Source organism: Phyllobates terribilis, unplaced genomic scaffold (genome assembly GCF_046119375.1).
Source record: "Phyllobates terribilis strain yellow unplaced genomic scaffold, ASM4611937v1 Scaffold_11__3_contigs__length_659146591, whole genome shotgun sequence".
Lineage (NCBI taxonomy): Eukaryota > Metazoa > Chordata > Amphibia > Anura > Dendrobatidae > Phyllobates > Phyllobates terribilis.
Window position 1 is genome coordinate 592,292,490 of NW_027362771.1, and position 72,089 is coordinate 592,364,578.

Genomic DNA, 72,089 nt, shown 5'->3' on the forward strand with positions numbered 1-72,089 from the left:
ACAATATAAAACAAACAGATGCTAAAAAGTTTTGAAAATCAAATTTTTCACCAAAAATTTAATTTGAGGTGAATTTATTTGCGGCAAATCTCAAATTATCCAGTTGCCTTGGAAAGATGTATAGAACATTTTGCCCCTGAATACTGTATACAATCTGTTATAATGTTAATATAGTGTCTTAGGGGAAGGCGAGAGAGGAGAGAGTGAGAAAGTGAGAAAGGGAGGGAAGGAGGATTGGAGGGAAAGATAGAGACAGAGAATTTGTTACACTCTTACGCTTTTACCCTTTGTTACATTCTTACCCCGTAATTTTCATTGGCACCATATAACAATATTCCCTCTCCAGGTAAGACTGCTGAAAGTTTTTGTGTGGAAAAATTAGCTAGTCACTGGGGGAAGGGGGAAAAGGTAATTTGAATTTCTGAGTGGCAGGGTGGCTTAGAGGTGTGTCATCCGTTACTTAGACTTGAATCCCTCTCAAAATTCATTCTGCTAGCAGTACCCTTGACTTGCTACAGTCTACAACACAAATAGCTTAAACATTTCCCAACTTCCCCAAAAAACATGTTATTTTCCTCAATCTAGTAATCTCAAGCCATTTCTCTAAAGATATGTTGAATCAAGATCAAAGCTAAGGAAGGATACATCTGTTCATGTTATGAGCTTCAGGAAAAATTTTGGACCTAGTCCCCCCCACAAGAACGTTGCCCAAGTAGTCTTGCTAGGGTTTATAAAGATGCATGTTTGTCCTTTTAAAAAAAATACAAAATAAATTTTAAATAACTCCCTGAAAATAAAGCTATATGATAATTTTCTATATATAATATTATACCAAAAATGGTTGTATAAATAAGGCCATACAGTTAACAGAAAACAACTAATATACTGCTACTAAATAAAGTCCACTGTAAAAAATCCAATAACACTAGAAATGTCACTATACAAGGTCCAAATAAGACCCACGATACAATGATCATATTTGACCTGCATAGACAGCAGAGACTGATGAATATCACTTTACTGCTGCGGAATAAGATCTAAAGACAAATATTACCATCAGTGACCATATAGATATAGATACCAGTGCTACACAGGTGGTCTACATATCTATCAAGTCCATATTTCATAAATCCAGTGATTCACAGGTGACATTTTCTCTGATTGAAGACATTATTTTTCATTTTCTTCTTCATATGGTCCAGACTGTCATGATGACTTCTTCCATCTATGACTCATCTACGCAGAATGCAACACTGAAGCATCTTTCGCTCATCATTCTTCCAGCACCCTTCTTACTTTTCCCTCACTTGTAGACAAACACCATAGTGCCATAAAGCCCCCTGGTGCCCTATATTGTAATTGTATCCTGTTTTTGTGTCCCACACAACATTCCTGAAAATAAAATTCTCACATGTGCCCCCACACAATAGTAATATCTCCCTTTGTGACCTCAATGTAATAATGACCCTTTTGTAGCACCCTATACAGTAGTAATGCCTCTTTTTCTGGCCTCATAACATCCCTCTTTGTGCATCCATATAGTAAACGAGCCTCCATTATTTCCTACTAATTAGTAAAAATGTCCAACTTGTGTTCTCATACAGTAGCAGCATCCCCTTTATGCCTTTCATTCATGTATGTGTCCCCATGCATACATACATAGCAACATCTCCTTTTGTGCCCCCATACAGTAGTAATGTCCCCATTTTTAAGCATGGAAAGAAAGGTTAGTAATAGTAACCCAAAGCAGTAGTCCTATTTTTAAAATCTCTTCCATTAATAAAACCTCTACAAAGTAGTCATCATGGCAAATTATCCCTCCGTTAATAGTGCCCCCATAAAGTAATTCCTATTTTACTTCCACCTTCTATAGCTAAAGCCCACAAACAGTAGTTCTCTCTTTAATTTCCCCATCCATTAATAGTGCTCATATTAGTTCCCTCCTCCATTCATAGAGCCCCCACACAGTAGTCCTCGTATTAATTACATCCTCCATTCATAGTGCCCCCACACAGTAGTCCTCATATTAATTCCCTCCTCCATTCATAGAGCCCCCACACACTGGTCCTAATAATTATTACCTCCTTCATTAACACTGCTTCCACACAGTAGTCCTCATATTAATTCCCTCCTCCATTCATAGTGCCCCCACACACTGGTCCTAATAATTATTACCTCCTTCATTAACACTGCTTCCACACAGTAGTCCTCATATTAATTCCCTCCTCCATTCATAGCGCCTCCTCACAGTGGTCCTAATAACTATTACCTCCTTCATTAACACTGCTTCTACACAGTAGTCCTCATATTAATTCCCTCCTCCATTCATAGAGCCCCCACACAGTAGTCCTCATATTAATTACGTCCTCCATTCATACTGCCCCCACGCAGTAGTCCTCATATCAATTCCCTGCTCCATTCATAGTGCCCCCACACAGAAGTCCACATATTAATTCCCAACTCCATTCATAGTGCCCTCACACAGTATTCCTCATATGGGGTTAGGGTTCTGGGTTAAGTTTTGGTACCCAAACCGAACTTTGGACTACAGTTCGTCCGAACCCGACAAACTCGAACATGCACGGGTCCACTCATCCCTAGTCCTCATATTAATTGCCCCCTTCATTAATAGTTCCCCCACACAGATTCCTCCTATTAATTACTCTCTTCATTAATGGTGCCCCCACACAGAAGTACTTATATTAAAAAAAAACTTTATCAATAGTGGCCCTACATAGTAGTCCTCATTTTAACTCTCTTGTCTATTGATAGTGCCGTGAAACACTAGAGGTTCTCATATTAATTCCTTCTTCCATTAATAGTGACCCCACTCAGTGGTTCTTATTTTAATTCCCACCTCTATTATTAGTGCCCTCATACAGAAGTCCTGATGTTGATTTCTTCCCCCATTAATAGTGCCCCCACACAGAAGTTATCATGTTATTTCCCTCATCCATTAAAAGTGCCCTACAAAGACGTCCTCGTGTTGATTTCCCACCATTAATAGTACCGCCACACAGAAGTTCTCATATTAATTTTCTCTTCCATTAATAATTTTCCCACACAGAAGTCCTCATATTAATTGGACACTTCATTAATAGTACGCCCACACAGTAGTCATCAAATCAACTGCCCCATTCATTAATAGTTCCCCTAAACAATAGTCTGTATATTAATTTCCTCCTCAATTAATAGTGACCCCACACAGAAGAGTTCATATTTATTCTGTCCCTAATTAATGGTGTCCCGCATTATAGTCTGCCTCATATTACGTAACCTTATGATTAATAGTGCCCCCATGCAGTGGTCTTTATGTTAATTCTCCCCTTTACTAAAAGTGCCCCAACACAGTAGTCTAATTTATCAGTCCTTCCATATCAATGCCCTCTTTGTACTAAAAGGAAACAAACCCTATATCTCAACTGTCACAACATGCTGAATATTCTTCCAACCTTAGCCCATCAGAGCTAGTGCAAAGCAATAAGATGCTCTTGTCCTCTGCTCCAGATCTTTGATAGGTCAACGGATCCTAAACGAATTAATGAGAGATGGAAGTAATGGCTTTCTGTTCCACCATAGTTTAAATTTCATTTGCGTTCCAATGATGCAGATGCAGTTGAAAACAATGTTGGCCACCAGTGGCTCCCTCCTTTCTTCTGGACGATCACAGTCCAGGCACACATCAATTATCCCTCAACTTAGCAGTCAAGATTTAGAGTATCTCATATTTTCTGCATTTTGGACCAGTGCTACTAATTTAGGACAGTCCCAATGATTCAGGGACAGTTACCAGGTGTCAGGTGTCAGTCTTGTGCTGGATTTGAAATGGGTCCAGATGCTTCTGTGGTCTCCCATTTCAGTCCAGCCAGGGCTGATGCTGCTCAGCATTGCTGCCAGCCCCAACGCCTAGCTGTTCCACGAGCCGTGCAGATTGTCTCCCAGACATTTGTGCCTAGCAGTGTTAAGCATAGGCTGCAGAGGGAGACAGGGCTTGTGGAGTCTAAGTCCAGGATTTGCCACACTGAGCATGTCCGTGACCTGACAGATCATGATTGGTGGGTTGGCACCCACCTGACTCGGTGACCTGGCACCGCCTGATTGGTCCACGGGTAACGTCAACAATGGCGCGTCGCTGGGCAGGGCTTAGTCTTTAAAAGGCCCGCCCACAAACATGGCGGCGTGCTCAGATCATTTGAGCTGGTTGTTTGTGGTGTGCACGCTTATACTCTTGCTTTATTCAGGCAGGTAGCTTGAGCCATATAAAGCGGGTCTGCTCAGTCCGGTAGCTCGCCGGCTGAGTGCACGAATACCCGGCGGGAATCAGACCCACATACTAGCGCCTTCTCTTATAGCGTAGCTCCTGTATCGAAGACAGGGCTACATGTCTCCCTGCGGTTCTTGGAGATTGTGTGAACCGCTTTAGCGCCATTCCCCATAGCGTAGCGCCTGTATCAAAGACAAGGCTACTGCTGCTCCCACGGTCGCACGTCTCCCTGCAGTTCTTGGAGATTGTGCGAACAGTCATACCCTTCCGTGTGCATTAACACGAAGGGTTAAGATTGTGTTAGGTGCATCGCCGGTCGCTCTCCCTCCGTGCAGTTAACGGAGATAGAGCATACCGCTTTACCTGGTCTGGTGTGCTGTTAACACGGACGGGTTATCAGTTTAGTTGTCACTTTCCTTTCCACCCGGAAAGTGTTCGGCAGCAGTCCATTAGGCTTCATTGCGGACCCGGGGTCGGTTGCGTTCCATTAAATAAAGTTGTCTGCAACCGCCCTCCTAACACCGGGCATATAAATGGTGCCACAAAAAGGCAGCCAGAAACATTTATATGATACTAGCTATTGAACCTTTTCTACACACCGGGTGGCAAGCATTTTTATTGCTATATGGTTTCCCATCCTGTTATGTGCTGCCCCCATCCTGTGCCCCCATCCTGTTATGTGCTGTCCCCATCATGTTATGTGCTCCCATCATCCTGTTATGCGCTCCCACTCTCCTGTTATTTGTGCTGCCCACTATCCTGGTATTTGTGCTGCCCACCGTCCTGGTATTTGTGCTGCCCCCATCCTGATATTTTTGCGCCCACCATCCTGGTATTTGTGCTGCCCCCATCATAGTATTTGTGCTGCCCCCATCCTGCGCTCCCATCCAATTACGTGCTGCCCCTATCTTGTGCCCCCATCCTGCTTCCCAATCCTTTTATGTGCTCCCTCATCCCGCTTCCCAATCCTGTTATGTGTGACCCATCCCGTTATCTGTGCCACCCCATCCTGCTTCCCAATCCCCAATCCCGCTTCCCATCCAGTTATGTGCACCCCCATCAACTCCCCCATCCCTTTATGTACGCCCCCATCCTGTTATGTGCTGCCCCATCCCATTATGCGCTTGCCCCCATCCGGGGTCCCCATCCTGTTATGTGCTACCCCCATCCATACAAAAAAAAAATACACTCCTACTCACCTTTTACCTTCTCCCTTGCAGCGCGTCCTCGATCTCCGGCAAGTCTGGAGGAGTGTGGCACTGGAGTTCGCGCCTGCACATTGCGCGATCTCCGGCGCCATTTTGTTGAAGACAAATTTGCACACTTGCCGGAGAGCTAGGTATGTAGCCTAAAGGTGCCAGAGATAGTGGTATGTGGTGGGCGCTTCCACATACCGCGATCTTCGGCACCACAGTCCTTCACCCCGGCCTCGTCCTCCCCCTTCTCACCTGTAACGGCAGATGTTTTCTTCTGTCTGGAGTCAGACTGCACAGGCGCGTCGCACCTGCGCATTCTATAGAGGCTTCGGACAGAGGGACGCATCTACGGTTATATTATAGATATGCTTGATGTTGTGTCAACACAGCTGCATCTGTTACTAATATAAATAATAAAAATATGATAAAATACAAAAATTAGTAACATTAGTAATTATTAAACGTGGTTAGCACCTATTCAGAAGGACGGGAAGTTCTGAGTGCTCCAGGATTGTCAGGCAATTTCATGCACAAATGTGATCACCTTTTCTGTTCAAAGGGTTGACTCAGGAATCCCGTTCTCGTGATCAGTGATGGTTCCTGTGATAAGACGCCCAATGAAGAGTTAATTTTTACCTCTTATAGATCATTGATTAAAGAAAATAATAGAAAAAAATCTAATACGTGGAAAAAAAAAGAAGAAAATGTCCTTGTCACAAAAAAGAACACAAACTGACGTCCAGCATATCTTATTTCATGATTAAGGGCAAAGCTTACAAGGATAGTAGATCTCCATGATTGAATGTTCAGCTAATCTCTGTTTTTACCAAAGTCCATTAGGACCTGGACATGAAAGCAGCGGCTTATCCTATTTTATATATTTGTACCAGGGCAAAAATCCTCAGAATAATTAAAAATAATAAAATAATTCATTATTATTCATCACTTCTGCTCTTGTTTAATTGTTGCTCCTGTTATTTACTCCTGTATCCTAAGATGGTCTACCGCAGTCATAAACCCGTCTAGACAAAACACTAGGTACGAATATTGGCATGAAGCCCAATCAATGTTGAAACAGAAGTAACAAGGAATTAAAAAGTGAATATTATTTATTGTATTATTTTAAAGAATTCTTAAAGATTATTTATTACTTTTGTAGAGGATTGACTTTTTATTCCTTTATTTGACTTAGAAGTTGCTATAAAAATGGAGGATATATTTTACCAGTGAACAAGTTACAGTGGGTACAGAAAGTATTCAGACCCCTTTAAATTTTTCACTCTTTGTTTCATTGCAGCCATTTGGTAAATTATAAAAAGTTAATTTTTTCTCTCATTAAAGTACACTCTGCACCCCATCTTGACTGGATAAAAACAGAAATGTAGAAATGTTTGCAAATTTATTAAAAAAGAAAAACTGAAATATCACATGGTCATAAGTATTCAGACCCTTTTCTCAGACATTCATATTTAAGTCACATGCTGTCCATTTCCTTGTGATCCTCCTTGAGGTGGTTCCACTCCTTCATTGGAGTCCAGTTGTGTTTAATTAAACTGATAGGACTTGGTTTGGAAAGGCACACACCTGTCTATATAAGACCCCACAGCTCACAGTGCATGTCAGACTAAATGAGAATCATGAGCTCAAAGGAACTGCCCAAGGAGCTCAGAGACAGAATTGTGGCAAGGCACAGATCTGGCCAAGGTTACAAAAGGATTTCTGCATTTCTCAAGGTTCCTAAGAGCACAGACTCCATAATCCATAAATGGAAGAAGTTTGGGACCACCAGACGTCTTCCTAGACCTGGCTGTCCAGCCAAACTGAACAATCATGGGAGAAGAGCCTTGGTGAGAGAGGTAAAGAAGAACCACAAGATCACTGTGGCTAAGCTCCAGAGATGCAGTATGGAGATGGGAGAAAGTTCCACAAAGTCAACTATCACTGCAGCCCTCCACCAGTCGGGCCTTTATGGCAGAGTGGCCCAACGGAAGCCTCTCCTCAGTGTTAGACATATAAAAGCCCACATAGAGTTTGCTCAAAAACACATGAAGGACTCCCAGACTATGAGAAATAAGATTCTCTGGTCTGATGAGACGAAAATAGAACTTTTTGGTTATAATTCTAAAAGGTATGTGTGGAGAAAACCAGGCACTGCTTATCACCTGTCCAATACAATCCCAACAGTGAAACATGGTGGTGGCAGCATCATGCTATGGGGGTGTTTTTCAGCTGCAGGGACAGGAGGACTGGTTGCAATTAAAGGGAACATGAATGCGGCCAAGTACAGAGATATCCTTGATGAAAACCTCTTCCAGAGTGCTTTGGACCTCAGACGACTTGGCCGAAGGTTCACCTTCCAAGACAATGACCTTAAGCACACAGCTAAAATAACAAAGGAGTGGCTTCAGAACGACTCTGTGACCATTCTTGACTGGCCCAGCCACAACCCTGACCTAAACCCAATTGAGCATCTCTGGAGAGACCCGAAAATGGCTGTCCACCAACGTTCACCATCCAACCTGACGGAACTGAAGAGGATCTGCAAGGAAGAATGGCAGAGGATCCCCAAATCCAGGTGTGAAAAACTTGTTGCATCATTCCCAAGAAGACTCATGGCTGTACTAGCTCAAAAGGGGGCTTCTACTCAATACTGAGAAAAGAGTCTGAATACTTATGACAATGTGATATTTCAGTTTTTATTTTTTAATAAATTTGCAAAAATTTCTACATTTCTGTTTTTATTTCAATCAAGATGGGGTGCAGAGTGTACTTTAATGAGAGAAAAAATTAACTTTTTAGAATTTACCAAATGGCTGCAATGAAACAAAGAGTGAAAAATTTATAGGGGTCTGAATACTTTCCGTACCAACTGTATATTCTTTTATTTATGTCTGAATTTGTTAAAACTGACATTTTCAATAGACAACATAAAATAACTAAATATAACACAACAAATGAATACTCCAATACTACTACTTTACAATTGATATTATTTCTCCACAGTATTAGGAAAAAACAACCCACAGTCTGGAGAAATGTCCATACAAAGAATCAATGCTGGAAAATTCACTGACTCTCAACAGGATGCAGTGCAGAACCAAAAACATCCTATAAGGCAGGAAAGTATGGTTTTGGAGGAGAGAAAGGTTACCTACACTGAGCAAGAAAAATCAAAAATGAAGAAAAACGTAGAAATGCTTGAAGAAATTGATCAAGAGGTTTTCTCAGTGCAATCTTCAGAAACTGCCAAATCTCTCACAATCTCTCGAGAAGATGCAATGCAAAACCAAAATCATCCTAAAAGGCTGAATACTATGGTGGTGGATGAGAGAATTATAAACTACAATGATCAGAAAAAATCTAAAATGAAGAAAAACATTGAAATGTTTGAAGATGTTGAAGAAAAAGACACTCCGGTGCAACCTCCACAAAGCTCCAAAACTCCTAAAGGATTCAATGATGGACTTATACCACCCAAAAAATCAGGAGACAACCCGACTTCTACTGTGCAACCAAAGCCTGTTATAGCCACTACTAAGCCACCATGTAAGTATCTTATTGATATTTATCAAATGCTCTTCATTTGGTGGAAATTTTTTAGGTGCATTTAAAGTTCTAGGTAAAACTCAGATAGACTCACAGAACAGTCTAAACTGTTCATAGCATGAACTCAACCTGGTGTTATAAAACATTACTGGTCTATGTTGGTCTTCTTCCCCTTTACAGTTGGTGTAATGTTTGTGGTTGCTTATCCATAACATCTCACTTTTAGGCCACATTCAACCAGGAGTGGGTGAAAAATGCAGAATTGACGACAAGTTTCTATTATATTTTTCTTTTGATAGTTCCACTCCTGATTTTGGCTTACAACACTGATGTAAAATACTGACCAAATGCTGAATGTGGCTTAGGAGTGCAGACAGCTTGTTATTTCTGCATATGGTCGATATTTAAAGAGTGCCTGACAGTTAATACCTCCATTCAGATACGGCCCTCTAGGGTGCTCTATGTTAAATAGCAATATAATAAAGTATCTCTCCAAGTGTTTCATAAAAAATTGTGTTGTATGACATACATAAAATTGTGTTTATCAGATGCTCTTCAGTAGCGGCCATTTTTTGGTACATTTCTACTGTTATGCAGGACTCTGATGGACCCAAAGCAAAGCCTAAACTGTTCATAGCATGACTTCAACCAGGAGCTAGAAACATTAATTTTCTGTATTAGCCTCATAGATCCAAAGTGTTGGTGTATAGTTTTTTGGTTGCTGTTCCATCACATCCCATAGCCCCAGCTAAGGCTTTACAGCCACCCTAGGCACTGAATAACTAGCATGCAGTTAGAAGTAGGCCATTGGCCACAGATGTTTGATTGGATTGAAGTCTGGAGAATTTGGAGACTAAGTTAAAACTTTAAAGTTTTTGCCAATATTTGGACATTCCGTTTTGATACAAGGTCTTCCAGGCTTTGGATTCACCCTTATTAGCCAATTGTAAGAAGCTTTATAGAGTAGATCTTGCTCTGAAGGAGCCTACATATTCATACTTTACATACAAATGGTGATATATTCCATTTTATCTGCGGAGGTGATCCCGTAACTTGTGAGTTACAGAAACAGTATTACATACAGTGATGAATAATAGTGCAAAAACGTGACTAAATAATCTGTCCATTGCAGTGTCCTACATAAACTGAATATCAAAGAGGTTGCCCAGACTATAAAAATAATAATAAAAAAACTCACCAATTTGTTTGAGCCTGGAAAGCCTCTTTAGTGCCTTTTTGAGGTTACTGAAGAACTCGAAGAAATATATTAGCAGAGAGTAATAATATTCTTTCATATATGTCTACATTTTCCAAATTAACAATAGAGACCATATTTTAACAAAAAAGTTCAACTCACAATAAAAAATAAAGTATTACAAAAATAATATATAAATTCCTACTGACTTCATTCATTTCTCCACAGTATTAGGAAAAAGCAATCCAAAGTCTGGAGAACTGTCCATACCAAAAACCAATGATGGAAATGTCACAGTGACTCGAAAAGATGCAGTGCACAAACAAAAACATCCTGAAGGGTTGATGGGGAACGCCGCGGTTCAATCTCCAGAAACTGCAAAACTTGTAAAGGGTTCACCATCAAAAGGATCAGGAAAAATCCCAACTTCTACTGTTAAACCAAAGCCCACTGCAACTACTACCAAGCCACCACGTAAGTGCCTTATTGATATTTGTCAGATGTTCTTCAGCAGTTGCCATTGCTAGCTGCATTTCTACTACCATGCAGGACTCAGATGGACCCAAACAAAAACCTAATCTTTTTAATAACATGGATTCAGTCTGAAGCTTGAAACATTACCGGTTTATGTTGGTCCATGTATGAAGGAATACAAAGAGAAATAGGGTAGGAAATTTTTTTATGGCGCAATACAGCAATTAAAACATACTAGTATAACAAAGCACACATGATCCTATAATCAAATTATATATACTACAACCAAATTCTGGTACAGACACATAGGAGGGGGAATGCATGGGAAAAATACCTGCAAAATAAATTGCAACTACAAAAAGTAAATATTAAATACTATGCAAATGTAAGTATATGTCTCAAATTTGAAAAGATGTAGAGATTTACTATGCAATGTTGCATAATATAGCAATAGCACTGCAGGAGATACTAAACTGAGAAGAGAAAAAAAATGCAACAAAAATTGTGGTACAAAAAAAATATTTATATATCAATAAATGAGAGAACCAACCCTCTAAGCTGTTTCTGTAGCCCATCCCTCCAGTGGTCAGAGCCTGGATAGAGTAATTCCTATATCAGCCTATGACATACTGAGATGTAAATAACCCTTTAAAGTGGTTCTCCAAGAATGTAATATAATATCCGAGCCACATAATTCAAACAGCAGCCTGTCCTAGACACATGTCAGGATGGGCTGAAGTCTGAAGAAAATCAGCTCCCGAGACCTTTGTCTCAACTTTCAGAAGACCAGTACTGTAAGCACATTTATCAGAGCTGCCAGAGAAGTATGAAACAGGAGAAGAAATGTATCCTCTCCTCAGCTGACTGAGCAGTGAGGAGTGATGCTAGAGAAAGAAATGTTTTATGCTTAGTCAGCCTAGTAGAAGATTTATTTCTTTTGATGCTACAGCCCTTCTCCTTGTCTCATGGAGGTATGTGTGCTTATGTTATAGCTCCTCTGTCAGTTGAGACACAGGTTTAGGGAGCTGTGTCTCTTCAGACTGCAGAAAATCTTGACAGGTGACTAGGACAGGCTGCTGTTAGAGTTACGTGACAGGAGACATTTTAAGACATTCTTTGAGGACCCCTTTAAGGTCTCTTTCACAGTCTCCAATTGCCATTAAGATTTACTTATTTTTGAGCAATTGTTATAGAAAATTGGTCACTGTAAACAAAGGGGGTAATTCAACGTAAAACTATAATTTATCATTGACTCTGATCCTGAAAACATAATTTATACAGTAACTAAATACCATATAGTTTAACAAAATAAAATATACAATAACCAAATATTATCATAATACAGTGACAAATACCATTATACAATACTGCTGCAAAATAACACAAAGGGATATAGAAGGCAATATTTAAATATTTAAATATTTGCAATATAAATACTGCCCTCCTATATACTCAATATATAATTAAGCATCATAAAAAATAATGAATCTGCTTTGTAAAGGTAATAATCTCGTCTATGCATAGATACTATAACTTAGTCCATCTCTAAAAAACTATAAATACAGTTACCATATGCAATAATAAATAATACAATCTTAAAGTGAAGGAAAATTCTACTTACTGAAACGACTGACAAATACAGAAATAAAGAGGTTGTCCAAACACTAAAAAATTTTACAAAATAAACAAAAAACTTGGATATTTTACATTGTAACTCCTGTTCTGAATTACATAGAGGTTAATAGAAAAATCCTTAGCAGTGAGGAGAGTATATTTATTTATATGTCTAAATCTGCCAAAATCACCATAAGCGCCATACGTCAAACAGAACAAAAATGCTCCACATCCTCCTAATAACTTTATTAATAACCCTGTTTCTTCACATTATTAGAAAAAAACAAGCCGCTGTCTGTAGAGAAATCAATACAAAGAACCGATGCGGGAAACGTCGCCAGCTCCCAAGAAGAGGTAGTGCGAAACCAAAATCACTTTGAAAGGTCAACCTCTATGGTTTTAGATGAAAAAAATGTTAACTATAAAGATCAGAAAAAAACTAGAAAAAAGAGGAACATAGAAATGTTTGAAGATGTTGATCAAGACAAAACACCGGTGCAGTCTCCAGAAAGTGCACATACTTCAAAAGGGTCCATCAATGGATTGACACCACCAAAAGAGTCTGGAGACAAAGCAAAGCCCAGCGCAGCCAAAGCCAGGCCATCACGTAAGTGTTTTATTGATATTTACCAGATAATCTTCGGAAGTGGTGATTTTTAGACGTGTTTCCACTGCTAGGTAGAAATCTGATAGAGCCACAGAAAAGTCTATAGCATGGATGAAACCGAGTGCAAGACTACTGGTCTACTGGTGTGGCCTCATTTCACCACACGGTGCATAGTTTTTGATTGCTGTTGTACCATGGATTTGTACTGCTATATAGGACTATAGGCTTAAACTGTTCATAGCTTGGACTCAACCAGGTGATAGAAGCAATAACAGTCTATGATGGCTTCACTGCTCCACACAGTTGGTGCACAGTTTTTGAATGATGTTCCACCATATTCCACTTTAATAGTCCACTAAGATCATTACTTCTACACATGGGTCATGCGATTGAGGAAAACAATCTACACAGTATTACACCAGTATAAATAGTGTAACCCACATATATCAAGGAGGCAGTGTTATATCTGCTAAACCTTTCTAGGTTTAGGTGCAAAGGAATAAATATGGCTGTGACTAGAGGTGCTCGATCAGATTGGGATCTGGGAAATTTGGAAGCCAAATCAAAACCTTCAAGAACCTTCATGTTCTTCAAACCATTCTGGGACAATTTTGGACATTCAGTGTTAATACAGAAACTTCCAGTATTTGGGACTCACCCTGATTATTCAGCAGCAAGATCTTACATAGTCATACTTTGCAAAGGAATGGGTAACGTCTCAATTTACCTGCAAGCTGGAAAGTTACAAAAACATTGTAGTTAATTCTCTCTTGGTTGTTTGTGTAGCCCCAGCTCTAGTGGTCAAAACCTGGATGGAGATATGACAGGCTGAGAGGGGTAAAACCCTTTAAGTTCCCATTTGTACTCTCAAAAAATTGGTCATTGTTAACAAAGGTGGTAAGTTACCATAATACTATATTATACCATCAACTCTGAAGCTGAAAAAATAATGTTTAATGGTGGCGTGATTAATAAATGTTAATAGCACTCAGTAACATTCGCACACCGCATTGGTGTCTAACGCAAAGCTAGATATCGAAGGTTCAGTGCTGAGGACTATGCTCCACCAAGACCCATATTTTATGGTAAAAACAAGAGCACTCTATGGTACCAGAAATTAAAGTCTGTATATATAATAATATATACAGTAACTAAGAAATACCGCTATAGAATGACTAAATAATAACGCAATACAGTAACCAGTACTGATATTAAATAACACTGCAGGGTAACAGAGGGCACTATACTGTACCAGAAACTAACATCTGTATATATAGATTAACCAAATTATATATACAATAACTAAGTAATATTGCTATACAATGACTAAATAATACTGCAATACAGTGACTAGTACTCTATAGATAATTGTGCTACACAGGCAGAGGCTGATTCATCATTCTCTCATTCATTAATTCACTTTTACTCATTCTCTATAGACTCCTAATGGTAATGAATTTATCTATGATTATAATCTATTTTCTGTACAGTATTAGAAAAAAACAAGTCAAGCTCCGAAATGCTGTCCATACTTCCCGTATGTCTAATTGCTATCGTTTTGGATGAAAAAATTGTTAACTTCAATCATCAGAAAAAAACGGGTATAAAGATGGATATAGGAATGTTTGAAGACGTTGAACAAGAGGATACTCCTGTGCAACCTCCAGACAGAACCAAATTTCTAAAAGGATCTACAGCTAAACCAAAGCCTGGTGCAGCCAATAATAAGCCACCATGTAAGTGCCTTAATGATATATTATCAGACTCTCATCGATAGTGGTCATTTTTAGCTATAATTCTACTAATCCTAGAAAAGCCTAAACTGTTCTTAGCAAAGATTCAACCAGGAGCTAGAAACATCATTGGTTGCTGTATGCCTCAATGTTAGCCTCAACATTGGCCTCTTTGCTCCACACAGTTGGTGTTTAGTCTTTGGTTGAGATCAGGAGAATTTGGTTACCAAGTCAAAATCTTTAAGTTTTTGTCCTGTTCCTTAACCATTCTTTGACAATTTTGGGGCATGCTTTGTTCTTATATAATGTTATGCTCTTTTTTAACCAGTGATGAGAAGTTTCAAAGAGTAGATCTTTTTCTGGAGAATCCTACACATTTGTGTGTTATATAGAAATGTCGTTATGTCTTATTTTTTGTAGAGGTGATTTTGAAACTCGGGAATTACTGAAACATCTTGCTGTTCCATGGAGGATTAGTTCCTCCTATTCTTTTCTGTAGATCCACGTCCAGAGATCAGAGCCATGACTGGATAACATCACCATATTGAAATGTCATAAGGCAATGCAGATAATATAATGCCACTGAAAGAGTAAATATTTCCAAACTAATGGTGTCCATAAAGGAATCTGTTTTGAATAGTAATATAATTAAGTAGTTGGTAAAGTGTCCTATAGGAAAAGTCATCTAAAAACTTGTGTCATACCCATAGTGTCCTCAAAAGTGCCCAATATAAAATTATATCTATTGTGGGCTTTGGTGGAAAATAAAGGAAAGGATCTGGACAGTGTATACATAGATTTGTCTATCCCTAAGAAAAGAATAAATACAGTAACTATTGTAAATAATACAGCCATGCAATGATGAATAGTACCGCTAAAAAGTGAGTAAATATTCTGCCCACTGGAATGTCCTACAGAAACACAAAATTACAGATATTATCCAGTCTATATAGAATTGAAAAAAAACAACAAATTTTTTTAGTTATAATTTTTAAGCTCTAAAAGAATAATAATATATAAACATATGTTTATATATGTACAGTATATATGGATATATACTTGTGTGGTCAAAATTGTTGGTACCCCTCATTTAATGAAAGAAAAACCCACAATGGTCACAGAAATAACTTTAATCTGACAAAAGAAATAATAAATTAAAAGTCTGTGAAAGTGAATAAATGAAAGTGAGACATTGCTTTTCTGCTTCCACAGAATTTAAAAAAAAATTACACTCATTAAATAGTCCTGGACAGAAATGATGGTTCTTCTTAACTTAATATTTTGTTGAACAACCTTTTGAGGCAATCACTGCAATCAAACGATTCCTGTAGCTGTCAATGAGACTTCTGCACCTCTCGACAGGTTTTTTGGCCGACTCCTCATGAGCAAAGTGCTCCAGTTGTCTCGTGTTTGAAGGTTGCCTTTTCCAGACGCCATGTTTCAGCTCTTTCCAAAGATGCTCAATAGGATTTAGGTCAGGGCTCATAGAAGGCCACTAAAGAATAGTCCAATGTTTTCCTCTTAGCCATTCTATGGTGTTTTTAGATGTGTGTTTTGGGTCATTATCATGTTGGAAGACCCATGACCTACGACTGAGACCAAGCTTTCTGACACTGGGCAGCACATATCTCTCTAGAATCTCTTGATAGTCTTGAGATTTCACTGTTCCCTGCACAGATTCAAGACACCCTGTGCCAGATGCAACAAAGCAGCCCCAGAACATAACAGAGCCTCCTCCATGTTTCACAGTAGGGACAGTGTTCTTTTATTGATATGCTTCATTTTTCCATCTGTGAATATAGAGCTGATGTGCCTTGCCAAAAACTTCCATTTTTTGTCTCATCTGTCCATAGGACATTCTCCCAGAAGCTTTGTGGCTTGTCAACATGTAGATTGGCAAATTCCAATCTGTTTTTTTTATGATTTTTTTTTAACAATGGTGTTCTCATTGGTCATCTCCCATGAAGTCCACTTTGGATAAAACAACGACAGATGGTGCGATCTGACACTAATGTTCCTTGAGCTTGAAGTTCACCTTTAATCTCTTTAGAAGTTATCCTGGTCTCTTTTGTTACTATTCGTATTATCCGTCTCTTTGGTTTGTCATTAATTTTCCTTCTGCGGCCACGTCCAGGGAGGTTGGCTACAGTCCCATGGATCTTAAATTTCTGAATAATTTGTGCAACTGTAGTCACAGGAACATCAAGCTGCTTGGAGATGGTCTTATAACCTTTACCTTTAACATGCTTGTATATAATTTACTTTTTAATCTCCTGAGACAACTCTTTCCTTTGCTTCCTCTGGTTCATGTTGAGTGTTGTACACACCATGTCACCCAACATCACAGTGAGTATCTGTAGCCCTATATACAGGCCTACTGACTGATTACAAGATTGTAGACACCTGTGATGCTAATTAGTGGACATAACTTGATTAAACATGTCCCTTTTGTCACATTATTTTCAGGGGCACCATCATTTCTGTCCAGACCTATTTCATTTTAATTTATTATTACTTTTGTCAGATTCAAGTTATTTCTGTGACCATTGTGGGTTTTTTTTTCATTAAACGAGGGGTACCAACAATTTTGACCACATGTGTATATAATATATATGTCTTTATACATAAATATAAATAAAATCAGTTTGTATGCCTTATAAAGGCATACATGTCATTTTGAGGTTTCATAGGAGTTTATCGCGCCCCTTTTATGCTCTTTAATGCAAACACAGTCATATTATTGTCAAACTGACCCTAACATAGATGACAATGTGCATACGAATGGAAACCATTCTTCACTGCTGTGCTGTCACACACTGTTTGTACAGTTTCTACAGTATTTTAAGGCTTTCTCTACATATCTGAATAGCTATACTGTGATTGCTGACGTCCTCCCACTATCCAGACTCACCACAAAATGGCTGCTGCATTTCCGGCTGCTGCTTTTACATACTCTATGATAATCCTTCTAAATTGACTGTGTCAGACTATTTCATGTTATAGCTGAAAAGTATTATGGTGAAGCCCTTGGCCATGGGAATCTTATCTAGCTTATGCATTTTTAGTCAATGCGTAAAATGTAAGTCAGACATTTCAGGCGGTTCGCAAAAATTTTATGAAAAATTATTTGAATTCCCTGAATTTCTAAAAATTATAAATTCATTTTTGTAATTTGCATTTCCAATCAATTCACTCATCTTTAAAAAAAAGTTATCACACAATGTGTAAACTCCTTATTACTTTATTAATTTCTCAGCAGTGTTAAGAAAAAACAACCCAAAGTCAGGAGAGGTGTCCATACAAAGAACCAATGTTGGAAACAGCATAGCCTCTAGAAAAGATGCAGTGCAGATACATATACATCCTGAAAGGCAGGAGGCACCTCTTGTTTTGGACGAGAAAAATATTGCCTACATTGATCACAAAAAAACTAGAATGAAGAGGAACATAGAGATGTTTGAAGACATTGACCAAGACGATTCCCTGGTGAACTCTCCAGAAACTTCCAAAACTCCAAAAGCTTCCAGTTATAGATTTACGCTACCAAAAGACATCCCAACTTGTACTGTTAAAACAAAGTCTTCTAATGCCACCACCAAGCCATTGTGTAAGTGTCTTATTGATCTTTACCTGATAATCTTTGGTAGTAGTCAATTTTTAAGTACACTTCTAGTATTGAATAGGGTCTTGATGAACAAGAACAGCTTGTACTATTCAGAATAAGAATTTAACCAGAAACATTCAAACGGAGATATCAGAAACATGGATAACGATATAAGTTATCAATACTGTAATCTTGGACAATTCCTTTAAGATTTAATTCATAAAAAATATAGTTTATTGTAACCCTTAAAAATATATGACTATCTAAAGTGGTCTATAAAAATGTATGCCCAAAGTGTCCAATATAAAAAAAGTTTCCAAGTGTAATAGTGGTAAATTCTGAATATGTGCCTATCCTTGTTCCTATGGGTAGTCCATTGTTGTAGGATATTGCTGCAATGTCTGAGCAGCCTGCTGCAAAAATAATATTGGGGGCACAAATGTCATTAAACTGCGACAACACTAAGAACTGAGCAGAAGCCTCTGCACTGAATTACAGAGCAGGACACCAGGACATCGACTTCTACTGACTGAAACTGGTGGCTCTTCAAATGTTTTTGAGGTATGGTTGAGAATCATCTGACCTTCAAATTTATATGAATGAAGAAAAACAGTTCCTCATAAATTTAATTGACCTAAATATAAAATTAGATATGATTCAGTTTAGATAGGAACCAATTGACAGCTAGAGATTAGGCAAATTATGTTAAGGAGATAATTATTACACATTTCTGTTATGGGCCATCAGCAAAAGGAATTCATCCATTGGAAAATCCAATTTACATTCCACAAAGAAAAAATCTGGTGTCTGAACTTACATAGAGCTTATTAGGGTGGCTATATCTTATCACTGCAAAGGGTATGCATATTTTTTTTTCATTTGTATAATTTTTTGCCAAAATGACCATGGACCATAATTTGGACTAATGTATTTAATTGAGAGTATAAAGGTAAAATATAACAAAAATACTGGAAAAGCTTCTAATGAGTTATTCAATAACCTCATTTCTCCATAGTATTAGGAAAAAACAATCCACGCTCAGAACAGTTATCCTTACAAAGAAGCAGCTCTAGAGACGCCACCGCATGTCGAAATGAGGTAGTGCAGAACCAAGACCATCCTGAAAGGCAGACCATTAATATTATTGATGAGAGAAATGTTGACTACATTGACCAGAAAAAATCTAGAATGAAGAGGAGTGTAGAGATGTTTGAGGACATTGAACAAGATGATACCCTGATGCAGTCTTCAGAAACCTCCAAAACTCCAAAAGGACCTGGAAATACCCCAGCTTCTACTGCTAAACCAAAGCTCCCTGCAGCCACTAACAAGTCATCATGTAAGTGCCTTATTGATGCTGTATTTATCATAAGCTTTTCAGTGGTAATCATTTTTTGGTACGTTTATGTAGGGCTCTGATGGATCCACAAAAGATCCTAAACCTCTTACAGTATAGATTCAGCCAGGTACTAGTTACATTACTGGTCCACGTTATCCTCACAGTCGGTATTATGTTTTGGTGGCTGTTCCTCCACATCCCATTTATTGCAGAGAATTGGAGAATGGCCTGGTCATGAATTTGTTGACTTAACATGACCATGAGCACCACAGTCTGACTGTCATGTTCAATGGACAATAGAAAAAGAAAAGAAAATGTAACAAAAAAAAATTCATAAACTCCTAATGACTTTTTTTATTAATAACCTTATTTCTCCACAGTATTAAAAAAGAACGAGCCACAGTCAGGAGAGCTGACCATTGTAAGAATCGATGCTGGAAATGTCACAGTCTCTCAAAAGGGTGAAATGCAAAAACAAAAAAATCCTGAAAAGCAGTCCATTATGATTGTGGAGAACAGAAAAGTTACCCATAATGGAGAAGATCATAAAAAATCTAGAATAGTTAGGAACATAGAAATGTATGCGGGCATGTCTACAACCACGCTGCTTTTTGCAGAACCCACAGGATCTGGTGAAGGACCTGAAGACACCTGGACTTCTACTGTTGAGCCAGCGCCCACAACAATTTTCAGTTCACCATGTAAGTGCCATATAAATATTGATCACATGAAATTTTTTAAATATATTTGTAATTCGGGTTAGGATTCTCTTGGGGGTTCAGAACAGCTTGAACTGTTAATAACATGAATTCAACCAGGTAATGGAAACTTTGCTACTGTTTCCATGATAGCCTCTTTGCACCATACAGTAGACGTATAGGTTTTGGTTGCTGTACCACCACCTTCTAGTGTTTCTCCAAAACATTGAGACCTTTAGAATGCACCAAGCACATCTCAGACCTAATATGTTTTCCTTGGCTCAGTTTATGATGACCTAACATCTATCTTAGGATACGTCATCATATCTGATAAGCAGTGGTCCACCATACAGCACAATTTACAGAGCTGGAACACGACAACTCCATACTTTGTGTAATAGACATTTTCAAGAACTACAGCTCAACTCCAATTCATTTCAATAGGAACTAAGCTACAGTACTTGAGAAAAGCAAGTACAGAGTGTTCACAGTTTTGGTGCATTTCAAGCTATGATTGGATGATGTGCTAATAGCTTATCAATGGAGGTACTAGATGTGAGACAGCTTAGCCCTGGACAACTCCTTTAACTGACAACACAAGCTAAAAGAGGCTAAACAATAAAATCCTAAATAAACATAACAGGGAACTTTTATTCACCTATAGAACTGAATCTTCAAAAAAATAATATATAAAAAATTTCCCATACAAAAGTATATAAATTATCTTTTTTCTTTCAGTGCCAGTTTCTACAACAAAACAAACATCTCCAGAATCTACACGAAGCACAGAGGGAGAATCTCTGCCAACAGAGCCCCCAACATCCTCACTAACAGAAATTCCAACGGACTCAAATGCAGTATCCTACACCGGAACAGATAAGACATCAGAGATGCCAGAAGTATCTACCGAGGAGACATCTACAATAGTTGTAACAACAGCAGAAGCAACCTCATTATCGACAATATCGACCAAAACATCTCCAGTACCTGAAACAACAGGAGAAAAATCCACAGAAGCTGAAATAATTACAGAGACCTCTTCCACAGCAGCAGAGACATCTCCAATAGTTGAAACAACTACAGAAACCTCCTCATTGGCAGAAGTATCCACAGAAAGTTCTCCAGTATCTGACTTAGCCACAGAAGGAACACATTCAGTACCTGATACTACAATCGCAGAAGCATCTTCATTATCCTCTGTACCATCAGAGACTTCTCCCGTATCTAAAGTACAAACAGAAGGAACATCAGTGCTGCCAGATTCCACAGCTGCAGAGACAGCTCCAGTGGTGGAAACAACTACAGAAACCTCCTCATTACCAGAAGTATCCACAGAAAGTTCTCCGGTATCTGACCTAGCTACAGAAGGAACACATTCAGTACCTGATACTACAATAGAAGCATCTTCACTATCTTCTGTATCGTCAGAGACTTCTTCAGTGTCTGATGTACAGACAGAAGGGACATCAGTGTTGCCAGATTCCACAGCAGCAGAGACATCTTCAGTGGTAGAAATAACTACAGAGACCTCCTCATTACCAGAAGTCCCCACAGAAACTTCTCCAGTGTCTGAACTCACCACAGAAGGAACACATTCAGTACCTGATACTACAATAGAAGCATCTTCTTTATCTTCTGCACTATCAAAGACTTCTCCAGGGTCTGATATGACACAAGAAGTGACATCAGTGTTGCCAGATTCTACAGCAGCAGAGACATCTACAGTGATTAAAACAACTACAGAAACCTCCTCATTACCCGACGTACCCACAGAATCTTCTCCAGTGTCTGATTTAATAACAGAAAGGACATCAGTGGTGCCAGATTCCACATATGCAGAGACAACTCCAGTACTGGAAGCAACTACAGAAACATCCTCATTACCAGAAATATCCACAGAAACTTCTCCAGTATCTGACCAATCTACAGAAGGAACCCATTCAGTACCTGAAACTACAATAGTAAAATCTTCATTATCTCCTGCACCATCAGAGACTTCTGCAGTGTCTGATGAACAAACAGAAGGGACATCAGTGGTTCCAGATTCCACAGCAGCAGAGACATCTCCAGTGTCTGATGTCCAAACAGAAGGGACATCGGTGGTACCAGATTCCACAGTGATGGAGACATCTCCAGTTGTTGAGACAACCACAGAAACACCATCATTACCAGAAGTATCTACAGAAACATCTCCAGTATCTGACCTAGCTACAGAAGGAACACATTCAGTAGCTGAAACTACAATAGAAGAATCTTCATTATCTTCTATACCATTAGAGACTTCTCCAGGGTCTGATGTAACAAAAGAAGGGACATCAGTGGTGCCAGATTCTACAGCAGCAGAGACATCTCCAGTGGTGGAAGCAACTACGGAAACCTCCTCATTACCAGAATTATCCACAAAAACATCTCCTGTATCTGACCTAGCTACAGAAGGAACACATTCAGTAACTGATACTACAATATTAGAAGCATCTTCACTATCTTCTGTATCGTCAGAGACTTCTTCAGTGTCTGATGTACAAACAGAAGGGACATCAGTGGTGCCAGATTCCACATCAGCAGAGACATCTCCAGTGGTGGAAATAACTACAGAGACTTCCTCATTACCAGAAGTCCCCACAGAAACTTCTCCAGTGTCTGAACTCACCACAGAAGGAACACATTCAGTACCTGATACTACAATAGAAGCATCTTCATTATCTTCTGCACTATCAAAGACTTCTCCAGGGTCTGATGTGACACAAGAAGTGACATCAGTGTTGCCAGATTCTACAGCAGCAGAGACATCTACAGTGATTGAAACAACTACAGAAACCTCCTCATTACCCGACGCACCCACAGAATCTTCTCCAGTGTCTGATTTAATAACAGAAAGGACATCAGTGCTGCCAGATTCCACAGCTGCAGAGACAGCTCCAGTGGTGGAAACAACTACAGAAACCTCCTCATTACCAGAAGTATCCACAGAAAGTTCTCCGGTATCTGACCTAGCTTCAGAAGGAACACATTCAGTACCTGATACTACAATAGAAGCATCTTCACTATCTTCTGTATCGTCAGAGACTTCTTCAGTGTCTGATGTACAGACAGAAGGGACATCAGTGTTGCCAGATTCCACAGCAGCAGAGACATCTTCAGTGGTAGAAATAACTACAGAGACCTCCTCATTACCAGAAGTCCCCACAGAAACTTCTCCAGTGTCTGACCTCACCACAGAAGGAACACATTCAGTACCTGATACTACAATAGCAGCATCTTCTTTATCTTCTGCACTATCAAAGACTTCTCCAGGGTCTGATATGACACAAGAAGTGACATCAGTGTTGCCAGATTCTACAGCAGCAGAGACATCTACAGTGATTGAAACAACTACAGAAACCTCCTCATTACCCGACTTACCCACAGAATCTTCTCCAGTGTCTGATTTAATAACAGAAAGGACATCAGTGGTGCCAGATTCCACAGATGCAGAGACAACTCCAGTAGTGGAATCAACTACAGAAACATCCTCATTACCAGAAGTATCCACAGAAACTTCTCCAGTATCTGACCAATCTACAGAAGGAACCCATTCAGTACCTGAAACTACAATAGTAGAATCTTCATTATCTCCTGCACCATCAGAGACTTCTGCAGTGTCTGATGAACAAACAGAAGGGACATCAGTGGTTCCAGATTCCACAGCAGCAGAGACATCTCCTGTGTCTGATGTCCAAACAGAAGGGACATCGGTGGTACCAGATTCCACAGTGATGGAGACATCTCCAGTTGTTGAGACAACCACAGAAACACCATCATTACCAGAAGTATCTACAGAAACATCTCCAGTATCTGACCTAGCTACAGAAGGAACACATTCAGTAGCTGAAACTACAATAGAAGAATCTTCATTATCTTCTATACCATTAGAGACTTCTCCAGGGTCTGATGTAACAAAAGAAGGGACATCATTGGTGCCAGATTCTACAGCAGCAGAGACATCTCCAGTGGTGGAAGCAACTACGGAAACCTCCTCATTACCAGAAGTATCCACAAAAACAACTCCTGTATCTGACCTAGCTACAGAAGGAACACATTCAGTAACTGATACTACAATATTAGAAGCATCTTCACTATCTTCTGTATCGTCAGAGACTTCTTCAGTGTCTGATGTACAAACAGAAGGGACATCAGTGGTGCCAGATTCCACATCAGCAGAGACATCTCCAGTGGTGGAAATAACTACAGAGACTTCCTCATTACCAGAAGTCCCCACAGAAACTTCTCCAGTTTCTGAACTCACCACAGAAGGAACACATTCAGTACCTGATACTACAATAGAAGCATCTTCATTATCTTCTGCACTATCAAAGACTTCTCCAGAGTCTGATGTGACACAAGAAGTGACATCAGTGTTGCCAGATTCTACAGCAGCAGAGACATCTACAGTGATTGAAACAACTACAGAAACCTCCTCATTACCAGACGTACCCACAGAAACTTCTCCAGTGTCTGATTTAATAACAGAAAGGACATCAGTGGTGCCAGATTCCACATATGCAGAGACAACTCCAGTAGTGGAAGCAACTACAGAAACATCCTCATTACCAGAAGTATCCACAGAAACTACTCCAGTATCTGACCAATCTACAGAAGGAACCCATTCAGTACCTGATACTACAATAGTAGAATCTTCCTTATCTCCTGCACCATCAGAGACTTCTGCAGTGTCTGATGTCCAAACAGAAGGGACATCGGTGGTACCAGATTCCACAGTGATGGAGACATCTCCAGTTGTTGAGACAACCACAGAAACATCCTCATTACCAGAAGTATCTACAGAAACATCTCCAGTATCTGACCTAGCTACTGAAGGAACACATTCAGTACCTGAAACTACAATAGAAAAATCTTCATTATCTTCTATACCATTAGAGACTTCTCCAGGGTCTGATGTAACAAAAGAAGGGACATCAGTGGTGCCAGATTCTACAGCAGCAGAGACATCTCCAGTGGTGGAAGCAACTACGGAAACCTCCTCATTACCAGAAGTATCCACAAAAACATCTTCTGTATCTGACCTAGCTACAGAGGGAACAGATTCAGTAACTGATACTACAATATTAGAAGCATCTTCACTATCTTCTGTATCATCAGAGACTTCTTCAGTGTCTGATGTACAAACAGAGGGGACATCAGTGGTGCCAGATTCCACATCAGCAGAGACATCTCCAGTGGTGGAAATAACTACAGAGACTTCCTCATTACCAGAAGTCCCCACAGAAACTTCTCCAGTGTCTGAACTCACCACAGAAGGAACACATTCAGTACCTGATACTACAATAGAAGCATCTTCATTATATTCTGTACCATCAGAGACTTCTCCAGGGTCTGATGTGACACAAGAAGTGACTTCAGTGTTGCCAGATTTTACAGCAGCAGAGACATCTACAGTGTTTGAAACAACTACAATAACCTCCTCAATACCAGAGGTACCCACAGAATCTTCTCCAGTGTCTGATGTACAAACAGAATTGACATCAGTGTTGCCAGATTCCACAGAATCAGAGACAGCTCCAACAATTACAGAATCCTCATCATTACCAGATGTATCAACAGAAACATCTCCAGTATCTGACCTAGCTACAGAAGGAACACATTCAGTAACGTATCCTACAATATCAGAAACATCTACATTATCTCCTACGCCTTTAGAGACTTCTCCAGTATCTGATGTACAAACCGAAAGGACATCCTTGGTTCCAGATTCCTCAACTGCAGAGACAGCTCCAGTGGTTGAAGTAACAACTATAAATATCTCTACCCTACCAGAAATATCAACCAAAATATCTTCTCTATCTGATGAAACACCAGAAGGAACATTTGCAGGACCTGATGTTACAACAGCAGAAACATCTCTGGTTTCTGGCACAATAGCCAAAGAAACATCTTTGGTAGTTGATACTACAAATGTGGGGACATCACGTGTTACAACTAACACAAATCCTGAATCTGGTCCAACAACAATAACAGAAACAACTTCTACAGCTGATTTTATAACTACAGAAAAGTCATCTAATCTAAATACAGCACCTCAAGCAACATCAGTATCTTATACAACTCTGGGATCATCTCTGGAACCTGAGATTACAACAGCAGAAACAACATCATTTCCATATACAACACCCAAGATATCTATAACATCTGACATCTCCACAATAATCAGAAAAACATCACTTCCAGGTACCACACTGGAAAAAACTTCTTCTCCACAATTAATTCCTGACAGAACAACGGGAGAAACTTCTTCAAAGCCTGAAACTACAAGTGTAAGCCTAGAAACAACTCAACTTACAGATACAGCAAAAACGCCTTTGGCCACTTTAGAAACTTCTAGTGAAACACTGACCCATACATATTCTGTACCTGATATAACAGAACAGAAAACAAGTCAAGCAGTGGATATAACAACAGAAACATCCACACTGGCATTAGAATCTCTAGGCACTGGTACCACGAAACTGCAAACATCCTTTGAACCTCAAAGAACGTCTTTAGCCACTGAAATAATATCCAAAAATACATCTCCAGATGTAACAGAAGACAAGTCTTCATCATCATCTGTTACATCCTCCTTTGTAACTAATTTAATAACTGAAGTACCAACTCCAATAGACACAAAAATAACTCACACTGTGGTGGAAACATCACCTGCGGACCTTATAACTGAGATAACAAGCAAAATAGCATCCACACTATCTGTTACAACGAGAGCAATGACATCTTCAGCAGTAGGGTCTGAAACCACAGAAATAACTCCAACAACCGATGCAACAGTAAAAGATACAAGCTCGCTGACTGTTTCTGAAAATTCAAAAACACCTCATCTAACAACACCTAAAATATCAACAGCTGAGGAAACATTTACAACAAGGCCAGAAACTCCTTTGGGGACTGACAAAACATACGAAACATCTCCTGTAACAAATCCGAAAACAGAGCCTCTTATTTCTAGGATAACAACTGAAGGTGCATCTTCTTTGGTTGACACAACCATTTCAGAAACATTCTCCGTAACAGAGAGAATAACAGCAGAAACCACAAGAGGGCCCACAAGTACAGAAAACATTCATGTAACTGATACAACAACTATGAAGCTTGAAAGTACAACTGAAGAAACAAAAGTGGAAGCTACCACAGGTTTAACTGCTACAAGTTTAAATACACCAAAAATAACCATAGAACCATCTTCAGTGCCAGATGCCAAAACAGAAGCCACATTATTTACAAGTAGTGAAATTGTAACACCTGAAGAAATGACTTCTGGAATTGGCACAGAATTATCACAAACATCCACAGTCATGGGTGTAACATCAACAGAAACATCTAGATTCTTCACAACCCTTGTCGCTAAAACAGAATCCATCCCAACTTTAATGGACACAACACTGTCAGAGGCTTCCACCAAAGCAACATCAGAGAAAGAAGAAACAACTTCAGAAATCAAAACATCAACAGAACCTTTGTCTTCTGTGGATACAACAGGGCCATTGTCTCATTCTACAAGCAAGACAGCAACAGAAACAATGCCATCTTCTGTTAAAACGACAAGACAATCATCTCCAATAATTACTTCAGTGGTATCAGAAACATCTAATAAGATCATTACGACTGGAGCAGTAGCTTCCTCAGAAACTTCTTCAAAATTATCATTTTCAACATTAGGAGAATCATCTTCAGCAGGTTCTACAACAATATATGAACCAACTTCGGTATCCCACACAGCTCTTGCGACTGTAGCAAAAACATCAAGCTCGGAAATAACACCATCAAATGGTGCTATTTCTACAACAAAACCCGACACTTCTCATGTATCTCAAACAGTTCTTGTGACTGATGAAACAACTAAAGAAACATCACTCCCAACGGCAATGACTTCAACAACTGTCCGACCAAGTGACGCAACATCTGCACAAACTACTCCATTAGAATATACAAAATCAGAAACAGCTTCAAAAACTTCCCTAATATCTCAAGTCATAACCACCAAAGAGGCAGAAACATCTAGTGGTTCATCAACAACATTAGTTACAGCTGTAACACCGGAAGCAACAGGCAGAACAACAGTCTCTGGAACTGAACCAAAAACCTATGAAACAACTGGGGAACTTAGTTCAACCACAGTTTCTGTGATTGTTACAACTTTAAAAGTATCAACCGCACCTCCTACAATTAAACCTGTGCCATCTTCATCACCCCATACAACAGAACAAGAAATAGTGCCTACAACGATTAAAAGGACAATTAAACCAACGACTACAACCACTACCACTACTACTACTACAACTACTACAACACCTACTACTACAACTACTACAACACCTACTACTCCTAGAACTACCACAACTACAGCAGCACCACTAGGTAATTGTACTTCCCAGAGGTTATCTGGTTCTTGAATCTATATTATTAATGTATAGGGTAAATGCAATTTAAAAAATGCAATGGGTTTGTCTGATCGTAGATCCTTAGTTCTTACATATGCTTTATTTACCCCATATGTCCACTCAAATCCATACCATTATGACTCAGTGATGGCAAAAGAGTAGGAGCTATACCCTCAGTATTGCAGACAGTGAGCTCCACCTGTAATGTGAATCCAACATTGTGATGAAGACCACAATCTTTGCCTTTTAACCACTTAGATGCCATAGTGAATAGTTCATATTCTTCAATATGTATGGTTGAGTTAACATTTTCATAAAAGAAAATTGGCCTCACATAGACATGTACTCAAACTGATTTTCAGATCATGAATTGGCTATTGTTGCAGTTCACGTAAATTTTTCTGCCCCTCCGATGTGTCCCGTAATGGAGACTAGATTAATTATGATGTCTCTGGCTTTGTACACAGGGGTAGAGTCTAATAAAATTGCACTGGCTCCTATCTTATTGCAGGCAGAACAGCTATCTCTTAATAACCTAAAGTCTCGGTATATCCTATGTGATCCAGCTTTTGTCGAGTAAATGAAGGAATTAGGGGACACATGGGGTGATTTCATTCAGAAGTCCTTTGTAGGACTAAAACAAATAGATAATTAATCAAAGTTTAATAAAAAATTATTTAAAATAATTTTTCATAGTAAAAAAACAATATTTGGCAAAAGTAAAAAAGTAAAGAAAACAACAAACATATTTTGGCTTTAACACAATCATAAGAATCTGTATGAAATCTTAAAGATGTTGCCTTTACAGCAAAGTGTCAGGTTTGTGTGCTATAGTGGAGGCAAACTTTTGTAACCGGAGTTAGATGATAAATATTATTTGCACAGATTCCATGCATTCAAATTTCCTAATTTAAATTCTATTTTTTAACAGTTGTATGCCAAAATGGAGGAACCTATGATGGAATAAAATGTATTTGTGCTTTTATGTTCTATGGTCCTCGTTGTGAAACTATCATTGATAGAGTTGAACCTGGTAAGTGATGATTTTTTGTCTCCATTGGAAATAGCATCAGCTTCCATGGTATCGAGAACCTGTTTGATCTGATTGATACCCTACATAGTAAAGTAATTCTGTTCTGGTAACCTACAGACTTATTTGACTTAAAGGAGTATTCTTTCATATAATATTTAGCACCTTTTCACTACTTATGTGATTCATTAATGGGTGATCGGTGAGGGTCTGACTGCTGGGCCTTCTATGGATCACTATTAACAGCAGTGTCTATTGCTCTCAAAGAATTTTCATGGTCAAACACAACTTGATTTAATAATGTAGCTGTCGGGGTGGTAGGCTGAACTTCAACTATCCAAAGATGGATACCCATCAACATTTTGACTTCAAAGATTGAGATACCTACTCTTCGCCCTCAATTTATGACCTACAGCATAGACTCTCTTCAGACCATGAGTTACATGGATGACCGTTCAGCAAAATAAAAGTCAAGTAATAGTATGGACAGATTTTAATGGCCATGCTAGCTATTCATTGGGTATCTGAGGCAGCCCTCTGAAATATAAAAAAAAGTATCCATGCAGCACATCATAGTCGAATGATAAATATATACCTATGCAGATGGTTTAGAAATACCAATATATTTTATTACACTTTTGAAAATTAAACATTTCAAGTTCCACATCTTATGTTCTTCTCCAGTAAAGTCAGTGGAAACTTCTGTGAAGGTGGAGTTAAAGATCACCAATAAACCTTTTGATGACAATTATAAAAACAACCAATCAACAGAATATAAAGAATTTGAAACAGAGTTTAAAGATGAGGTAAGAAGACAGAAGGATGAACATTTTCTATACCCCATACCCATGCACAGTTGGCTGAGTGTTCATATGTTCACAGTAAGGAGAGGTGAGCAAGTCACTGTGGACATTTCTCGTGGTGGCTTATCTCTCTTGAGATGAAAGGGATTATACAATAAAGTTCGACATTCCAATCCTTCATTCTCACAACATAATTTGTTAGGGGAAAATCAAAAAGTCCCCAGACACTTAGGATAGTCAATCCTCCCACCAAAATCAATGGATATGTCCAACTTTGCTCTAATGTGTCTAGAGAGGGTTGTGTTGTCCCATTTCAGGAAATGCTCTTCCCTGCCTCCAGTTTATTAGATATTACCAAATCACACTGTACTCATTTTTCCCAGGTCCATGGGCAAGTCTCTGCCACTGCGTCCAGTGCCTGGCATTGGCTGAAGCCCTGACATCACGTTAGACAATCATTGAGGTCACTGGTTCTGCCCGTGCAGATGGAACTCTAACCTTCAGAACCTATGTGTTCACGGACTAGCTGCTGCTGCGCTGTCGACATGATAGTAGTGTCGCAGCCAATGCCAGACACTGGAAAAGAGGCAGAGACTTACTGGTGGATCCAAGGAAGTTGCATACAGTGAGTTTGTTATTATTTAGCAAACTACAGTCAGGGTAGAACATTGTCTGAAAGAGAACAACCCCTTTAAGCCTGAATGGGGCAACACTTTCATCTTAATTCTAGCATGTTATAATCTTTCTCTTTGTTTACACAGATGAGAGAAGTCTATAAAGATATGGAAGGATATAAAGATGTACAAATTCTGGATATAAAGTAAGCTTCTTCATTTTTTGGTTAGACATGTTGAAGAGGGCATTGCTCTTGAGCATAACTTTCACCATCAACCTCACTTTTGGCCTTTGGGCTCAAGCAAAAAGTGTAGGCCCAAATAAAGATCTACATGTAGATGTCATTTAAGACGGTTAACACACAACTATTAATTCTCATTATTCGAGAGTCGTGATATAGTAGTGCCCAAATTACTTCTACCGCATCACCAATTTTGTTCCACCAAATACAACAAGTGTTCACAACAGTATTTCAAATATTTACTATAACAAAAGTCAATATTTGGAGACATTAAAATTGTCCTTGTATGGGACTTTTACACACTCCACATTAATAGGAGAACAACTCGTAGATATAGAACCTGTTCCTACATTTGAAGATTGTAGACCAGGGTTTCTTCCTTTATAAAAGAGTACAGACCATTGTCAGAGCCCCTACCCCTCTGGAGAGGTCAACTTCAACAAGGTATCGACAGTCACCTCTTCAGTGAAGTAAGCATTGTACAATGTTTTGCTGATGACAAAATCCTGGCCATGGACATGCCTTTACTTTTCTTAGCAAAATCCTGCTAACATGTTCTTTTTAAAGCTTCAAGCATGATGCCAAGAAGTAGTTTTATCATTATGTTCATAGTGTCACTGGTGCAGCTGTCAACAGTATGGAGGCTTGAAAAGATGCTGATAGGGAAAGAAGGACTTACAGCTCCTATTCTGTTGGTCAGACAATAGTTTTCTAGTCTTCTTTAACATGCTGCTTCTGTAGGAATGTGGACTGTCATGTGGTTTTATATATAATAGTGATGTGCGTCTTATGTAATGTATTATGGTAATGCACAGCATAACAGTCATGTAAAGTTTTAATGTACAATGTGAGTAGTGTATAGTGAAGGTAAGCATAGGACTAGCTTTAGGATAGAATAACTACGGTTTATATGGTAAGTGGTTTGGCAACAGCATAGGACATTGGATAAAACAATAGGTTTAGTCTATAGGAGAGGAAATAGTTAATGATAGAACAAGCCCAGTGGCTGGGACCTAGAGTTGATAAAAGGGGGGGCACTTTCTACTAGTGTTGTGGTTAGAGAAGTGCACCGCCAAGGTCAATTTCAGGTGCAGTGGGCTGCTAGGGGTAGCATGGGCCAACCATTCGAGGTCGTGGGAGGTCATATTGAGTTCCCTGATTGACATTCCTGTAACATCTGGTGCCTTGGGTTCAGTCAAGGTATCAAGGAATTGGTCTGGTCTTCTGACATCTTGAAGTAAGTGGATGTGAAATTACGTCGGGGGCAGGTGGCCAGTCCCAGGTGCACTACCGAAGTGAACAAGAAATCCCTGAGGCTGATGGAGTCAGCTGGATTGGGGGTAGTCCAGGATGAATGAGTGGAAGGACTGAAGAGATACTGTACTGAGGAAGGAAATGTGAAATGCTGTGCCTATCACACCTGATGAACTTGAACTGATCAGTAAAAATGTGTCTGTAGTAAAGAACTTTGTGTCCTCTGAATTGTGTGCGGTGGCTCCTGAGGACGGAAGCCTGAAGGCAGCGGAAGCCTGCGGCCTACATGTGAGTGTGACGCACCCCGCACCTGATAGCACACTGGGACTGGGACACTGTTTTCCTGTAAAGTGCCAGAGTGTAACTGGACAGCAACTCGGTCATGAATATCGCTCTGAGGCACTTTACATTTGGCATGGTTGGCAGGATCAATCCATGCATCAAGAGAACTTGACAGATGCAGGGAAATATCCAGTGAAAGCAAAGATGGCGCCGAACATAGACTGCAAGATGGTGGTGAGTGTCTCAAAATGGCGCGATAGATCCGTCCATCATGGGCATAAATAAAGTGAAATCCATCTATTCTGGGAAGTGGCTTGTCCAGAGAAGTTGGCTTGTAATGAGCAGTGCTCGCCCACAATGAGCACAGCGGAAGAAAAAGAAACCACGCCCGTTACAGCAAGTCAATGGAAAATGGGCGGAGAGTCACAGAAAATGGGCAGGTGAGAAAGAAGCAGCTCCACCCAGGAAGGGAAAGAGCCATGACAGGCCCCAGAAAGCAGAAGATATGATGCCATTCATGGCTAGTGAATCAGCAAATGAGCAACAGGGTGAGTTGGTGGTGGAGTTCAGCGAGGCTTCTGAGGGCAAGGTTGAAGGAGTGGAATAACCGGAGCAAACCAGACCAGCAGTAGAAGGGGCAGTATCTTGCAGCCAGGAATTAGTCGACTTCACTGGGCCACCAAGGCCCGAATCCAGGGTACGACGTTCACCGCCGGGGTTCCTGAGGACCGAGGATGAGAGAGCCAGGATATGGCAACTGGTGAGCGGCCTGAGGGGCCTGGGCTTGTCGGAATAGAAAAGGAGATGAGCCAAAGCCAGAGCTGGAGACATGCTCGTGGGTCCACTAGCCTCAAGGTATCGTGAACTGGCTTCCCGGGGGGTAATCATCACCTCTGACTCACAACTTAGGCAGGGATTTATAGAGGAGTTCGCCACCCACCATATCCACCTTTTTGACTAGAGAGCAGTCAAGACCGAGCACCTGCCCCAAAGGCTGCAGGAACTGGCGACGGGTACCAGAGTCACCTTCCTGAAGACGGAAGGTCAGCAGAGGTCGCACGCCGTGGACGTGATCTGAGAAGGCAGAGAGCAGGATGAGCCTTTCCTGCAGAATGAAAGAGCCTGGGAGAGAGTCTTCGAGGTGGCTTGAGTTGGGGTCACCAACTTCAAGGCACCATATGGTCCCTGTGGTTCACCACCTCTCACGTGAGTTGGACAAGTCTCGTGGTCGGTGGACGTGGAATTACACAAGGGGCAGGTGGCCAGTCCCGGGTGCACTGCCGAAATAGAAAAGAAATTCCTGAGGCTGATGGAGTCAGTGGGCTTGGGGGTAGTCAAGGATGAATGGGTGGCAGGGCTGAAAAGGTACTGTACTGAGGAAGGAAACATAAAGTGCTTTGCCCTATCACACATGTTATCACTTGATGAACTTGAATTGACCAGTAAATGTGGTCTGAACCCAATTATCCAAAATTATACTCCTATAGACATGTTTTAAAGGAAATGTATGAAATTTGATCAAGTCTACAGAATTTCCATAATGATCATCGCTGTCTGGATCATTGGGTGGACACTAAATAATGACAACCTATTTATAATTCATATTTGACTTTGACAGGAGTGGGAGTATCATAGTGGACCATAAAGTGATTGTAGAAATTCCATATACAGAAAATGTTGATGTGTCAGAACAATATGAACACATCTTTGAGCAAGTTAAGGAAAAAGTGGAAGCTGTAAAGAATACTAACTGCACAGAAACAAGTGAGTACATCAATGTCTTCATCACTGTGTCACTGTGCTTAAAATAATACTTGTTTCAACCATCTAAAGATGTTCATCATCTAAATTTGTCAGGTTACATTTCTAAAACTGGAAAATTGGCTCAAAGTGCATATAAATGCCGGAGCAATCTGCATACATTGTGTTCACCGTTCTGTGTGGCACTAGGACACAACATCAATGCTGAACTAACGATGTGTCAACATTCCACAAATGTCTTTAAAGAGGACCTTTCACCAAATTTTTCATGTTAAGCCGGACACATGACGTAATAGTGGCTGAAGAGTGGAATAAAACTTGTTTTTAGTCTTTTTAATTTCATCTCTCCGCTGCCAAGATATTAGCAATTAAATTATTTGGCACCTAATGAGTTAACTTTTGTAAAGTCCAAGTGATTGTTATTACAAACTTATCCCTGTGGACATGTTGTCCTCCCTGTATGAGTTGTCCAATCATAAGCAGGCAGAAACTCACAGGAGCAAGAAGTACACACCCCCAGTGAAAACTGTCTGATAACACGCATTCGGACTTAACAAAAGCTAACTAATTAGGTGACAAATAATTTAATTGTGAATATCTCCACAATGGAGAGGCAAAATTAAAGAAAAAAGTTATATTCCACTTTGTAGCCACTATTACATTGCGTGTCCAGTTCAACAGAAAACATTTAGGTAGTCCAATTTTTCACAATAACTTTTATCATTTCTCATCACCAATCAGAACATGATGAGCATAAACATAGGGTAAATGTAGAGTCAACAGGGATGATATAGACAGAGCCACCCTTACTTTTGCAAAACAATTTTTTGTTTTAAAAAAAAAGACTGTCGGCGCTGCTATTCCTGTCAGTCTCAAGACATATTTTTGTCACAATCCGTTGCAACCAATGAGTGGCCGCTCATCAGCGGCATCTATTCAATATTTCATCAGGGTGGACATACACTCTAATGAAATAGCAAAGGCTGCAGCTCATGATCGGCCATTCATCAGCTGTCAATACATTTGGACATTGTGGTGCTGGGACAGGAGCAGCACAGTGCTTGTCAGCCCCAACCCCATGTGCAGCATTGTATGAGGTCAGCATGCTGCTGAGGTCATCAGCCTTCTGTACTGATGGTGGGTCTGGAACTACATGAATTTACTGACAGTGGTTCTGGTGCTGCATTCATGTGCTGACTGTGGCTTTGGCACTGCATTCATGTGCTGACAGTGGGTCTGGCGCTGCATTCATGTACTGACAGTGGCTTTGGCACTGCATTCATATGCTGAAGGTTGTTCTGATATTGTACACATGTAGCAATCTAAAATGTGTTTCTTTCCTATGTTAAAACTTAAAAATCCTCAAATCTTAGAGTTTTGACATTATGACATTTGTTTCTTGCCGCAGTTGTGGCACACTTCAATGTGTGAACACAGCCTATAAAGGTTGCTCATTTCTGCATCGAGAGGTGAGTAGTGCTGATAATGTAGTGTTTGCACATACCTTCATGGACACGTGAATGATAGGCATGTCCTATTTTGAGGAAAAGGACAGGAAAACTCTACCTGCCAAATGTACACACTTCCTAACAGGTATGTGAAGATATGACATCATTAGTGCTGCTTACCTCCCAATTCAGAATTGTCGGACAACCCCTTTAGCAGAGTATTTGGCAGGGTGACAAACAAAGTTATGCCATGGGAATGTTGCACTTTATTTTTGGCATCAAGGAAAGGCTATGTTGTATGTGGGCTGGTGGGTCGATGTGGCAAGGCTGCATTTTAGTCCCAGTCCGGCCCTGGTAGGCAGCCAGAACTTTTACCATGCAGTTCTATTGTTCTGTAAAGTGGAGATTTGGAGCTCTGTGACACTTTACAATGTGTCTTAACCTTTAACTGCTCTCTGTGCTTACTTCGGCAGATATGACTTGTTATGATAAAATATATGGAGAAGTAACAGAAGAGGAAATAAAAGGTAAGAGCAAAACAAATTTGACTTTGAAATATTCTCTTAAATTTGCTTAATATAAACATTTTTTAATATGACTTACAGATTATTGTGTAGAGAACATTCCTCCCGGGTTTCAAGAGTTTTACACAGAAGTGATCACTTCTGAAGGTCTGACCTGCATTTCTCACTGCGATTCGTCATCACGCTACTACCATAACTGTAATGAAGGTCAATGTGTGATACAGAACCAGACAGGTGCACAGTGCTAGTAAGTGTGCCGCTAACCTTCTAGACTTGGCGTTGTGTAGTATGAATCTGTGAATCCTGAATGTATAAAGTAGTAAAAAGAAGAAACTTTGGTGAAAGTGATATCTTAGAAGATATGTGTCTACTGATTAGAATCCTACTGAAGGCTAAAAGGACATTAAGCCTAGAAATATATATATATATATATATATATATATATATGTATATACTGTACATTGCTCAAAAAAATAAAGGGAACACTTAAACAATATAATATAATACAATATAACTCCAAGTAAATCAAACTTCTGTGAAATCAAACTGTCCACTTAGGAAGCAGCACTGATTGACAATCAATTTCACATGCTGTTGTGCAAATGGAATAGACAATAGATGGAAATTATTGGCAATTATCAAGACACCCTCAATAAAGGAGTGGTTCTGCAGGTGGGGACCACAGACCACATCTCAGTACCAATGCTTTCTGGCTGATGTTTTGGTCACTTTTGAATGTTGGTTGTGCTCTCACACTCACGGTAGCATGAGACAGACTCTACAACCCACAGAAGTTGCTCAGGTAGTGCAGCTCATTCAAGATGGCACATCAATGCGAGCTGTGGCAAGAAGGTTTGCTGTGTCTGTCAGCGTAGTGTCCAGAGGCTGGAGGCACTACCAGGAGACAGGCCAGTACACCAGGAGACGTGGAGGGGGCCGTAGGAGGGCAACAACCCAGCAGCAGGACCGCTGCCTCCACCTTTGTGCAAGGAGGAACAGGAGGAGCACTGCCAGAGCCCTGCAAAATGACCTCCAGCAGGCCACAAATGTGCATGTGTCTGCCCAAACGGTTAGAAACTGACTCCATGAGGGTGGTATGAGGGCCCGACGTCCACAGATGGGGGTTGTGTTCACAGCCCAGCGCCTTGCAGGACACTTGGCATTTGCCACAGAACACCAGGGTTGTCAAAGTCACCACTGGCGCCCTGTGTTCTTCACAGATGAAAGCAGGTTCACACTGAGCACGTGACAGACGTGACAAAGTCTGGAGATGCCGCGGAGAGCGAGCTGCTGCTGCAACATCCTTAGCATAACCGGTTTGGTAGTGGGTCAGTAATGGTATGGGGTGGCATTTCTTTGGACGGCCGCACAGCCCTCCATGTGCTCGACAGAGGTAGCCTGACTGCCATTAGGTACCGAGATGAGATCCTCAGACCCCTGGTGAGACCATATGCTGGTGCGGTTGGCCCTGGGATCCTCCTAATGCAGAACAATGCCAGACCTCATGTGGCTGGAATGTGCCAGCAGTTCCTGCAAGATGAAGGCATTGAAGGCCCGCCCGTTCCCCAGACCTGAATCCAATTGAACACATCTGGGACATCATCATCATCTCGCTCCATCCATCAACGTCACGTTGCACCACAGACTGTCCAGAAGTTTGCGGATGCTTTAGTCCCGGTCTGGGAAGAGATCCCACAGTAGACCATCCGCAACCTCATCAGGACCATGCCCAGGCATTGTAGGGAGGTCATACAGGCACGTGGAGGCCACACACAATACTGAGCCTCATATTGACTTGTTTTAAGGACATTACATCAAAGTTGGATCAGCCTGTAGTGTGTTTTTTCACTTTAATTTTGGGGGTGACTCCAAATCCAGGCCTCCATTGGTTAATAAATTTGATTTCCATTGATGATTTTTGTGTGATTTTGTTGTCAGCACATTCAATTTTGTACAGAACAAAGTATTCAATGAGAATATTTCATTCATTCAGATCTAGGACGTGTTATTTGAGTGCTCCCTTTATTTTTTTGAGCAGTGTATATATATATATTTAAACAAAACAAGACATATAGTTGTCCTCACTGTGTTTTTTGCGGGACAAGCTGTAATTTTGAATTAAAACTATTCCTTTTACCACATAATGTACTGTAAAACAGGAAAAAAAACAATTCTGACATGGTTTTTCAGGAATTGTTTTGACGGTGTACATTTTTAGGCAAAAATTCCCTTGCAATATGAATCTGCTCATCAGTTTAATTACAGTGATACCAAACATGTCCAGTTTTTTTTATTTTAGTGGTGAAAAAAAGATCAGAAGTTTGCAAAAAACTGTTTTTGGGATTGTGTTGTCATTACCCGAGACCCGTAATGTTTTATATGTTCTGTCGATGGAGCTGTGTTGAGGCTTATTTTTTGCTCTATCAATTTTTTTATTGATACCATTTTGGAATAGTGAGTTGCTTATCAATTGCTGCATTCTTGATTTTTTTTCATTTACAGTGTTTACTAATTGGGTTGATTATTTTTATATATTGATAGATCAGACTTTTCTGAATACAGCAATACTAGATATATCTATTTGTAATTTTTTTATTATCTTTATTTTTAATGATGGAAAAGGAGGTCATTTGAACTTTTATGTTTTCTTAATTTTTTTTATATTTTTCAAAACATTTTTTTTCTTTTCGCTACACTTGTTAGTCCCTTCAGGGGACTTGAAGTTGCAATCGTCCGATCACTTGTGCTATATCCAGCAATGCAACAGCATCACTGTATGTAGCAGAAATCACAGTCTATTTTGAAACCCGGCCACAGGCAGGATTACAAAGGAGCTTGGTAATGACAAGTATGGAGGTTTTCATGAGACTCCCGGCTGTCAAAGCAACTTATCAGCATCCAGCAGAGATCCACTCCATCTGTGATCCTTAGAGGCAGGTCCTGGCTGTAATATACAGCCATGATCTGCCTGGTATGGCTCCATACACCCACTTCCGACTTGCGCCATATATGTATGGTGCATGTTGTGAAGGGGCTAAGGTTGAAAAAAGACACAAGTCCATTGATTTCAACCTAAAACCTGACATGTTTATCAAGAAAAAGATTAAAACCCCATGAGGCAGAGGCTAATTGCCCCATGGTAGGGTGCAGTCAGATGGACAGATAAATCAGAAAGTGGGGTTTGAAATGCAGTGCACGGACTGGCCGGTGGCTCTCATGAAACAAGCTGACTTGAAGCTGTCACGCTCAGGTTGGGTCACGCCAGGTGTGAGTGCAACACAGAGAGTCACGCCAGGTGTGAGTGCAACACAGAGGGGAAAGGGAGCTCAGACACTAGGGAAAGGGGGAAGAGGTGACCTCCTAATCTGGACTATTGTCACCCTGTCTCCCCCTAACATCCCTATACAGCCTCCGCAGCTGTCACCGATCACTTGCCTCACCCTACTATCACTGGCGCAAGGCTATAGCGGGGGGTGGATGGAGATGAGCACTAGTCAACTTCCGCTAGCACTCTAAAGATAAAAAGGTAAGACAACACAGGGGAACAACAACTCAGCTTTAGAAGAACTCCAACAGGGCACACGGCCTTGAGACTCCAGAGAGGACGGGATGCTGCTTCAGCCAAGTTCCAAGTAGAAATAAATATAACTGGCGATGCCCACCTGGACACACCAGGTATATATACACCCAGAATAAAGGGAGGTAGTCGCTGGGTCCTAAACACAGCCTCCTGTCTAGGCAGCTGTCTGCATTGCCAAAGTGGACATCTCCTGCAAACCATTGCAGGGCGACTGTCTGTCACCTCTGACACATCCGTGACAGTTTAGGAGAGACGCCGGCCATTCCGTGCTCTGCATTCTGATCTTGGTCCGATTTATACCACCGTCTGACCTTACCCTTTGGGTAAAAATTTCTTGTTGACTCGACATATTGCCATCAGATTAATTATTTGGAACAGTATCCTTTCATAGAGTCTAGCACCCATAACCTGTAATATCACCTTTATGAAGAAAGATATCCAGTTCCTCTTTAAACTTTTTTTTGTGAATCATTACAACATTTCGAAAGTTCCATGCTCTCACTGCTATATAAGATCAATAATCAATATACACTCCCCAAAATTGAACCTGCAACACCAAGAAGGAAAAGTGGTGGAATGATGGAATTCACAGGATTCACATTGCTGATCTGTAAATGACAGAAAAGTGGAAACAACATTTTCAAAGCATCAATTAAAGGTTCTGGTGATCAGACTCCTTGTACTGTACACAAAGTATGATAAAAGCTCATTTAGCAGGATAATCACAATAGATAGAAAAGCAAGTCAAATGCAAACTTGCTTATTATCATGCTGCCTAACTAAGCTTACAGCCTGAATCCCTGTAATCATATTTAATTACCTTCATCTACCTCTAACTTTGTTATTGATGTCGATGTGCACAATGACCATTGGATCCTCACCAACCCCACCCATTAATCTGTCAACCCGATTCTCGGTGTAAAACTCAAGTGCCTGGAAGGCAACACTTTTTTTGATGATTACCTGAAAAATTATTACTTATAAGGAATATGGACAAATTTTCTCTAAGGAAGAAAATTCCTAAAAATAAAGATTTTTTTTCATGAATTTTTACACATTATAGCCTAAGTTTAAGATTAAGATTGGTAATGAGTTGGGGAACATTGAGGAATCTTAAGGAACTAGCTCAGATTTGTTCATGTAGATCACATTGGTACAAAGGTAACAAAAGGTAGTAAACATACCAAAAGAAATCATGCAAAGTTATACTCAGAGTTGAAGCATAGAGAAGGCACTCAAAAATTACCAATATGTTAACAAAAGTTGATCTTCTTGTGTTCATAAGGTTGCAATCCCCTGTTTTACCATCATGAATAATAGCCATAGGTATAAATTTCAAAAATGTTTTACTTTGTCCCAATACAGTTGTCCAAGGACAGATCTCTACATATACACAGGTCCTGAATGCACAGGGAGAATCCTAAAATCAGGAGTATATGGAGGCATCGGAGCAGCCATTGCGATCCTCTCGATCATTATTGCCACTGTGATGTTCTTCACGTGCAATGGAAAAAAGAAGAAAACAACTTGGTGAGCTCTGTTGAGGAATACCAAATTCATTCAATAAATGCATTTATTAACATTTATAAGCTAGGTCAAGGAGTCAATCAAGTGGTCAATAAATTGTTATGGAGAATTCTTTGCTAGGTATTAGCTCATGGTAATTGTAACCTCTTGACGCCAGTTTTCATTCTTTTCATCCCCGTTTTGCAAAAGCTATGACGCTTTTATTCTTCTATGTAGTCACAGAAGGGCTTGTTCTATGTATGAAAAGATGTACATTTAAATGACACGATTTATTTTTCCATTTACTTTTTGAAATTCAGAAAGAAACATCTTTTGTGGGGTGAAATGTTGAAAGAAAAAAAAAAATACCGCCATTTTGGCTCATTTTATTTTTAAGGATATTCACTATGTTGTGAAATTGATCTAGTTACTTCATTCTGAAGGTTAATACGATTATGGCAAAAAAAAATGGGAAAAATTGTTTGTGTTGCCAAATTACATATGTTTTTTTTATTATTTTATCAATAGAGTAGCATAAAAAGGGGGTAAATTGCACCAATTGGAGCCAGCACCGATCGCTGTAGTTACAGGAAGGAACAGGTTATATAACATAACTAGTGTTGAGCAAATTTGTTCAGCATTTCAAATTTGTGTTCGGGGTTCCGACTTGTTCGCGCCAAAAAATCGGCTCCTCCCATGAACATCCCTGATTTGCCACAGATGACATCTGCGTGACAGCGTGGCAAATCAGGGATGTTCATGGGAGGAGCCGATATTTTGGCGCGAACAAGTCGGAACCCCGAACATGAATTTGAAATGCCGAACAAATTTGCTCAACACTAAACGTAACTGGTACTGGCTGTAGTTGAGGCAGGCCCATTATGTACTTTTAAAGAGTTATACAAGTTTAAAAAAATAAACAAAAAAAAACTGCAAATGCCATAAAATATCAAAATATACTATACACGCTACTTCTTTGCTCCTCCAGACTCTCGGCTGACTGCTTATGTTTCGTTTAGGGACATGTACAGCAAAGATGACAAGGATAAATGGTACAATGATGATGATAATGATGATGAATGGAGCCAGGAACGTGGATTTAGCAACGTGAGCTTAGAGGGAGAGCCTAAAGAAGAAGGTGTGTATAATAGGAAGGCATCACGTGATTTTACAAATATACATGGCGCACTATATTGACTGTGCAATATTGGATTTTTGGATCTATATGGATTTTGGACTATGGGCCTGATTCATTAAAGGGATTGTCTACTACTTGGTCAACCCCTTATCAATCTGAATGTTTGCCCCCATTAAATTAAAACCACCTATACTCACCTCCCGTGCAGTAAAGCAGTGTCAGCACTCGAATTCCTGGGGCACATGTGAGGTTATGTCATTTGAGCCCTGGGCCCTATCAGCGCTAGCGTTATTGTCCACACCTTTGGACGTATCAGTAATCAAGAGGAATTGAGCACCAGCCACAACCCTGACTCCCTCTTCATCACCTATATGTTGTAAGGAAGGAAAAGTGACTTCAGCGCTGATTGGGCGCAGGGCTCACCTGACATAACAATCGCACGTGAGCCCCGGGAACGCGTTTGCCAACACCACTGGGATGGCGCCGGCACGGGAGGTGAGTATAAGTGTTTTTATTTTAACAAAGTCAAACATTCAGATTAAGAAGTGGTTGTGGGCAACCCCTTTAAGTTGTTTAAGTCAGAATTCTGGAATAAAATATCTTTATAAAATCACATCATTTTTGTACATATCAGAGATTGTGTAAAAGTTGTGCAACTTTTGGCATTTTCAAAATGAGTTGAGCTTGGGTGGGAAACAGCGTGGCTACGCTCATCTAAAGCCCAAATTTTGACATCACTTTGGTGGTGAAAATTTCACAAGAGACGTTTTCCAGTTCCTGACTGAAGTAGATCTCTGGCCGAAGAATGTGGCACTTGTAAGATGTGCCTAATTTGTTAGGTAGCATGTTCCTCGTCATGAATTAGGGGCATCTTACTCCAACAAGCCTCTTCATTAACACTAAATTGATTGTCTCCCAAATGTTCAGTTCGGGCCACTACAATTAGTTTCTTAATCTATAGAAGGAAGAGCAGATCTTTTGAAGGCTTGTAACTTCTCCTTTTGTTCATACTGCCTTTCTTCATCTCTTCAGATTTGTCTGCGAGCAGTCAGTCCTCTAAAGAGAAATTCAGGCCGAGACTGGAAAAAGTGGACACAACGGTTCAGGTATTCTTCACTTTACTCTTCCATCCCTATTACTAAAGTGTGTCTGTGTGTTGCAGCCAAGCTCCGGGTACAGATTGCTTCAATTTCCTTCCCCGGTTTCGACAGCATAAAACGAGCGACAGGTTCCCTTTAACTAATGGTGATGACTTTTGGGTTCAGTTGGTGTGAATGTCACATTTTTTGACACTCATTATATGACTGTATTAAGACTATTTGTCTGGGCAGAAAATTTATTGAATGTGCAAATATATAAATCTATAGTCTCCAGCTCTTTAATCCTTTGCTATACAATAAATTTACACACTTTTTATTGCTCTAATTTTTGCCATTATGAATTCCAAAATTTGGGACGTCAACACAAACTCTATCATCTCTGTTATACTGTTATAATAAATTCTGTCTTTTTTGTTTTCTTTTTGACTAATATAGATTAAAATCCAGAGGCCTAAGGTATCTATTGCATGAAACATAAACTATCACAAGAAAAGTTCCCCAAGCCATTAAAAGATCTAGACATCACCCAGGACTGAAGACCCCAGACGTGTAAATTTACAACATGGAAACTGGTGACTTGTAAAGTTGCACAATGTTACTCATCTCGCTATATCAGAAAAGAACTGTTCAAAATACACAACAAAAGTACAAAAATTCAACAAAAGCACACACTGATGGATTTGAGATCAAGAATTGAAATTTTGAGGTTCAGAAATCTTCCATAGCATTCATATTTTCAATAGTACTGGTCACTTTACTTCCTACACATTGTAAGGATGTTCCTACCTCATTAAAGAGCAATGATTAGCAATCCAACCAGATCTATCCACATTGGAAAGATTGTATATCACTTTCCAAATATTCTGGATGTTCTCATTTATTTTTGTAGACCGTAGACCCCCCAGGCCGCATGTATTGAGATAAAACCAAAAAGTAATTTCTGGCTTTGTGTTCGTTGTGTTACCATTACCTTATCTCCTTATCAATAGTTATTTATGCTAAACTTTTTGGAATTTTCATATTGCAAAATTGTATTTAATATTCTAAACCTAAACGTAAACTATTAAATTATTATTGTTAATAAAATTAAATTTGCTTTGGTTATTAAATTGACCTAAATTTACAAGGTCAAAGGAACTTGGAGCAGAATGAGTTGGCAATTGTGACCTAGATGACCAGAAGAATCATGGTTCGAGTCATAACCTTCAATATGAGCGATCATATTGTGATCATTTAAAAATGCTTAAAGTGATAATAATCAGTGAAACTAGACAATTTCTTAACAGAACGTAATTTTTTTTGGGTTGATAATAAAATAGCATTGCATGAAAATGACGGTGATATATCTCATCAATGCCAGCTCCTCACTTGAATAATAATTATTAGACACAGTGTTGAATTTATATTGTACATAGTAGTTTTTGGCAAACACCCTGCCATATAGGTAGTCAATGTGGTTGATAATTGCCGCTTTGTAAAGGGGACCAATTCTAAGTGGTGTTGAGAGTCGAGAACCACAGGAGTATTTTCATGTGATGGAAGGAGGATAGGGGCACCATAACCTTCTGTATTTTCAGATGAAGGAAAGAGGATGGGGGCACCATAACCTTCTGTATTTTCAAGTGATGGAAGGAGGATAGAGGCACCATAACCTTCTGTATTTTCATGTGATGGAAGAAGGACAGGGGCACCATAACCATCTGCCTTTCAGGTGATAGAAAGAAGATGGGGCACAATAACCTTTTATATTTTCAGGTGATGGAAGTAGGACAGGGGCACCATAACCTTCTGTATTTTCAGATGATAGAAAGAAGATGGGGCACCATAACCTTCTGTCTTTTCAGATGATAGAAAGAAGATGGGGCACCATAACCTTCTATATTTTCAGGTGATGGAAGTAGGACAGGGGCACCATAACCTTCTGTATTTTCAGATGATAGAAAGAAGATGGGGCACCATAACCTTCTGTATTTTCAAATGATAGAAAGAAGATGGGGCACCATAACCTTCTGTATTTTCAGATGATAGAAAGAAGATGGGGCACCATAACCTTCTGTATTTTCAGATGATAGAAAGAAGATGGGGCACCATAACCTTCTGTATTTTCAGATGATAGAAAGAAGATGGGGCACCTTAACCTTCTGTATTTTCAGGTGATAAAAAAGAGGTTAGGGACCCCATAAATTTCAGTTCATGGTGGTAATGGATACAATGGTGCATCATTCTTTCTTGTGCCCTCTTCACCTAGCAAATTCTGCTCCATGTAGAACTGACTCTTGCCATGAGTATCTCATTCAAACATATCCTTCAGGTGCTCTAGTGTTTTGCGATCTGGGTGGTGTAGGACACACTAAAACATTCAGCTATAGGATATTGTCAGAAGGGGATTGACATGGTGCATGATTTGAGAGGTCCTGTTTGAAGATAAGTTTTGATTATGTTAGTAGAGTGCGACCATGCAAGAAAGATGGATCTATTTTGGGCAGGTTTGGCCCATTCTGGCTCGGTCATTTGCCTGGTACTGAGATAATAAAGATTCTTCAGTTTTGGTCAACCTGTGCCTACTAGAAAATCAGCTTTTCTTTACTAGTTTACAAAATTGTAGCCCATTGTGATACTACAACCTATTCATGAAAATATAGAGATTCTCAGTACTGGAAATAGCTATAGTGTTCATAACAAGTAAAATCATAGCTAGAATGCAATTCTCCCAGGGCACATGATCCCAAGAATGATCTACAGCACTGGTAATTATTGCAATAGGACTATAATACTGTAATGGTCAAAATTAGAATAGTAGTGATAGAACTACAAGTTATGGAAGAAAACAGTTATACTTCAGCTATAATAGTAGAAATGCTGTATAAGCACGGTTAGTAATATTGTACTAGTTCAAGTAAGAAAAAACCTAAGATAAAAACTAAGTGAGCAAAATACCCTGCGGTAAATAAATAAACAGCAAAAGTGCATGAAAATAATATAAGGTACATGATTAACATAATAACAAATGCAAAAGTCATCCCACCACTTCACGGCGACTCTATTCGGGACGGTCCTAACTAGTGATGAGCGAGTATGTTCGGTTAACCCTTTCGGTGAGCATGCTCGGGTGCTCGCCGAGTATTTTCAGGGTGCTCAGGTGTTATGTTTTTGCCACTTCATGCTCATGATTTGCGACTCTTTGACAGCTTTAATACATGTGAGACATGCCTAAGAAACAGGTATTCCTCGCATGTATTAAAGCTGTCAACCAGTTGCAAATCATGAGCATGGAGTGATTAAAACATAACATTCAATCACGCTGAAGATACTTGGAAAACACCCGAGCATGCTCGTAAATCTCGAGTAACGAGCATGCTCGCTCATCACTAGTCCTAACCTCTAATATCAAAACCTTACCATTTGTCAAATATGAATAAGGGCCGAGAAGGACCAAGACCCCCAACTAATGGGCACCCAGTGATAGGGAGCTATATAAACGTAATGTCCAGCTCAAGGAAAAGGGAGGTCATAACATTGTATGCTCTGAGAGCAAAAGCCTGAAGTAAAAACCTAAAGAAATTACCTGGAATATAAGTTGTTATGCATGCAACATTTGTCTACAAACTCAACCCAAGTCAACCAAAGGTCAATAGTACAATGACTAAAAGGGAATCTGTCAGCAGGTTTTTTCTTTGAAACCTGAGAGCACAATGATAGAGGCAAAGACCCCGACTTCAGTGATTTGTCATTTGCTAAGCTGTGTTCCTGTATCAATACAATCAGTGTTTTATTAGCAGGAGGTTATCACTAGAGGACTAGGTGTCTGGTGCTTCCTGGTCAACTATTATGCTTAACCCCGCCCACACCACTGAGTAGCAGCTTTATGTCAATGTATAGTGTACAAAGAATCTTGCTAATCAGTGTTAAATCATAAATTGGCCGATTCATGTATACCTGGCATCCACTCTGCCTTTAGGCCACAGGAGGTTTAATTACAGCAGGTTCTTACCTTCCCAAGCAAATGCAGACTTTAGTCTCTAAGAGAGGATTCACATTAGGTAGGTTCCTGGCAATGAGTAACGCCTTACCGTGGCTATCAGGTACACATGAATTGGCCAAGATTTCTCAATTATTTCTATTCTCTTGAGCAGTAATGCTATTGAAATTTCTTATTTCATATTCCCATTACAGAGTGTTATAGAGTGCTACTTTATTTGTCAGTCTGGTTCTCGACTTAAATTTAGATTGCATCTGCTCGAGCTGAAATCCCCTGACCTCTCACAAGAGGCCAGTGGTGGTGATCTGAACATGTAATTAGGACAGGACAGGTGACTGTGAGAAGCGGTGGGGCTGAAGTGAGCGGTGAGGAGAGTATGAGAATTTTTTTTATTTTTCACATATTATATTTAATATGATCTTGGGTCTGGAGAGGTCCAAGATCATATTAAGAGACATTAAGTTCACTAAGATTAACTTCTACGCAAGTCGAATTTACCGGGAAAAAATGCGCTAACAGGTAAATTCGAATTTTGCTTTATACACTTATCTCTCGTATTAAGTTACTTTTTTTCCAGTATACTATATGGTAAATTCAATGGTGCTATTCAAAAGTACAACTTGTTTTTCAAAAAACAAGCCCTCATATGGCTACATTGATGGAAAAATAAAAAAGTTATGGCTTTTGAAAGGAGGGGAGGAAAAAACAAAAATGAAAAAAACAGAAAATGGCCATAACGTGACAGGTTTTAATGGTAGTTTCACCTTTAGTTCCTAAAAATAAAGAAAAGAGTCTTATTTAGAGGCATAGCATGAAAACCTTGGATCCCAAAGATGAATCTACTATTTGTCATTTATGATATTTGTGCCTTCTTATGTGTCTTTGGGTCCCCTGAGACTCTAGGGCCTGGGTGCCAGAATTATCTATGAACCCCATAATTACTTTTCCCATATTCTATTATAAACATATGTAACGTGAGATGTGAGTTTCTTAATTTTTCTCTTCACTCGAGATGTCTTGAGATAGGTGGTGCTAGGTGACAAGATTTAATAATAAAAAATAATTGTACTACGTTTTCAGGCTTCGTGAGTAAGGCAGAAATTTTATTTTTTTTCAAAGCCATATATCACAGAGTAAAAATTACCATCCATGTAAGAATTGTGGAATACACAGACATCGTTGCAGGGTTAGGGAGCAAAAGATTAAAGGTGAATTTTAAGTACTTAGTATTGACGTGAAATTCTGATAAATGACAATAAGGATATAAAGAGAAATAGCGATAGCCTGATTATGTGTCAAAGAGCAAAAAAAGTGCACTAGATGACAATGACATGATACGCCTCGACAGAGAGATAAGCTTAGAATACGGGCATGCGGGATTTAGTTAATCATTTGCTTTAGCTTTTGAAGTGGTGGTACGAGCGGACAGATGCAACACTTCCTTATGTTGAGGAGTAAGTGAACTATAAGTTGTCTTCTGCTGATCATTTTTTTCCAAAGCTAAATAGTTTGGGGAGGACTTTCCACCTTACTGGTAAAGAAATAGCTAAGTATTACTAACAATATGTATAAATGTAGGGCTGCCTAGGCTCATATATACAGTTCACAGCTCAATATTTTATTTAGAAGATGATATTTCATGAGAATATAACAATCACTCACAAATTTTCCAAAACCAGAGTTGCTCATACGTACAAAGATCCATCCTGTTCCAGCAAGAAGTCCCTTGCCCATCGCTATAAATATATATACAGTGTATATACACTGTACGTCACTGTGCTGCCTTGGTATTACTCTGGCATCTTCAAGTACCTGGTGATTACCAGGGTTGATTGTGCCTAAAAAAAGTGTTCCCAAGGTGTGTCCTTATGCTTGTACATTAAAGCACCACCATTTTTTTTATTTCAGCGCCAAAGTGGTATCACTAATGAATGTTCCCTGCACATAATCTGATACTTACAAGTCACCTTCTTTTTCTTTTCCCGGCACCGCGCCAGTCTCGTTCCACAATCTTGTGACTGCAGCTTCTTACTGACCAAAAGTCAGAGGTAACGGTCACAAGCTTTCAACGTAAGTCTATGAGAACCTCATTTTGTCTCTCATTGAGTTACATTGATAAGCCACGTCTAGATAGACCAGCAAACACTGGAGTGATCTGGTAGGTCACAACTGGAAGAAAACGACCAGAGGTGCCAAAAACAGAAGAAAGTGGTGACTGCTAAGTATATTACTAGGGGCAGGGACCTTATATTAGTGACACCATTCCAGTGGTGAAATGAAAAAAAAATTCTAGAGTGGTGCTTAAATCCATGCAGTGAGTTAATTTTATCAAAACGTAATTCTGCTTGAACAACAGATGTTCTGGTTCTTCACAATGGAAGTCCTTAGAACCTAAGCAAACGTCTTGTCTCATGTGCTGCAACCAGTGGGGTGTTCAAGTTTGAACAGTCACTCACAAGTTGTGATATCCCAAAGTACAGATATGTACATATCCGCTGTCTTAACACACTATAATTAAACCTTTTACTCCCGAAGGTTGTTTGCATGTTAATGACCAGGCCAATTTTTACAATTCTGACAAGTGTCACTTTATGACGTAATAACTCTGGAATGCTTCAATGCATTTCACTGATTCTAAGACTGTTTTTTCGTGACAAATTATAGTTCTTGATAATAGTAAAATTTATTTGATGTGACTTGTGTATATTTGTGAAAAAAACGGAAATTTGTAGAAAATTTTGAAAATTTTGAAATTTTCAAACTTTGAATTTTCATGGCCTTAAATCAGAGAGATATGTCACACAAAATAGTTAATAAATAACATTTCCCATATGTCTACTTTACATCAGCACAATTTTGTAATGACATTTTTTTTCTTAGGAAGTTACAAGGGTTAAAAGTTGACCAGCGATTTCTAACTTTTCCAACAATATTTACAAAAACATTTTTTAGGGACCACATCACATTAGAAGTGACTTTGAGGAGCCTTTATGACAGAAAATACCCAAAAGTAAAACCATCCTAAAAACTGCACCCCTCAAGGTGCTCAAAACCACATTAATGAAGTTTATTACTAGTGTTGAGCCACCCCCGTAGTGTTCGAGTTCGGTTCGGTTCGTCGAACACCCGTGTGTTCGCCGAACTGTTCGTCGAACTGTTCGTCGAACACCTTCGAACACCGTTAAAACCAATGGCAGGCAAACAAAAACACATAGAAACACATAGAAAACACCTTCAAAGGTGTCCAAAAGCTGACAAACTGCTCAGAAGACACAACTAACACATGGAAAAGTGACAAGTACATATAGTCATGCGAAAAGAAAAGAGGTGGAGGAGTAAAAGGAGGGGGAGACACAGATATAGGCATGTCATGCCCTTCTAAAATCCAAAAAGTGAGAAGCCGAGACGGCCAGTCCGCTCCTGCCCGTGCCACCTCCGTGTCGCCGGGTTTGTGCCAGAGCCGCGGTGAACCCTGACGGCCAGCCCCCCTCTCCCAATACTGGTGCCTGTCCGCTGGTGGGTCGAGAGAGCCCCCCTGTGGTGGAGGCAGCTCTAAGCTTTTTAATTTAAATTGTCCCTCTAATTTGAATGAATACACTTTAAATCCATTTACAAGGATCTATTGGAGGGCAAGTCTCATGCCAGCAGCCGCGTAATTCCAGCTCCAGTAGCGTCCACTAAAGCTGCTGCAGTTAAAAAGCTTTTATAAGGATCGAGCTCGGCTGTCCACCGCAAGGCATCCTAGTGCCAGTCCCAGCCCCTATGCCTTGGGGTGCCTCCTGATGCTCTTCACTAAGTATCCCGTGGTCCCGAAGCATTTCCTTTGAAAAAATTAAGTGTCCAAACTACAGGTGGTGTAGCTTGCTTAACAGCCGGGATAATCCGCTGACTAGCAGACACTGCTACTAGGCACAAAGTATTTCCTGGGCTAGATGCAGTTAAAAATTTGTAAGTAGATACTCTCGTTGGATGCTGAGAAAGCATTCCATAGAGTCTCCTGGCACGCCATATATGATTCTCTTAAAAAGCTTGGGGTAGGGGTCTAGGGGACCCTTTTATAGCCAAAATCACGGCCCTGTATCACAATACGTCACCTAGGCTGAAGATAAATGGAACTGTAGCACCGAGGGCTCGGTTGCTACAGACATATTGCACCTCACCCAGAGGTGTGATATCTCACTCTCAGATAATGATGGAGTGTGGATCAGGACCCGACACCTGCATGCATTACACCACATTGCCGTGGGGCAGGGCGACCAATATGCCCCTGAGATGGGCACGACAGTCCCTGTCCCTGGCTGGAGTGGGGGGAGGGAACACTGAGGAAGGGGAACCCTGCAGTGCAGGAGCAGGGAGGAAGCAGTTCCTGGGTGCATTGAGAAGGGAGTATAAAAGGTGGGCACCATCTTAGTTCAGTGCAGAGAAGTCTGAGCAGAAGTGGCAGGGAGCAGGGGCTCTGCATGAGCTCTGCTCCGGAGGCGGGCCTAGTAACAGAGGCCCAGGCCTGCAAGAGGGAGAAGGAAGGAAGAGGAGCGGAGAAGGCTCCAGGAACGAGGAATGAAGGGATCCCAGGGGTGCGGACGGGCGAGTCGCCACCGCACGCCCGAATCCACCTGCGTGGAGGGGTCAGGCCAAAGGGGGAGACCGGTCCCCGAACTAGTGGAGGCAGGAAACGACCCTCAGCTAGAAACCGGAGGCTCTGACATTTTATGTGGCGCAGCCCCTTGCTCCACCCGCTAGGAAGGCACCACATAGGGTCAGGGAAACTGGCGCCAAGTTTACCAAGAGGAGGCCCGAGGCAGCCGGACAGAAGTGTTGGTAAGAAAGGCCAGACAAAGGACACACAAAGGGGGTCCTGTGAAGCGCTCCAAAGTTATCTGGGAGTTGTCTGAGCCCCTCACCTGGTGAGCACAGTACGACGTGGGCAGCCGTTACCTGCAGACGTGGTCTGGATAATAAGAACTGTGAGTAAAGGCCCTGAACTGCATCACTGACTCCGTGTCGTTACTGCTGCTGCCCTGCACCATCACCCCCATCCTCCGCATACACTGCCCTGAGGCTATACTCCTCCCGTGGGGAGTTATGCTACGCTCTGCTGCACCCACAACACCAGCCTTAGCGGTCTGCCCTGTAGCGGCGGTTCACTCTGACCGCAATCCACGGGTGGCGTAGTCGGACATTTAAACATCAAAACCACATAAATAGTTCCGCCACTGGTTTGACCGCCCTGAGCCACGGAACCGGATCGCCGCCACGAAGACTACAACCACCAGCATCCACCAAAAAGTGTCCGGCTCCGGGTGTCCCAAGGCCCAGGGGGTGCGTCAGAACATTTTCATCACCTTTCACAATCACCAATGGGACAAGGCAGGGATGTCCTCTGTCCCCTCTCTTATACATCCTAGTGACGGAGCACCTGCTCTCATCAATTCGCCATAACCCCAATATTAGGTGGATTGAGGTGGGAGGCACCGAGTACAAGTGCTCTCTATTTGCTGATGATGTCCTAGTATATATCACTCAATCACATATATCCATCCCTGCTGTTATGGCTGAAATAGATCACTTTGTTACATGGTAAAATTTTAAAATCAATGCAGCGAAGTCTGAGGCCCTCGATGTCTCCCTCCCTAAATCCATATAGGATTCCATCCAGTCCAACTTTCCCTTTGCCTGGCCCTCACAGGGTATCAAATACTTAAGAATTCCTATTCATAGAGACCTCTCCCATCTATGTTATCTTAATTTTGGGCCCTTTATTGAACAATTCCATACAGACCACGGTTGGCAAGTTAGAACTGTAAGATTCACTACGTGAACCACTGGTGTTTTGTGGAAAAGCACATGTACACCGCGTTCCAAATTATTATGCAAAAAGTGTTTAGGAGTGATAAGGGAAGAATTTGTTTGTTTGTCAGTTAAACTCATTGATGGTGATGTGTGTCAGGGCTCTTTATATCACTGTAAGCAATTGCAGACACCTGTGCTAATTAGTTTGGCAGGTGTGTCCAATGAAAGGCAAGACTACTTAAGAAGGCTCTCTCACATTATTAAGCAGCCTACATTTTCTGCCAAAATGAGAAAGAAAAAGGATGTGTCGGCTGCTGAGAAGCAACAAATTGTGGAGTGTTTAGGTCAAGGCATGACTACAATCAACATTGTGCGATGATCAGGATGAAGTGTCTTGGCAATCAAGAAGTATGTAGCTGATTCACAGTACACACGTGTGCGTGCTGATAAGGGCAAATTGAGGACTCTTTCCTACAGGCAATTACGTCAGGTTGAAACAGCAGCGGCAAAAAAGCCTTGTCATAGCAGCAGACAAGTTTTTGAAGCTGCTTGTGCCTCCAACGTCCCCCGAACAACAAGATGCAGGGTCCTTCAGAGGTTTGCAGCTGTGCATATGCCATCCTGTCGACCTCCTCTATCCACTTCACACAAGCAGAAACGGCTCCAGTGGGCCAAACATTACATGAAGACTGATTTCAAAACTGTTTTGTTCACGGATGAGTGCCGTGCAGCGCTCGATGGTCCAGATGAATGGAGTGGAGGATGGCTGGTTGATGGACACCCCACGCAAACACGGCTACAGCGCCAACAAGGAGGAGGTGGAGTAATGTTTTGGGCTGGAATCATGGGGAGAGAGATTGTCGGCCCCTTTAGGATCCCTGAAGGCGCTAAAGATGAACTCCATAATGTATGTGGATTTTCTCAAACAGCACTTCCTGCCATGGTTCAAGAAGAAGAACCGTGTATTTCACAGCAAGATCATTTTTCTGCATGATAATGCACCATCTCATGCTGCACATAAAACATCTGCATCTCTGGCTGATATGGGCATAAAAGGGGACAAACTTATGGTGTGACCCCCATGCTCCCCTGACCTCTACCCCATTCAGAACCTTTGGAGCATCATTAAAAGGAGTGTCTATGATGGCGGGAGGCAGTTCACATCTAAGCAACAGCTCTGGGAGGGTATTCTGTCCTCATGCAAAATAATTGAAGCAGAAACCATCCAAAACCTGACAAATTCAATGGACGAGAGAGTTCAGAAGCTCCTTTCGAACAAGGGGTCCTATGTGAAAACGTAACATCACCTAGAATAAAGTTTTGAGTTGAAAACTGTTTGATTTCAGTTTCTAACAAACTGCTAATGCTTATAATTTCAAAAATGACCATTTTTTTGGTCTTTATTAAAATGAAAAGGTTGATCGAAAAGTTTGGGGGATTTAAGAGTGTGGCAACCCAGTAGTCATGATTACTTCGAATTCTGACAATATGAGGGTCATGCTGCAGGTAGTGCAGCAAGAAGGCACTTATGTGTCTTGCGCATCTCGGAGCCCCAAAATTATTTTCCGGGCTAGATGCAGCTAAAAATTATTATTAATTTTAAATCTGGTGAAGCTAATTATAGATGGCCTAATAGGATCAGTGCTGCACACTGCTACAAAGCCCAAATTATTTTCCAGTCAAGATACAGATAAACATGATTAGTAATTTGAAAGCTTAAAACGGTTGGTAGGGTGATTTTAACCAATCATCAAGCTTTTACTCTCCCCAGGATGACACAGGGGTAGAAAAGTCGTTTCGGATCCATGATTTGTTCATCTTTATGAACGTGAGTCTGTCTACATTATCAGTGGAGAGCCGCGTGCGCTTATCTGTCAGCACACCACCAGCAGCGCTGAACACACGTTCAGACAGAACGCTGGCTGCGGGGCATGACAAGATCTCGAAGGCGTAAGTGGCTAGCTCCGGCCATTTATCCAGATTGGAAGCCCAAAAAGAGCAAGGGTCCAGTGACACAGTCGTGGCTTCAATGTTTACTTGGAGATACTCCTGTACCATCGTCTCTAGGCGTTGACTATGTGTCAGACTTCTTGTCTCCTGTGGCCTTGCAAAGGATGGGCTAAAAAAGTGGTGAAATGATTCCGCAAAATTGATGTTACCAGCAGATACTGTGGTTCTGTTACGGTTTGAGTGCTGAACACTTGACGGTCCCACGGTTGGCAAGTTGGAACTGTGAGATTCACTACGTGCACCACTGGTATTTTGTGGAAAAGCACATGTAAGATTCTGCAACAGTCTCTGCTGATACTCCTGCATGCGTGCATCCCTTTCTATGGCAGGAATAATTTCTGCAAATTTACTTTTGTACCGGGGATCTAACAGTGTGGCAACCCAGTAGTCAGGATTATTTCTAATTCTCACAATTCGAGGGTCATGTTGCAGGTAGTGCAGCAAGAAGGCACTCATGTGTGTTGCGCATCCAGGAGCACCAAGTCCCTGTTGTGTTGGTGGCGAGGTAACAATCATGCTTCCTTCCTCTGTCCTCTCCCCCCAACCTCGCACAACAGAAATGTGATCAAGGTCTCCCTCATCTGATGAGTCTTCCATCAGTTCGTCCTCCACTTCTTCCTGGGCTCCTGCACCTTCCTCACTAGTTTGGCTGCTACCATGCGCCCTGGTAAAACCATCTCCCCCACCCTCACATGCCTGCCGCCTTGGTGCTGCCGACCGTCTGGACCTTGCAGATGTTAGCCCTTCCGCATACAACTCCTCCTCCTCTACTTCCTCCACCTCCTCTTGTGCCACCACCTGACTCCGAATTCTGTTTAACATGTGCTCCAGCATGTAAATCACCGGAATAGTCATGCTGATAATGGCATCGTCAGCACTAAACATCTTCGTCGCCATTTCAAAACTGTGCAGAAGGGTGCATAGGTTCCTGATCTGAGACCACTCCTCCAGCGTGATTTGCCCCACCTCTGAATCTCGTTGGCCCAGGCTATACGTCAGAACGTATTGCACCAGGGCTTGTCGGTGCTGCCACAGTCGCTGCAACATGTGCAGAGTTGAATTCCACCGGGTAGGCACATCACATTTTAGCCGGTGAAGTGGCAGGTCCAACGACTTCTGTAGAGATGTAAGTCGCTGAGCTGCGGGATGCGAACGGCGGAAGTGAGCACACAGCGACCGTGCCCTCTGCAGAAGGCCATCTAGTCTGGGATAGTGGGCTAAAAATTGCTGGACAACCAGGTTCAACACGTGAGCCATACAAGGCACGTGTGTGACATTGCCCCGGCGAAGGGCCGCACCCAGGTTTGCAGCATTGTCGCACACGGCCTTCCCTGGTTTCAGGTCCAGTGGAGACAACCATTCATGAAATTGGTTCTCCAGAGCTGACCACAACTCCTCAGCTGTGTGACTCACATTTCCCAGACATTTCAATGTAAAAACCGCCCGATGACGTTGAGCCCTACTGCCAGCATAGTAAGGAGGTGTGCAGGATCCCTTCTGCGCAGTTAGAAAGCTTGTGGCATGACCAGACAGGCTTTGGGTGCAGGTGGAAGACCGAGAGGAGGTTGAGGAGGCAGAAGCAGTGGAGGAACTTTGACATGAAGAGGATTGACGCACAACTCGTGGGGACGGCAAGACTTGGACAGCAGCCCCTTGTCCTGCTGTCACCATAGTTACCCAGTGCCCAGTCAGCGACATGTAACGCCCCTGTCCATGCCTACTCGTCCAAGTGTCTGTGGTGAAATGCACCCTGTCACACACAGAGTTTCTCAAAGAAGCGGTGATGTTGTGTGCGACATGCTGGTGGAGCGCAGGCACACCTTTCTTTGAGAAGTAGTGCCGACTGGGCATCTGGTACTGGGGCACTGCGACGGACATAAGGTCTCGAAAATCCTCTGTGTCCACCAGGCGGAAAGGCAGCATTTCTGTAGCCAAGAGCTTGCAGATGGTGAAATTCAACCTCTTAGCTTTCTCATGGCTAGGAGGAAATGGTCTTTTACTTGTCCACATCTGAGGGACCGAGGGCTGGCTATTGTGCTTAGACGGGGTTGATAAGGGTGTCCCCGGCAAACTGCCGGTGTGTGAGGAAGATGCAGGCGGACATGTTAGGTTGCCTTGATCCAAAGGTGGTGCTATCGATGTCGGACAGCGCTCAACACCAGCTGGTGTTACCACCTCCAAAGAAAATGATGACCTGCCAATCACGCTGGCTGTTGCGGGTAAAGAGGTGGCAGGTCTGCGCCCCAAAACAGGTGTGACTGCTGTCCCCCCAGTCACAGAGGATGAAGAGGCCGCGGATGCACAAGATATGGCAGACGGTGATTGGCCCGGCCGGCTAGGCCGCATTGTAGCACACTGAGCTTCCCACTGCAACTTATGCTTCATGTCCATGTGCCGGTTCATGCATGAAGTACTCAAACTATGTATTTTTTGGCCTCTACTTAGCTTTTGCTGACAAATGTTACAGATAACACGAGTTGGGTCATCTTTATCGATCTGAAAAAATGCCCAGGCTATGCAAGGCTTAGCACCCATGCGACCTGAAGAGCCACCACGACTTGTGGTGAGAGGCAGAGTTGTGTTTGAGGATGCAGTTGTTGACGTGCTTCCAGTACTACGTCTCTGTCCAGGAAGGCGCAACCTGACCTCGTCGTCACTAGCATCTTCCTCCACCTCCTCTGCTGACCTCATCTCTTGGCTGACTGTGGGTTGACAGTAAGTGGGATCTCCGACCTCATCATCATCACCCTGTGCGTTATCACACCCGTTGTCCTCAGAGCCAACCTGTTCCTGCCCTGACAAAAAACTAAAGTTGTCGCTCCAATCAGGTATTTGAGTCTTATCATCGTCTTCCTCATTGTCTCCACCAACAGGAGTTACAGTTTGGGAATGAGGGTCTACATTATGGTCAGAACCTTCTGCGTCTGGTCCTGGATCCTGGATTCTGGGCATCAGTGCAGATCATTTCCACGTCTGGATTCACAGAAGCGCTGGAGTCGACCTCTGATTCCCAGGCTATAGTATGAGTAAACAGCTCTGCAGACTCAACCATCTGTTCTACCTCATACTCAGACGGGCAGCTGGAGATTTGGGAGCTGTGAGGAAGCAAGTGCGATTTGGGTGACACCTTTGAGGACTGGAGTATTTGTGATGTTGAAGTTGATGTTGAGGAGAGCCCACTTAAAGGAGCACTTGATATCCGTTGAAGCACCTGCTGTTTTTGTGCCTCATGTGGAATTTGTAGCGATTGGCGTGGCCGTAAGAAAGGGATCTTATCACATTGTCCGCTAAAAGAAGTAGACATTTTAGTTTGGCTGGAAGATGGTCTTTCTTCTGCACCTACCCCACGGACACAACCTTTTTTCCCCTTCCCAACACGCCTATTCCCTTTTCCACCAGCAGCAGGCCTTTTTCCACTCATTTTGGTGGTTAACTAATTCACAACTCTGGAGTTGTTTGCACAAAAAAACAATGGATGGTAACCGAGCAGAGCTGAGTGGCCAAACTGTGGTATTAGGCCAAAACTATTGGCTGGGCTAGATGCAGAAAAAAAATATTTTTAATTTGCAACCTGATGGAGGTCAGTATAGATGGACTAATAGACCAAGTCCCACACACTGCTAGAAGCCCAAATATTTTTTCAGAGCTAGATGCAGAAAAAAAATATTTTTAATTTGCAACCTGATGGAGGTCAGTATAGATGGACTAATAGACCAAGTCCAACACACCGCTAGAAGCCCAAATATTTTTTCAGAGCTAGATGCAGAAAAAAATTATTTTTAATTTGCAACCTGATGGAGGTCAGTATAGATGGACTAATAGACCAAGTCCCACACACTGCTAGAAGCCCAAATATTTTTTCAGAGCTAGATGCAGAAAAAAATTATTTTTAATTTGCAACCTGATGGAGGTCAGTATAGATGGACTAATAGAACAAGTCCCACACGCTGCTAGAAGCCCAAATATTTTTTCAGAGATAAATGAAGAAAAAAATTATTTTTAATTTGCAACCTGATGGAGGTCAGTATACATGGACTAATAGACCAAGTCCCACACACTGCTAGAAGCCCAAATATTTTTTCAGAGCTAGATGCAGAAAAAAATTATTTTTAATTTGCAACCTGATGGAGGTCAGTATAGATGGAATAATAGACCAAGTCCCACACACTGCTAGAAGCCCAAATATTTTTTCAGAGCTAGATGCAGAAAAAAATTATTTTTAATTTGCAACCTGATGGAGGTCAGTATAGATGGACTAATAGACCAAGTCCCACACACCGCTAGAAGCCCAAATATTTTTTCAGAGCTAGATGCAGAAATTTTTTTTATTGAATTTGCAACCTGATGGAGGTCAGTATAGATGGACTAATAGACCAAGTCCCACACACTGCTAGAAGCCCAAATATTTTTTCCGAGCTAGATGCAGATAAAAATTATTTTTAATTTGCAACCTGATGGAGGTCAGTATAGATGGACTAATAGACCAAGTCCCACACACTGCTAGAAGCCCAAATATTTTTTCAGAGCTAGATGCAGAAAAAAATTATTTTTAATTTGCAACCTGATGGAGGTCAGTATAGATGGACTAATAGAACAAGTCCAACACGCTGCTAGAAGCCCAAATATTTTTTCAGAGATAAATGAAGAAAAAAATTATTTTTAATTTGCAACCTGATGGAGGTCAGTATAGATGGACTAATAGACCAAGTCCCACACACTGCTAGAAGCCCAAATATGTTTTCAGAGCTAGTTGCAGAAAAAAATTATTTTTAATTTGCAACCTGATGGAGGTCAGTATAGATGGACTAATAGACCAAGTCCCACACACTGCTAGAAGCCCAAATATTTTTTCAGAGCTAGATGCAGAAAAAAATTATTTTTAATTTGCAACCTGATGGAGGTCAGTATAGATGGACTAATAGAACAAGTCCCACACGTTGCTAGAAGCCCAAATATTTTTTCAGAGATAAATGAAGAAAAAAATTATTTTTAATTTGCAACCTGATGGAGGTCAGTATAGATGGACTAATAGACCAAGTCTCACACACTGCTAGAAGCCCAAATATTTTTTCAGAGCTAGATGCAGAAAGAAAATATTTTTAATTTGCAACCTGATGGAGGTCAGTATAGATGGACTAATAGACCAAGTCCCACACACTGCTAGAAGCCCAAATATTTTTTCAGAGCTAGATGCAGAAAAAAATTATTTTTAATTTGCAACCTGATGGAGGTCAGTATAGATGGACTAATAGAACAAGTCCCACACGCTGCTAGAAGCCCAAATATTTTTTCAGAGATAAATGAAGAAAAAAATTATTTTTAATTTGCAACCTGATGGAGGTCAGTATAGATGGACTAATAGACCAAGTCCCACACACTGCTAGAAGCCCAAATATTTTTTCAGAGCTAGATGCAGAAAAAAATTATTTTTAATTTGCAACCTGATGGAGGTCAGTATAGATGGACTAATAGACCAAGTCCCACACACTGCTAGAAGCCCAAATATTTTTTCAGAGCTAGATGCAGAAAAAAATTATTTTTAATTTGCAACCTGATGGAGGTCAGTATAGATGGACTAATAGACCAAGTCCCACACACCGCTAGAAGCCCAAATATTTTTTCAGAGCTAGATGCAGAAAATTTTTTTATTCAATTTGCAACCTGATGGAGGTCAGTATAGATGGACTAATAGACCAAGTCCCACACACTGCTAGAAGCCCAAATATTTTTTCCGAGCTAGATGCAGAAAAAAATTATTTTTAATTTGCAACCTGATGGAGGTCAGTATAGATGGACTAATAGACCAAGTCCCACACACTGCTAGAGGCCCAAATATTTTTTCAGAGCTAGATGCAGAAAAAAATTATTTTTAATTTGCAACCTGATGGAGGTCAGTATAGATGGACTAATAGAACAAGTCCCACACGCTGCTAGAAGCCCAAATATTTTTTCAGAGATAAATGAAGAAAAAAATTATTTTTAATTTGCAACCTGATGGAGGTCAGTATAGATGGACTAATAGACCAAGTCCCACACACTGCTAGAAGCCCAAATATTTTTTCAGAGCTAGATGCAGAAAAAAATTATTTTTAATTTGCAACCTGATGGAGGTCAGTATAGATGGACTAATAGACCAAGTCCCACACACTGCTAGAAGCCCAAATATTTTTTCAGAGCTAGATGCAGAAAAAAATTATTTTTAATTTGCAACCTGATGGAGGTCAGTATAGATGGACTAATAGACCAAGTCCCACACACCGCTAGAAGCCCAAATATTTTTTCAGAGCTAGATGCAGAAAAAAATTATATTCAGTTTGCAACCTGATGGAGGTCAGTATAGATGGACTAATAGAATGATGCTATGCCCAAAAGATTTTACTTCACTAGGTGCAGTAAAAAAATTGGTATTCTATACACAGGTGGTATATCTTGCAACACAGATAGGCTACTCCACTGACTAACACACTCTGCAATAGGCCAAAAAGGATTAGCTTTGCTAGATTTAGCCAAATTCTGTGAAAAAAACTTGCACAGCACTGGCACAGACCTGCCTGGCAAAAACTGATAGGAACTGATGTAACCTAGTCCTGAAAAGGACTCCAATTACAATTAGTCTTTACTCCCACAATCTATCTATTTAAGAGCACAGACCTGCCTGATAAAAGTCGTAGGAAATGCTGTAACCTAGTCCTTAAAAGGACTGCAATCACAACTATTCCCTACTCCCAAGCTATCTGTATATTTGTGCGAAAATTGGCTTGAAATTAACAAGGTATAGCGCACACAGCAACAGCGGTGCCGTCTAACACGCAGCTGCAGCAGTGAGAAAATGGTGGCGATGGGGAAAATGGCTTGGTCTTATAGGGCAAGGACATGTGACATACACTGCCAATCACACATGCCCTTGCTTGTGTGAAAAAAAGCACTTCGCTCCGTGTGTGCGCTGCTGATAGGCTGACAGATTGCACCTCCCCACTGCAAATGCGGGAAAGAGAAAAAAAAATGGAGATCTTCATTGTTCCTGCAGAGATCCATCCCCTGCCCCTCCCCCCGCCCCGCTGTACACTCAAACTGCGTATTAACATTAATTTTCATCATTACTGAGAAAAAATCCAGTTATGATTTTGGTGCACGAACAGTTATCGAACATAACCTCGAACAGCCGAATTTTTCTCAAATTGTTCGTGTTCGCCGACCGGCTCGAACACCGCCCAAAACAGCTCGAATTTGAGATTGGCGAACAGTTCGAGTAGAACAACGCTCATCTCTATTTATTACCCCTTTAGGTGCTTCACAGGAAATTTTGGAATGTGGAATAAAGCAATGAACATTTAAATTTTTTTCTCAAAAATGTTAATTTAGACCCAATTTTTTTATTTTTTTCAAGGTTAACAGAAAAAAATGGACCACAAAATTTGTTAAGCAATTTTTTCAGAGCACAACGATACACCATATGTGGGAAAAAACTACTGTTTGGGTGCACTGCAGGGCTCGGAAGGGAAGGAGCACCATTTGACTTTTTGAATGTAAAATTTGCTTGAATAATTAGCGGACGCCATTTCACATTTGGGGAACCCCTGATGTGCCTAAACAGTGAAAACCCCCAATGAGTTTGATTTTTGGGAAGCAAAATAAACAAAAACAACAATTTTTTTTTTCTTATGCCGCCCCGCAAGGGGTAAAATTGGTAAGGTAGCTTTATTCTTCGGGTCAGTATGTTTACAGCGGTACCACATTTATATAATTTTTTATGTTTTGGCGCTTTTACACAATAAAAACTAATTTATCGAAAAAAAAATTTTTTTTCCATCGCTTTATTCTGAGAGCTATAACTTTTTTAGTTTTCGGCTGATAGAGCTGTATTGTGGCTTGTTTTTTGCAGGACAAGATGATGTTTTTACTGGTACCATTTATATTTACATTTTTCTTTTTGATCGCGTTTTATTACACTTTTTGTTCAGCAGTATGAACATAAAGCATCATTTTTTGCTTTGCTTTTTTTTTTTTACGATGTTCACTAAAGGGGTTAACTAGTGGGACAGATTTATAGGTCAGGTCGTTCTGGACGCGGCGGTACCATATATGTGTACTTTTATTATTTTTTTCATAATATTTATTTATGGGTACAAAATATATATACTGTATATTTTTTTTATTATTTTTTGATTTTTTAAAAAAAAAAAGTAAAACTTTTTTTTTACTTTTTTTTCACTTTTTTACTTAGTCCCACATGACTTTCACTTTCTGCAGTCTGAACGCAGTTATAAGGTATAGTAGAGCAGGATCAGTGCTATACATTATAACCTGTCAGTGCTGCAGACACAAGTTAGTTTGATCACGCACTGCACATGATCAAACCAACTTGCTAGTGCCAGGTGACGGATGTCATCATGATATCAGCATGGCAATGATTGGGACCCTGCGCAGGCAGCGCGGGGTCTCCGATCCAAGAGCAGAGGGGCTTTTGTCCCTGTGCTCAGTCGCTAAATGCTGCGATCACAAGTGCCGGGTGTCAGCTGTCAGAATCAGATTGGATGATTAAAAACACTGAACCACAGTAGGAGAGGGGGCCACAGTGGGGAAAGGGACGAAGCAGGACATGTAATATGTATATATATGATAATACAGCATTCGATTAGTATCCAGGAAGGTGACAGGCAGTGATAAGCACTGATTCACTAGTCATATAAACAATAAAGGTATAAGTACAAATGCATACTGCTATCAGCTGATATACTGGATATGAAAAATCCTATAAAGATAAGAACCAAATGTCAAAATACAGTCAGTAATTGGACTCTTCAACTGTATAAGCCAAATAACAAAAACACATCAAGCACTTAACCCTTCTGGTATATGATAATTAGTGCAAAAAAGCCATAGAAGGATAAGAAGCAAAAGCAAGTGCCCATCAGACAGTAATATGATAGGACTGTCACAGTGAATCAGAGGTTAGTGGGGCAACCATGAAGTATAGATGTAAAGAGATGTTAGATGGTAACAATACCTTAGTGGTCCAGGAAAACAAGGGTGATGCACACCCTGATGTGCGTTTTGGAATTTTCCTTTTTGAGGGGATATATGGAATGGAGGCCTGACCTTATTTGGGTCTTCTGTTAATAAGTAAAGGCTCAGGTCACAAGGTAAAAAAGCCCTCCCATTAACTTTTTTTCTCAGTGCTTCCCAAACTCCAGTCCTCACAGCCCCCACCAGTCATGTTCCCAGAATGGTAGAAATATCATCCAGGCGTCAGAAATTCTTTCACCTGTGCAATACTATGGATATCCTGATAACATGACCTGTGGGGGGCCATGAGAAAGGGAGTCTGGGAAACACTGCTTGAAAGCTATATATATATATATATATATATATATATATATATATATCTATATGTATGTGAGTGTGTATGTGTTAATATACTCACCTACCGCTGTCTTCTCCAATATCCAGCAATGCTCTTTTGACTGGCGTCACCCACTACTTGCCAACAGAATTAAAGTATAAGAAGTAGTGTTGAGCGAGCATGCTCAACACTGCTCGTTACTCGCCCGAGCATCTCACTACTCGGGATGTTCGGCGAGCACCGAGCATTTCCCGGTTACTCGGGTGGGAGCTCGGGTCTCTGCCCTGCACGTTTGGTGCTCTTTACAGAGCCAATGAACATGCAGGGATTGCCAGCCAGTCACTGTAATGCCGCAGCCATGTTGGTTGTGGGTATTACAGTGATTGGCTGGCCGCACAGCGTCACCTTGAGTATTTAAAATCGGGCGCCGCCATCTTGGTGACAGTCGCTCCGGATCAGCCAGTGTAGGGTCAATGCTGCTGAGCTAGGGAGAGATTTATACTCCGAAATAGTTAGTGTAGGGTCTCTAAAGCCTGCCAAATCAAACAAACAGTCCTTCTCAGGACTAATATCCATCCCAGATATCAGGCAGTCGGGCTGTATAGGAGTCGCAGTGGTTATACCAGCAAACACTGCATTACAGTCCTGTGTGCTCCTGTTGGTCAAATTGCTAGACTTATCATCCCGGTCTCAGGGGCCAGGAAAAAATATTTTTTTTTTCATCTAAATCCTGTATTTTTTTTTCCTCAGTCAGACTGTACAAATATGCCTCTTATTAACCTTTTGGTATCCCCCCCCCCCAAAAAAAAAATTGAGTGTGTCTGTGACTCTTCAGACACTATTATATCTGTTTAAAAGAGTCTGGAGTAGGCCAAAAAAATAGAACTGTGGTTTTGCAGTTCCACGGGTCAAATATCTGTATTATCCTGCTTTTAGCATTTTTTTGCCATAAAAAAAACTGTAATAGTGTCTCCCTGACTGGTCAGATACTAATATATCTGTTTAAAAGATTCTGGTGTGCGCCACATAACTATAACTGTGGTTTTGCAGTTCCACGCGTCAAATCTCTGTATTATCCTGCTTTTGGCATTTTTTGCCCAAAAAAAAACTGTAATAGTGTCCCCCTGACTGGTCAGGCACCAATATATCTGTTTAAAAGAGTCTGGTGTAGGCCAGAAAAATAGAACTGTGGTTTTGCAGTTCCACGGGTCAAATCTCTGTATTATCCTGTTTTTGGCATTTTTTGCCGTAAAAAAAAAACTGTAATAGTGTCTCCCTGACTGGTCAGACACCAATATATATGTTTAAAAGAATGTGGTGTAGGCCATAGAAATAGAACTGTGGTTTTGCAGTTACATGGTTCAAATCTCTGTATTATCCTGTTTTTGGCATTTTTTGCCGTAAAAAAAGACTGTAATAGTGTCTCCCTGACTGGTCAGACACCAATATATATGTTTAAAAGAATGTGGTGTAGGCCATAGAAATAGAACTGTGGTTTTGCAGTTCCACGGGTCAAATCTCTCTATTATCCTGCTTTTGGCATTTTTTGCCGTAAAAAAAACTGTAATAGTGTCTCCCTGACTGGTCAGACACCAATATATCTGTTTAAAATAATCTGGTGTAGGCCAGATAACTAGAAGTTTGGTTTTTCAGTTCCACGGGTCAAATCTCTGTATTATCCTGCTTTTGGCATTTTTTGCCGCAAAAAAAACCTGTAATAGTGTCTCCCTGACTGGTCAGACACCAATATGTCTGTTTAAAAGATTCTGGGGTACGCCACATAACTATAACTGTGGTTTTGCAGTTCCATGGGTCAAATCTCTGTATTATCCTGCTTTTGGCATTTTTTGCCATAAAAAAAACTGTAATAGTGTCTCCCTGACTGTTCAGACACCAATATATCTGTTTAAAAGAGTATGGTGTAGGCCAGAAAAATAGAACTGTGGTTTTGCAGTTCCACGGGTCAAATCTCTGTATTATCCTGCTTTTGGCATTTTTTGCCGTAAAAAAAACTGTAATAGTGTCTCCCTGACTGGTCAGACACCAATATATCTGTTTAGAATATTCTGGTGTACGTGGAAGAGGAGGAGGTGGTGGATGATATAGTAACTGACCCAACATGGCAGGAGAACACGTAGAGTGAGGCCAGCAGCACACAGGGGGAGGGAGGCAGAGTACCCCAACAGGCAGGAAGAAGCCGCACACAGAAGGCGGGCAACAGTTCCCCGTAACACCAACACGAGGGACGTTGCCAGTACAACCGGTAGGTCTTCCAGAGTCTGGAATTTTTTTAAAGACTCTGCTGATAGCCGCAAAAAGGCCATTTGTACCACCTGCCATGACAGAATCAGCAGGGGTGACAAAACCACCAGACTGACCACCACCAGCATGATCAGGCACATGGCAGCAAAGCACCCGACTTTATGGGGCGAACCCCAGGGTCCACGACCAGTGTCAGCGGGTGTCACCACTGCTTCTTCTGCCTTTGTGCATGTAATAGAACCCCCTGTTGTGCATGCAAGGCAATCCCCTGTCCATACTGCATGCAAAGATGCCCCCTCCTCTCAGTCTTCACTTGTTATGGCAGTTTCTCAAGAAACAGCATCAACATCCACGTCCACATCCCACCGCAGTGTTCAATTGTCCATATCCCAGACCTTTGAACGAAAGCGCAAATTTGCATCCAACGCCCCACAGGCCACAGTCCTAAATTCGCACATTTCACGACTGCTTGCATTGGAAATGCTGCCTTTTAGGCTGGTGGAGATGGAATCCTTCGGCAACCTTATGGCGGTGGCCGTCCCTCGGTACTCGGTCCCCAGCCGACACTATTTTGCCCAGTGTGCCATCCCCACACTACACAAGCACGTGTCCCAAAACATCTGCCATGCCCTCAACAATGCAATTACTGGGAGAGTCCATCTGACAACGGACACGTGGACTACTGCTTGTGGCCAGGGACGGTACATCTCCCTGACGGCACACTGGGTAAACATAGTGGAAGCCGGGACTCTGTCGGACATTGGGATTGAACACATCCTCCCCACACCGAGGATTGTGGGCCCTATGTTAGTCAGATTTGCCCCCACAGTGTACAGCTCCTGCGCATCATCCTCCTCCTCCTCCTCATGTTCAGCCTCCATCTCAGATATCACCACATCAGTTACAAGCTGGAAGCACTGCAGTACTGCCTCAGCCAAGCGGCAACAGGCTGTGCTGAAACTCATAATCTTAGGTGATAAACCTCACACTGCTTGTGAGTTGTGGACAGCTGTGAAAGAGCAGGTAGATCTGTGGCTGAGACCGCTGAACCTACATCCAGGCATGGTCGTGTGTGACACTGGCCGTAACCTGGTGGTGGCTCTGAGGCGAGGTGAGATCACACAAGTACCATGCCTGGATCATGTGCTTAACCTCGTGGTTCAGCGGTTTCTTAAATCGTACCCCGAGTTGCCAGATCTGCTCGTCAAAGTACGCCGCCTGTCAGCTCATTTTCGCAAGTCAGCTACAGCTTCCGCCGCCCTTGCTGTGTTGCAGCAGCGTTTGCAGCTTCCAGCACACCGACTGGTGTGTGATGTCCCCACACGTTTGAACTCTACCCTCCACATTTTGCAAAGGATTTGTGAGCAGAAGAGAGCAGTTGTGGAGTAGCAGCAGCAACAAGGCCGTCGATATTCAGGTCAGAATCCACACATAAGACCTCAGGAGTGGACCTGGATGTCACACATATGTACCATCCTGACAAACTTTGAGGAGTCCACCAAGACGGTGAGTGGTGATGACTCCATCATTATCGTCAGCATCCCACTTGTCTGTCTTTTGCAACGCTCTCTGTAGAGAATTAAAGAGGAGGCATTGCAGCCAGAGTGTGATGAGATGGATCAAGAACCTGTAATGGGCAATTACACACAGCCCAGACTCATCTCATCCCAATCTGCATTGGGGAACAATGAGGGAGAGGAGGGAGGAGGTGGAGGAGGAGGAGTAAGAATAGGAGCTGGTATCATGCGCTGTAGATGGTAGTACCTGTACAACTGTCAAACAGTCGGTTCAGTGTGGGTGGCCTGAGAAAAGGGAGGAGGGGGAGGAGCGCATGGTCAGTCGTCATCTTGGTGAGGACATGGAAGTCTTGCCCGTTACCAGTCTGGCACGCATGGCTGACTTTATGTTACACTGCCTTAACCGTGACCCTCGCGTTGTCAAAATGTTGGGTGACAGTCATTGCTGGTTGGTGACACTTTTAGACCCCAGCTACAAGGACAACTTTCACTCTCTTATTCCTGAGTTGGAGAGATCTACAAAAATGAGGCAGTACCAGAAGGCTCTTGCTGCAGAACTGTTAAAAAAATTCCCATCTGAACACTCCAGCGACAGAGGTCACAGTTCGTTGACCAACCAAAGAGTACAGGCGAGAGATATGCAACTCCAATCAAGCAGAGGCAGGGGAACACTGTCAACATTCTGGGACAGTTTTCTGAGACCCGCCCAGCTTACAGGCCCTGAGGCGTGGGGTGCTCTCACAAGGAGTGGAAAGTTTCAAAAGATGGTGAGGGAGTACCTTGCCAAGCGTACCAGCGGCCTCCATGATTCCTCTGTGCCTTTTAATTATTGGGTATCCAAGCTGGACACTTGGAATGAACTTGCTCTGTAAGCCTTGGAGGTTCTGGCCTTCCCTGCTGCTAGCGTGTTATCGGAGCGTGTTTTTTGTGCCGCTGGCGGAATTATAACTGATATGCACACTCGCCTCTCAACTGACAATGCTGACAAGCTGACCCTTATCAAAATGAACAAGGGCTGGATTGGGCTACACTTCTCATCACCACCAAATGACAGCAGAGTAACAAAGTTAAATCGGCTGTGTTATTTCGGGAGGTGTATTTCCATGCACAGCTTCACACCCACACATGGGTATACGCTACCTCATTTCGGCTGTTTTGTGCTTTTCTCCTTATCCTCAGCCTCCACCATCACTATATCACCAGGGTGAACTTGGTACATGTTGCCAGCATTGCAAGTTCCTCCGTCCTAATTTTTGGCAGCTTTTGCTTGGAAGGCAAAGGCAAAGACTATGGGAGACCCACTCCCCTATAATGGGAATGTTTTTAATATGCTGTACTGCATGGCTCTTGTAAGTGGCATGAAAACCGTCTTGTTAAGCAACTGCGACCTCCACCACTTTTCCCAGGGGCATTGATATTGTCTTTTTATTCCACTGCGACCTCCACCATTCTTCCAAGGGGCATGAAAACCGTCTTGTTAAGCTACTGCAACCTCCACCACTTTTCCCAGGGGCATTAAAACCATCTTGTTAAGCTACTGCGACCTCCACCATTCTTCCAAGGGGCATTAAAACCATCTTGTTAAGCTACTGCGACCTCCACGTCTCTTCCAAGGGGCATTAAAACCGTCGTGTTAAGCTACTGCGACCTCCATGTCTCTTCCAAGGGGCATTAAAACCGTCTTGTTAAGCTACTGCGAACTCCACCACTTTTCCCAGGGGCATTGACACTGCCTTTTTATTCCACTGCGACCTCCAGGTCTCTTCCAAGGGGCACTAAAACTGTTTTGTTAAGCTACTGCTACCTCCACCACTTTTCAAAGGGACATTAAAACTGACTTGTTAAGTTACTGCGACCTCCACCACTTTTTCAAGGGGCATTGATATTGTCTTTTTATTCCACTGCGAACTCCACCATTCTTCCAAGGGGCATTAAAACCATCTTGTTAAGCTACTGCAACCTCCACCACTTTTCCCAGGGGCATTGATATTGTCTTTTTATTCCACTGTGACCTCCACCACTTTTCCAATGGGCATTAAAACCATCTTGTTAAGCGATTGCGACCTCCACGTCTCTTCCAAGGGGCATTAAAACCGTCTTGTTAAGCTACTGCGACCTCCTCGTCTCTTCCAAGGGGCATTAAAACCATCTTGTTAAGCTACTGCAACCTCCACCACTTTTCCCAGGGTCATTGATATTGTCCTTTAATTCCACTGCGACCTCCAAGTCTCTTCCAAGGGGCATTAAAACCGTCTTGTTAACATACTTGGACCTTCACCACTTTTTCCAGGGGCATTGAAATTGTCTTTTTATTCTACTGCGACCTCCACGTCTCTTCCAAGGGGCATTAAAACCGTCTTATTAAGCTATTGCGACCTCCACCACTTTTCCCAGGGGCATTAAAACCGCCTTGTTAAGCTATTGCGACCTCCACCACTTTTCCTAGGGGCATTGATATTGTCTTTTTATTCCACTGCAAACTCCACCATAATCCAAGGGGCATTAAAACCGTCTTGTTAATCTACTGCAACCTCCACCACTTTTCCAAGGGGCATTAAAACCGTCTTGTTAAGCTGCTGCGACCTCCACGTCTCTTCCAATGGGCATTAAAACTGTCTTGTTAAGCTACTGCGACCTTCAAGTCTCTTCCAAGGGGCATTAAAACTGTCTTGTTAAGCTACTGCGACCTGCACCATTCTTCCAAGGGGCATTAAAACACTCTTGTTAAGCTACTGCGACCTCCACGTCTCTTCCAAGGGGCATTAAAACCATCTTGTTAAGCTACTGCAACCTCCACCACTCTTTCCAGGGGCATTGATAATGTCTTTTTATTCCACTGCGACCTCCACGTCTCTACCAAGGGGCATTAAAACCGTCTTGTTAAGCTACTGCGACCTCCACCACTTTTCCCAGGGGCATTGATATTGTCTTTTTATTCCACTGCGACCTCCACGTCTCTACCAAGGGACATTAAAACCGTCTTGTTAAGCTACTGTGACCTCCACCACTTTTCCCAGGGGCATTAAAACAGTCTTGTTAAGCTACTGCGACCTCCACCACTTTTTCAAGGGGCATTGATATTGTCTTTTTATTCCACTGCGAACTCCACCATTCTTCCAACGGGCATTGCATTTCCTCCTAATTTTGGTCAGCTTTTCTTTTTCAATGCATAGGCGAACACTAAAGGAGACCCACTCCCAATAATGG

At 41.3% G+C, this 72,089-nt stretch overlaps 1 protein-coding gene across 2 annotated transcripts; it reads left to right on the forward strand.

Annotated features, from left to right (window-relative positions):
* The first annotated feature begins 8,494 nt into the window (after positions 1 to 8,494).
* On the forward strand, positions 8,495 to 45,033 carry LOC141167064 (uncharacterized). 2 transcript variants are annotated; one of them, XM_073654403.1, is made up of 18 exons: positions 8,495 to 9,006; positions 10,430 to 10,675; positions 12,567 to 12,896; positions 14,387 to 14,632; positions 17,886 to 18,236; positions 19,249 to 19,572; positions 19,953 to 20,273; positions 21,009 to 28,676; positions 29,631 to 29,732; positions 30,414 to 30,535; positions 31,294 to 31,352; positions 34,543 to 34,688; positions 36,607 to 36,660; positions 36,739 to 36,904; positions 41,603 to 41,767; positions 42,763 to 42,881; positions 43,914 to 43,987; positions 44,417 to 45,033. In XM_073654403.1, exons 1-18 carry the CDS (start codon positions 8,496 to 8,498, stop codon positions 44,450 to 44,452), a joined length of 11,040 nt encoding a protein of 3,679 aa, XP_073510504.1. In that variant the 5' UTR covers position 8,495; the 3' UTR covers positions 44,453 to 45,033. The 2 variants fall into 2 exon arrangements, with proteins under 2 accessions (XP_073510504.1, XP_073510505.1); XM_073654404.1 differs by lacking the exons at positions 43,914 to 43,987; positions 44,417 to 45,033 and having other exon boundaries at positions 42,732 to 42,858.
* Positions 45,034 to 72,089: the final 27,056 nt, after the last annotated feature.

Excerpts from the sequence above, each read along its gene's own strand:
- LOC141167064 (XM_073654403.1), top strand. The coding sequence starts at position 8,496 with ATGTCCATACAAAGAATCAATGCTGGAAAATTCACTGACTCTCAACAG. Across the intron at positions 30,536-31,293 it reads AAACAGAGTTTAAAGATGAG|ATGAGAGAAGTCTATAAAGA; the intron begins GTAAGAAGACAG and ends TTGTTTACACAG. Across the intron at positions 41,768-42,762 it reads AAAAAGAAGAAAACAACTTG|GGACATGTACAGCAAAGATG; the intron begins GTGAGCTCTGTT and ends TGTTTCGTTTAG.